Raw genomic sequence first — 72089 nt, forward strand, 5'->3', positions numbered from 1 at the left:
AGATTTGCTCGATCGCAGGTTGCAAATCACGAAATTCAGCATCATCCCAAAGTTTTGATTGCTTCCAGGTATTATCTTCTGTGGGTAGTGAAATCATCTTCTCAGTTTGAATATCATTTGGAATTACCTTGCAGTGAAGAGGAATCTGGTAGTCAATCTTCTAAAACTTCGAAGCAGAGAATACTTAAGAGAATCCTATTGCTTTTATGGACAGACCGAAGTGGAGGTACAAGACAATTTGATTTTGGGCACCTATACCGTAATTAGCGTGCGATGTTAGCTGCACGGCTCGTTCCCAAAGGAATGTTGACTATGTACACTCGAATATTTAAAATTATTTATACTGTAAACAGCTAAGTTAAGTGCTTAAATTCTCTTGCTGAGCTTAGACGAAAACATTCTAGCTGTTTAGAAAAGCCTTGACTGCTTCGATATACCTCTCTTCTATTCTGACGACTCGTCTAAAGAATGACTTGAAACTTATTTAAAGTTTGGACAAAGAACTATGATTTTATGACATTAATGTACATAGTGACGAAGCACTATCGAGATTATGAATACAACCAAGACATGTCATAGCATTTCTCTAATCTTACAATTTAGATTATTCTATTATTTTCTATGTAAATGTTTGTCATCATTAATGTTTCTTATTATATTTCATGATCTATTATTAAAATGAATTGAATGAATTGCTGAAAAAAGTTTCATGAGAAACATTATTTACAAAAAACACATTATCAAATTCAGAAATAAAAACTAATTTATCATGAACTATAAAAATTTAATTTGTATTAATTTTATAATAATGTTTTGGATATCAATCTTTATAAATAAGAATTTTTTTTGACGCAAGAGTGTCCTAAAAGAACCCAGTATGGACCCAATTCCACTAACGTGCGAGCCTTTACTGAGCATCCCGAGCCTTATGGAGCATATTGAAGTTAGAAGTCTACAAATTACAGATATAAAGTGATGCAGGAGCATCTCAGGTTAGTCAACGATCAACATCAACCAAGAAAAGTATTTTCATTGTTTGTTTAACATCTCTCCATCAAATTTGCAGGATCTCAGTCTTCACTTTCAGGTTGGCACACCACTAAGTAATTCATCCACAATGGCATCGACATAAAATTAAAGCTCCACTTTTGAGCCTCCTTAAGATTAAATTTTTGACTGCATCATGATCCCATTGCTAGTTATAACTATTTGAGGAAAATAATGAAAGAAGAGATGTCATTTCAATAATTTTATTTAGCTCATCATAATACCATCAAGGAAGGTGATGAATGAAACAAATTTAAAGCAAATTTCATAGTGCTTTCCAAGCATCCTTTCTGCACGATATAGACATCAATAGAAGCATAGTCAAGGTTTGCGATCTAGCCAAAAGGATGCCTCAAAATATTAAATCAAATTTTAAGATATGCACAAAATGGATATATCAATAGGACTTTAGAGACTTGCAAGTTGTTAATGACAAATTTCTAATCAAATTGTAAGATATGCACAAAATGGATATATCGATAGGGCTTTAGAGACTTACAAGCTATTAATGAAATTTTTTTATTTTATGTATTATTTTCTGGAAAGCTTTGTTTATTTTTAGCCAATCAAGGAGGATTCGGTTTTAAATCTGTCTTTTCTATTTCATGTGGTTTTATTCTTTTATTTTCTTTATTTTTGGCTTTGACAGAGGTTTTATATATGTTTGTAAACTATCAATCAATTAATGAAATAGTTCTCATTCTTCTTGTTCTAAAATTCTCTTTTGTTAATTTGCAAGCTCTGTTCTTTATGCGAGTGAAAGATTGTAGCAAATAATAAGGTGAGTAAAAAGAAGAGGACGAGGTGGGTTATGAGGAGGCCCATTTTTTTTTTTTTTTTGGAATGATATTGGGAAGAGAGCTATGGTATGTGGAGACTTTCATTGAAGAAGGATAGTGGTAGTTGAAGGCAAAATAAATGAGGGAAATCCACACAAATGGAGTGAAAGGAGTGGAAGAAATGGTCAGGTTGGACCATCAGTTGGTGAATGAAAGCGATGGAGGTGAAAGTACTAGGTAGGTTGAGGTATTGGAAGAGGAGGTAGATCATAAGGAAAAGGTTAACGAGATTGAGAGAATTGAAGAAATGTTTAGTGCAGTAGAAAAGCAAGTTGTAGTAGTCAATGTTGAAGAGGATGAAGAAGATGTGAATTTAGTGATGAAGTGGATGTTGGAGTGGTAGAAGAGCATGAGGTAAAATTTAAAAATGTTGAATTCAGTTTGTGTTTATTTGTAAGATTGAAACTAAGAGAGAGTGCAATTATAGATATGCATATGGATGTTGAGTGTTTACATGTAGAGCATGTTGAGGATGTTGTAGGTCATTAGTGGAGGTGGTCAGTTTGTGGTGGATAAGATTCCACTAAGGAGAGGAGAGTAGGGGTATTTGGAGGAGAAGAAGAGATAGCCTTTGCCAATTGAAGATGGTATTTGGTGCATAGGAATTGATGAAATGGAAAGGAGAAGAGAGAACACTTGGTGGAGGAGGTTGGCAAGAGTCCTAGTTAACTTCTAGAAGAGGTGAAGGTAGATGACTTATGATGTACCTGAAGCAATAATGGGGTCTGTTGTAGGTTGTGTACAACCTAGAAGAGTAGTTTGACTACTTAACCCCATTTTGTGAGCCTATGCTCACAAATATCCTATATGTCGTGTTTAATATAACATCAACCAAAATAAAATAAAAAATTCTAGTGTTTGCTTCAAGTTTTGTTTGTCTTAGTTTGTTTAGCATCTCTCCAACTAATTTGAAGGATCTTAGTCTTCACTTTCAGGTGAGTTCATCATTGAGTGATGCATCAACAATGGCATTTCCCTGAAATTAAACTCCACTTTTGGGCCTACTTAAGACTAATGTTTTGATTGCATCATGATTCCATTGCTAGTTATACCTATTCGAGGGAAATAATAAAAGAAAAGTTATCATTTCAATAATTTTATTTAACTCATCATAATGACATCGAGAAAGGTTATGAATAGAATGGATTTTTAAAATGTTTCACAATGTTTTCCAAGCATCCATGTTGCATGATATGGACAAAAGTAGAAGCATACTTAGGGCTCACGATCTAGCTAAAAGAATGCCTCAAAATATTGAATCAAATTGTAAGATATGCACAAAATGGATTTGTTGATAGGATTTTAGTGACTTTCAAGCAAATGACTTTGGTGGAATGAAGTAAAATTCTAGAAAGCCTTTGTCAATTATTACATAGAGATTTAATGGAGTTTTGGAGTAGAGCCTACACATCATTTTAGGATTTTTGTTTGACATTATAGTTGTAATTACCCTCAGATACGTATGCAATATTTGGAATTTTAACCCAAGTCACATCCAATAGTTTGAATTCCATTTGGTGAAAAGAAGTAATGTAAAAGGAAACAAAAAATGACAAGGAAACTTCCCTAAGAGAAGATTGACATAATTCAACTAAAAGGTAAATTAAAGAAATGAATAGATAGAAAGAAATCAATAACAATAAAAAAAGAAATGATGGGAAGGCAGATTTAAAAGAGTGTGATGTAAGAGGAATGAAGAGAGTGTGACATAGTGGAGGTTCTAGCCCAAGGGAGCTATGTGTGGTTTTGTAAAAGTTTGTGTGGCAGTAACCCATGGAAGAGAGTGCATGGTTAAAGGCAATTAGAGAGAGATGTAAATGTTGTTAATGTAATTATTATATTGCAAATTTTAAGTGAATGAATTATATTTTTGTATAAATAGTTGGATGAATTCTTCAAAAGTTTTTATTCCCATAGGTAGACTTGAGAACCATTCCATAGCTTGCCCCCGTAAACTTCTCGAGAAAAGGCACATGAGATACATTTGGTCATGCATGAACTCCATACATAAAGCACAAAATTCTCTAATATGATCTTGTGGATCTGTATTCCCGTCATATTTGTCAAACTTAGGCATTTCTACTTTTGAGGGGAATGGAGGCCTGTAAAGGTTTTTATCAAATGGGAATGGGCATATTGTGTCTAGAGAATATTGTTTTGGTGATTTATCTTTGTTTGTTAGTTCTATGTTCTCAGTTCTTAACGCTTGTAATTATTTGTTTACCATTCCTAATGGTATCTCTTCCTCTTTAGTGATGAGGGTCTCCACATTATAACCAATAGGAAGCTTAGCGCCTTGTTTTGCTAGTTCTAGGAAATAGTCTTCTTTTTCTCTAGCCATATAACCTTCATCATTTTTCAAAAATCTTTATTCTTTTGATATTTTTGTATTTCGACCTCTAGAGGTTGAGAGGCTTCAGATTCACTTGATGAGGACTCATTGTCAGTGGCATGATTGTTGAGGTTGTCATACATGTCTCGTTTACTAGCTTGTCTTTCTTGCCTTTCTCCAGACATGGTGGGAGATAGGGGCTGACCAAAGATTGGTAGATCGTAAATTGGTATTTGTGACGATGACGGTTTATTTGAGACGAGGTTTTCTACAATGAATGGATTATCATTTGATGAAAAGGGTGTCCTTTTCTTGTGTCTATTTTGCTGTGAGAACTTTTGGTTCGAATAGGCATTTACAACCGATGGGACTAAGAGCTAGATGTGTTGTAGAAGTCAAGATCAAATTGTAGCTAGTCGTTCATTTAACGTAGTGATTGAGTGAAGTAACTAAGATCTAGTCTGGTTTCAGGAATGATATATCCTATGTAAGATGTTATCTAAGTTAACTTAGGTTTGTTAAGATGTTGATTGAACTAACCGAGAGATGATCGACAGAATCGTGCAACGCAACGACAAGGGTACACTATCAAGGTTGTTTATGCTCAGGAGGATGATAACCAGTTTTAGGCAAGCTTGACTATTCTAGACTGACAAAATCAGAGTTTCATATGACAGGTTTTCTAGGACTGGACAACAGTGTAATAGCTTTAGGAAAATGACAGTACTATTTTGTACGAGATGCTGCCTAAGACCGTATGATAGATGGGTATGTTTGAAATGACAAACTATTCAATGCAATGAATTATAGTACGACACAGAATGTAGGACAAAATGATAGTTCCCTAAACAGGATGACATATAATCAGGTATCGTACGACAAAGAAATTCAGGCTTAAATGACAGACTGTTAAGATTGATGGAATATCGTATGACACAGAATATGAAGCAAAATGATAGAACAAAAGGCTTGTACAATTGTGTTTGGATAGAGATTAAATTCTGAGTTTTCGATGACTAAGTATGACCGGTTTTGAGGTGTATTGAGTTTTTACTGACTGATGAAGACTAGTTTTTGACACTGACAGAGTTTATCATTTAGTTACTTGGTATTGTTTTCTCCATTTTTGGTATTCCAATTTTAGTTTCAGTGATGAAAACACAGAAAACACGTAATACAAATAATAATTCCAATCACAGCATGCAAACCCTATGGAAGTTGGTGAAGAGAAGAAAACCTTTGCGTGCTGACTTTGGTACACACCCAATGGCTAATCAAAATATGATCATTAAGTCTCACGCAATGGATTCTCAACGCTGTATTAGCCGACTCCAAATGCTAATGGGGGCACGATATGGAAAGTGTCTTGGGAGAGTTACTATCTCTCTTGCACAAATATTATCAACCTTTCGAGGGTGAACCAGGTAGCTTCTAATATGAATTGGAACTAGTAAGGGGTCTATTCAACGCGTCGAGGTATAAAATCAATTAAGAGGTCTCCTAGCCTTGAAAACAAAGGTTTAATATATCCAAAGGTATAGAAAAGAGCTATTCCCAAGCACTGCCATTGACTTGATTTTCATCAAATCATGTTTGTTTTATAGTGGGTTGGAGTACTTACCGTTTAGTCGTTCCCACTTGGGTTGTTCCCCTCTCACTGGCCGTAATGAATATAGCATTATTAGCTCCTCGGGAGGGCAGGCCCACTAAAGATGTATAAATCTCAAACTTAAAGAAAATGTCTCAAGGGTTTGGATTTCTGATTGTCTTAAAATACGAAATACAAATTTGTTCTTTAACCAGATAGCAAGTTAGGTGCCTAAAAATGAATTTAAAGAATACACAATGTTTGGTTGATTCGCTTTAGGCAACCTACAAAAACAACGTATCAGTAGTCATGTTGTTTTTATTCTTTGACAAGCGTCCTGCAAGAAACTGGTTAGGCTGTAAAAATCTCAGGCAGACATAAGACAATTCAGGGTTAGCGTCAATGTAATCAAAATTAGATAGAAAACCTGAAGAATGAAACTTGTTTTAACCCAACAAAATACAACATCGTACGACAATTCTCATAGAGTAAAATGACAAAAGCCTTTTATCATATGAGTTAGAACTAAGCATGAAATGATAGAAGAAAAAATCAGATATTCAGAACAGAATATCGTATGAGTCCATTTACTGGTTCATACGATAAAAGAGAGACTTTGACATAATGTCATACGATACAGTAATACCACTCGTACGATATTTCACTAAGATTGTATGAATGAAACCTGTAGGATTAAAAAAAATGATTTTGAGACCGAAGTATTGAATTTCGGGCCCCACGGTGGGCACCAAAAATGTGTGTGTGAAAAGTGAACCTATTTCTGTATCTAGAATACAGAACACTTCAATTAAGTCATTAGATGTATGGTTAGTAAATCAATAATCAATGAATAATAAACCATTACAAAGCAACATATTGCCTTCTAGTAGATGCGAGTTTAGATTGCTCTCAGATTGCTAAGCTATCCAATGACTAGACAACACCTAAACAAAGGACTTTTAAATCTATATGAGCATGAATATGAGATAAATTTGTAGAAGATTTAAGCTAGATATGCAAGATTAATCTAACATGATTTAAGCAATATATGAATATTTAAGATAAATGATTTAAGCAATATGAAATAAGTAATATGCAATATCTCAAAGCAAATTCTCAATGAACCTAAAGAAAAAACAACATAATAACAATATATTCTCTAGGATTTTTTAATGAGAGATGAGAGCCTGAATGTATAGAAAATTCGGAAAGAAACCAAAGGCTAAGATCAAATGATAATGAGAGGTCAAGATTTTCCAAGAGGAAGCACAATCCAGGTGAATTGATGTGATTGGATGCTTTTCTCAGTTTTAAAGGAAATTGAACTAAAATTAAGATAAAATTAGAAAAAAAATGATTTATTCTCTATTTCGTTCAAATTTAATATTTAATTGTTTTAATTGCTTTCTTTGAGATTATGTTGGAGTGGTAGAAGAGCATGAGGTAAAATTTGAAAATGTTAAGTTCAGTTTGCATTTATTTGCAAGGTTGAAAGTAGGAGAGAGTGCAATTGTAGATTTGCATATGGATGTTGAGTGTTTGTGTGTAGAGAATGTTGTAGGGCATTGGTGGAGGTGGTCGGTTTGTGGTGGACAAGATTCCATGAAGAAAGAGAAAAGAGTAGAGAGTATTTGGAGGAGAAGAAAAGAGAACCTTTGGGAAATGAGGATAGTCTTTGGTTTATATGAATCCAAGAGAGGGAAGAGGAGAAGAGAGAACACTAGGTGGAGGAGGTCAACAAGAGTCCTAGCTAAGTGTTAGAAGGCGTGAAGGAACAAGACTTTTGGTGTACATGAAGCAATAATGGGGTCCTAGAAGAGTATATTCACTACTAAACCTCATTTTGAGAGATTGTACTAAAAACTTCCTACCTGGTATGTTTGATGCGGGAACATCTTGTGTTGATCGATGATCACACTCAACCCAAAAAAAATTTTGTTTTTTGTTTCAATTTTGGTATCTCTCCATGTAGTTTGTAGGATCTGAGTCTTCACTTTTAGGTGGAGACATCATTGAGTGATCCATCCATAATGGCATCGACGTGAAATTAAAACTCCACTTTTGAGCCTCCTTAAGATTAACGTTTTGACTGCATTCTGATCCCATCACTAGTTTCACCTATTTGGCAGAAATGATCAAAGTTAAGCTATCATTTGAATAATTTTATTTGACTCATCATAATTGTATCGAGAAACGTGATGAATGAAACAAATGTAAAACAAATTTCATAATATTTGCCATCCTTGCAGCACGATATGCACATGCGTAGAAGCATAGTCAGGGCTCGCGATTTTTCTAAAAGAATGCCTCAAAATGTTGAATTAGATTGTAATATTATAGGAACCAAAAGATGAAAAGAAAACCGCCATAGGAGAAGACAAAGACACAATCCAACCGAAAGGTAGATTAAAGGAATGAATAGACAGAGGAATCGATAAAAATAAGAAATGAAAGGATGGGAAGGCAGATTTAAAAGAGTGACGTAAGAGGCGCGAGGAGGTCACGACATAGGCGCGAGGAGGTCACGACATAGTCGTTGAAGAGAGCGCAAGGTTAGAGGTAATCGGAGAGAGATGTAAGGAGATGGAAAGTGGAAACTGCATAAAGAATAAGACGATGGAGCAGACTTTAGTGAATACATTATATTGCATTATTGCCGCCTTCTGTTAACAGAGTCTATGCTTTAGTATGTTATGTTATTTGAGTTTGAATTTGTAGATTAGGGTGAGTTGTTTGTGTCTTGTATCATAAAGTTTCCTCTACTTAAAGGTTGGTTAGCATCAAGATTTTTCTTTTAAATATTACATAAGTCTCATCTAAATTCATTTCTCTCTCATTCTTTTAACATTCAATTATATCTCCTTCTTTCTTGATATCTATCTATATTTCATTATCAATACCTCTCTTTATTATCCACTCCATATCTCCCACTCTACATCTCTATCTTGTTATTTCTCTTTCTCAAATCAGATTACAACCATATTACAAACTCAAAATTCTCGCATATTATTTATTTTACAAATTATTTTTTAATGATTGTTTTCCTAAAAATAATATCAAATACAAAAATTTCACCAAAACAAGGATTGAAATTAGAAGGGTGATAAATACCATACAACAAACAAATGGATCTAATACTAAATATCTATTCAATGTAGGAATTCACCCTGCCATTAATGTTTGTCTTTCCATATCTAGAGTAGGATCCGTAGCTCAGATGAAAGCTATGAAACAAGTAGGTGGAAAAATAAAATTAGAATTAGCTCAACTTGTAGAGTTAAAAGGTTTTGCACAATTCGCTTTTGATCTTGATAAAGCTACACAAGATCAATTGGCAAGAGGACAACAATTACACGAATTGCTCAAACAATCTCAATCAGATTCTTTAACAGTGGAAGAGCAAATAGCTATGATTTATAATGGAACAAATGGATATCTAGATGCATTAGAGATCATACAAGTTAAAAGATTTATCCTTAAGTTGCGCAAGTATTTAGTAAAAAATAAACCCCAGTTTGGAGAAATTATACATTCTACCGAGATATTGATGGAACAAGCAGAAGGCCTTTTAAAGGGACCAAGATAAAAGAGTTTAATAGTCATATTGCGACATTTACAAAGCATAATGCATCATTACGTCCAATAGGATTGGGACATATACTTAAGGTTTAGAAGACCTCTGCGCTATCCACTAGACGATGGATGCTTGATTTTGATTATTCCTTGAAATACTTTATCGGGAACAAAAAAGTATGATTTTTTCTCCATCCACAACCAGATCCAGGAAAGAAAGAGAAAGAATAGATATGTAACATGGGCATAAAAAAATCATGTGAATGAGAGAGAAGTTGACATGAAAAATTTAAATAAGGAATGGCAAGACTTGAAAAATTCAAAAATTTAACGAAAACAAAATATGGGAGGATTTGATGGATTTATGAAAAAAGAAGCAGCAATACTCAAGAGAGAATTGGACAAATTGCAGGAAGATATAGGGGGTATTATATACATGACAAAATTGTCCGATATTATAATAATTCCTGAAAAAAAAGGAGAGTATACTGCTATTCGGGAATGCAGAACTTTGGGTATTCCAAAAATTTACTTAGTTGATACATATTGTGATCTAGATCTCATGGATATCCCAATCCTGGCCAATAATGATGGTATAGGACCAATCCGATTGATCCTAAATAAATTAATTTTAGCAATTCGTGCAGGTAGAGAATTGTAATATAAAAAGTGAATTAAAAATTAAAAAAGAGAAGCTAGAACTAAGTGGGCTACTATTCCCATATCTTATAGAATAGATTAAGGTAAAATATTTTTATAGAAATAAAGAAATCTTCTTAATCAATCAAATAATCATTCAATTATTTGATCTCGTATCCTGACTGATGATAGTGTAAATAATTGAGGAATCGGTTATTGAACCAAAATCATTTCTTTTTGAAGTTCATCTTTCTATATAAAGGGTAATATGGATATTGTACAATTTCCTATTAACATGCTGAATTATTTCTACGAGATATCTGGTGTGGAAGTAGGTCAACATTTTTATTGGCAAATAGGGGGGGTTTCAAGTTCATGCAAAGGTAGTTATAACTTCCTAGATTGTAATTGTTGTCTTATTAGGTTCAGCTACTCTAGATGTTCGAGACCGACAAATTATTCTGAACGGAGCACAAAATTTTGTGGAATATGTTCTTGAATTAGTTATGCGGGGAAAACTATAGTTTTGTAGGGGAAACTATATGTCTGCAAAAAAATGGATTTATTTTGTGTGGAGATCCTGATTCTCCCCTAGTAATATTCTATTACTGGGAGTAATACCGATTCTTCTTGCTTCCTAAGGAAGACCTACAGTAATACCAACTACTCTCCACCATTCCATAAGAAAATTGTATCCTCCTAAGTCAAATTAAATAAAATGTCTACTCCTAATTTGATAATATAAATAATAAGGTACAGTTGTTTTATTTCTACTAAATCAACTAGCCATAGTTGTGTAACCCTATTCCTAATAAATCAACTAAGTAACAAATCCAAACTAGAATAAATCCTAGAGAAGAAATAATTGTCAGTTTTCCCCCTTTCAACTCCTGTTTATTTTAGTATGTAGATATATTGCAAACATAATCCAAGTTATTAATGACCAAGTCTCATTTGGATCCTAGTTCGAATAAGATCCCCATGCTTCGTTGGCCCATACTACCCCAAAAAGTATATAGATAGTTAAAAGAGAAAATCCTAGACCAATAAGAGCCCCATGCTTCGTTGGCCTATCTCACCAATATGACTATCTAGTTTTTTGATCAGAATGAAGGAATCCCATTCACTTTTGTTTTTCCCTCTTTTTAGTTATTAGTAGAAATAAAAAGAGGAAACAATGAATCTCATATTCCAACAAATCCCACATAGAGATATAGATAACACACATAAAGCTAAAGGAATTTCGTAACTAATAGCTTGAGTAGCACCTAAAAGAGCACCTAAAAAAGAATATTTATTATTTGATCCATACTCTTCTATAAGAAGTCCAAGGGGAGAAATACTTGAAATTGCAATCCAGAAAAGAACACCTATACTAAGATCCATTAAAATAATGTGGCTACCAAAGGGAATTACTAAATAGCCTAAAAAATACATATGACCACTACCGCTGGTCCAATACTAAATAACCAAATATCCCCCATAGATAGAATAATATCCTCTTTTAGCAATAGTTTTATTCCATCCATCAAGGCTTGAATAATTCCCAAAGGACTAGCATATTTAGGTCCGATGTGTTGTTGTATTCCCATAGATATTTTTCTTTCGAGCCATATAATAACTAATAATCCCATCGCAATTCCTAGTAGAAGGATAATTATTTCAATTAGAATCCATATAAGACTAGAGATTTCTCTTGAAAAACCCAATCAAGAAAATAAATTGATATCTTGTTCTTCGAGATCTGCTATATTAATCACCATTTTAACCATCAATCTCTCCCATAATGATATCTATACTACCAAAAATTGTCATGATATCAGCTAATTTCATCCATTTAACCAGTTGAGGAGGGATCTACAAATTAATAAAATGAGGTTGTCGAATTTTCCATCTCTAGGGAAAAATAGTATCATCTCCTATTAAAAAAACTCCTAGTTCCCCCTTGGGAGCTTCTACTCTGACGTAACGTTCTTGTTTTGATAAATCAAAATTAGGGGAAGGGTTTTAACTAATACATCGAGAAGAAAGAAAAGGTATCAAGGATAGAACAAACTCAAAATTCACGCATATTATTTATTTTACAATTTTTTTTTTAATGATTGCTTTCCTAAAAATAATATCGAATACAAAAATTTCACCAGAACAAGGATTGAAATTAGAAGGGTGATAAATACCATACAACAAAGAAAAGAATCTAATACTAAATATCTATTCAATGTAGGAATTCAAGCCGCCATTAATGTTGGTCTTTCTGTATCTAGAGTAGGATCCGTAGCTCAAATGAAAGCTATGAAACAAGTAGCGTGAAAAATAAAATTAGAATTATCTCAACTTGCAAAGTTAAAAGGTTTTGCACAATTCGCTTTTCATCTTTATAAAGCTACACAAGATCAATTGGCAAGAGGTCAACAATTACATGAACTGCTCAAACTATCTCACTCAGATTCTTCAACAATGGAAGAACAAATAGCTATGATTTATACTAGAACAAATGGATATCTAGATGCATTAGAGATCGTACAATTTAAAAAATTTATCCTTAAGTTGCACATGTATTTAGTAAAAAATAAACCCCAGTTTGGAGAAATTATACATTCTACTTGGATATTGACAGAATAGGCAGAAGGCTTTTTAAAAGAAGCTATTCAAGAAAATATACAACTTTTTCTTATGTTTGGAACAAGATAAAAGAGTTTAATAATCATTTTGCAACATTTACAAAGCATAATGCATTATTACGTCCAATAGGATTGGAACCTATACTTAAGGTTTAGAAGACCTTTGTCCTATCCATTAGACGATAGACGCTTTATTTTTATTATTCCTTCAAACACTTTATTGGGAACAAAAAAGTATGATTTTTTCTCCATCCATAATGAGATCCAGGAAAAAAAGAGAAAGAATAGATATGTAACATGGGCATGACCAATTCATGTCACTAAGAGAGAAGTTGACATGATAAATTTGAATAAGGAATGACAAGACTTGAAAAATTCAAAAATTTAACGAAAAAAAATACGAGAGGATTCGATGGATTTACGAAAAAAGAAGCAGCAATACTCAAGAGAGACTTGAACAAATTGCAGGAAGATATAGGGGGTATTAGATACATGACAAAATTTACCAATATTGTAATAATTGCTAATAAAAAAGGAGAGTATACTGCTATTCTGGAATGTAGAACTTTGGGTATTCAAACAATTTGCTTAGATGATATAGATTGTGACCTAGATCTGGTGGATATCCCAATCCTAGCCAATAATGATTGTAGAGGAACAATCCAACTGATCCTAAATAAATTAATATTAGGAATTCACGTGGGTAGAGAATTGCACTATAAAAAGTGAATTAAAAATTAAAAAAGAGAAGCTAGAACTAAGTTGGCTACTATTCCCATATCTTATAGAATAGATTAAGATAAAATATTTTTTAGAAATAAAGAAATCTTCTTAATCAATCAAATAATAATTCCATTATTTTATTTCGTATCTTGACTGATGATAGTGTAAATAATTGAGGAATCGATCATTAAACCAAAATCATTTCTTTTTGAAGTTCATCTTTCTATATATAGGGTAATATGGATATTGTACAGTTTCCTATTAACATGATGAATTATTTCTATGAGATATCTAGAGTGGACGTAGGTCAACATTTTTATTGGCAAATAGGGGGTTCAAGTTCATGCATAGGTACTTATAACTTCATATATTGTAATTGTTGTCTTATTAGGTTTAGCTACTCTAGCTGTTCGAGTCCCACAAATTATTTTGAACGAAGCACAAAATTTTGTGGAATATGTCCTCGAATTAGTTATGCGGGGAAAACTATAGTTCTGTAGGGGAAACTATACGTCTGCAAAAAATTGGATTTATTTTTTGCAATGTTCATGATTCTCCCCCAATAATATTTTTTTACCGGGAATAATACTGATTCTTCTTCCTTCCTAAGGGAGACCTGCAGTAATGCTGACTACTCTCTATTGTTCCATAAGAACGATTATATCCTCCTAAGTCAAATTAAATAAACTTACTACTCCTAATTCGATAATATAAATAAAAAAGGTGTACTTTTTTATTTCTACTAAATCAACTAGCAATAGTTGTGTAACCCTATTCCTAATAAATCAACCTCTAAGTAATAGGTCCAAACTAGAATAAATCCTAGAGAAGAAACAATTGTCAGTTTTTCCCCTTTCCAACCCCTGTTTATTCTAGTATGTAGATAAATTGCAAATTATTAGTGCCCAAGTCTCATTTGGATCCCAGTTTCAATAAGATCCCCATCCTTCGTTGGCTCATACTACCCTGAAAAGTATACCTATAGTTAAAAGAGAAAATCCTAGACCAAAAAGATCCCCATGCATCATTGGCTAATTGCACGACTATCTAGTTTTTTTATCAGAATGAAGTGATCCCATTCACTTCTATTTTTCCCTCTTTTTAGTTATTAGTAGAAATAAAAAGAGGAAAAAATGAATCTCATATTCCAACAAATCCCATAGAGAGATATAGATAACACACATAAAGCTAAAGGAGCTTCGTAACTAATAGCTTGAGTAGCAGCTCAGAGAGCACCTAAAAAAGAATATTTATTATTTGATCCATATCCTGCTATAAGCAGTCCAAGGGGAGAAATACTTGAAATTGCAATCCAAAAAGAACACCTATACTAAGATCCATTAAAATAATGTGGCAACCAAAGGGAATTACTGAATAGCCTAAAAAATAGGTATGACCACTACTGTTGGTCGAATAGTAAATAACCAAATATCCCCCCTAGATGGAATAATATCATCTTTTAGCAGTAGTTTTATTCCATCCATCAAGGCTTTAATAATTCCCAAAGGACTAGCATATTTAGGTCCAATGTGTTGTTGTATTCCCAGAGATATTTGTCTTTCAGGCAATACAATAACTAATAATCTAATTGTAGTTCCCAATAGAAGGATAATTATGTCGATTAGAATCCATATAAGACTAGAGATTTCTCTTGAAAATCCCAATCGAGAAAATAAATTGATAGCTTGTTCTTCGAGCTCTGCTATATTAATCACCATTTTAACGATCAACCTCTCCCATAATGATACCTATACTACCCAAAATTGTCATGATATCAGCTAATTTCATCCATTTAACTAGTTGAGGACGGATCTACAAATTAATAAAACTAGGTGGTTGAATTTTCCATCTGTAGGGAAAAATATTATCATCTCCTATAAAAAAAATTCCTAGCTCCCCCTTGGGAGCTTCTACTCTAACTTAATGTTCTTGTTTTGATAAATCAAATGTAGGGGAAGGTTTTTTACTGATAAATCGAGAAGAAAGAAAAGGTATCAAAGATAGAACAAACTCAAATTTCTCGCATTTTATTTATTTTACAGTTTTTTTTTTAATGATTGTTTTCCTAAAAATAATATCAAATACAAAAATTTCACTAAAATAAGGATTCAAATTAGAAGGGTGATAAATACCATACAACAAACAAATGGATCTAATAATAAATATCTATTCAATGTAGGAATTCAACCTGCCATTAATGTTGGTCTTTCCATATCTAGAGTAGGATTTGTAGCTCAAATGTAAGCTATGAAACAAGTTGTTGGAAAAATAAAATTAGAATTAGCTCAAGTTGCAGAGTTAAAAGTTTTTGCACAATTCTCTTTTTATCTCGATAAAGCTACACAAGATCAATTGGAAAGAGGTCAACAATTACACGAATTGCTCAAACAATCTCAATCAGATTCTTTAATAGTGGAAGAACAAATAGCTATGATTTATACTAGAACAAATGGATATCTAGATGCATTAGAGATCATACAAGTTAAAAAAATTATCCTTAAGTTGCATGAGTATTTAGTAAAAAATAAACCCCATTTTGGAGAAATTATACATTCTATTGGGATATTGACGGAACAAGCAGAAGGCCTTTTAAAAGAAGCTATTCAAGAAAATATACAACTTTTTCTTATGTTGGGAACAAGATAAAAGAGTTTAATAATCATTTTGCAACATTTCCAAAGCATAATGCATTATTATGTCCAATAGAATTGGAACCTATACTTAAGGTTTAGAAGACCTATGTCCCATCCATTAGAAGATAGACGCTTTATTTTGATTATTCCTTGAAATACTTTATCGAGAACAAAAAAGTATGATTTTTTCTCCATCCACAACCAGATCTAGGAAAGAAAGAGAAAGAATATATATGTAACATGGGCATAAAAAATTCATGTGAATGAGAGACAAGTTGACATGAAAAATTTGAATAAGGAATGGCAAGACTTGAAAAATTCAAAAAATTACGAAAACAAAAATATGGGAGGATTTGATGGATTTATGAAAAAAGAAGCAGCAATACTCAAGAGAGAACTAAACAAATTCCAGGAAGATCTAGGGGGTATTAGATATATGACAAAATTTTCCAATATTGTAATAATTCCTATTGAAAAAGGAGAGTATACTGCTATTCGAGAATGTAGAACTTTGCGTATTCCAACAATTTGCTTATTTGATACAGATTGTGACCCAGATCTCGTGGATATCCCAATCCCAGCCAATAATGATGGTAGAGGACCAATCTGACTAATCCTACATAAATTAATTTTACCAATTTGAGCGGGTAGAGAATTCTACTATAAAAAGTGAATTAAAAATGAAAAAAGAGAAGCTAGAACTAAGTTGGCTACTATTCCTATATCTTATAGAATAGATTAGAATAAAATATTTTTACAAAACTAAAGAAATATTCTTAATCAATCAAATAATCATTGCATTATTTTATTTCGTATCTTCACTGATGATAGTGTAATTGAGGAATCGGGCATTGAACCAAAATCATTTCTTTTTGAAGTTCATCTTTCTATATAAAGGGTAATATGGATATTGTAAAATTTCCTATTAACATGATGAATTTGTATGAGATATTTGGTGTGGAAGTAGGTCAGCATTTTTATTTGCAAATAGGGGTGTTTCAAGTTCATGCATAGATACTTATAACTTCATAGGTTGTAATTGTTCTCTTATTAGGTTCAGCTACTCTAGTTGTTCGAGACCCACACATTATTTTGAATGGCGCACAAAATTTTGTGGAATATGCTCTCGAATTAGTTATGCAGGGAAAACTATAGTTCTGCAAAGGAAACTATACGTCTACAAAAAAGTGGATTTATTTTTTGCAAAGTTCCCAATTCTTCCCAAGTAATATTCTATTACCAGGAATAATATTCTATTACCAGGAATAATATCGATTCTTCTTCCTTCCTAAGGAAGACCTGCAGTAAGGTCAACTACTCTCCACCATTCCACAAGAACGATTATCCTCCTAAGTCAAATTAAATAAACTATCTACTCCTAATTCGATTATATAAATAAAAAGGTGTACTTTTTTATTTCTACTAAATCAACTAGCCATATTTGTGTAACCCTATTCCTAATAAATCATCCTCTAAGTAATAGGTCCAAAGTAGAATAAATCCTAGAGAACAAACAATAGCCAGTTTTTCCCCTTTCCAGCCCCTGTTTATTCTAGTATGTAGATAAATTGCAAATATAATCCAAGTTATTAGTGCCCAGGTCTCATTTGGATCCCAGTTCTAATAAGATCCCCATGCTTCGTTGGCTCATACTACCCCAAAAATTATACCTATACTTAAAAGAGAAAATACTAGACCAATAAGATCCCCATGCTTTGTTGGCCCATCTCACGACTATCTATTTTTTTAATTGGAATGAAGGAATCCCATTCACTTATGTTTTTCCCTCTTTTTAGTTATTAGTAGAAATAAAAAGAGGAAAAAATGAATCTCATATATCAACAAATCCCACATAGAGATATAGATAACACACATAAAGCTAAAGGAATTTCATAACTAATAGCTTGAGTAGCAGCTCAAAGAGCACCTAAAAAATAATATTTATTATTTGATCCATATCCTGCTATAAGAAGTCCAAGGGGAGAAATACTTGAAATTGCAATCCAAAAAAGAACACCTATACTAAGATCCATTAAAATAATGTGGTGACCAAAGTGAATTACTAAATAGCCTAAAAAAATAGGTATGACCACTACTGCTAGTCTAATACTAAATAACCAAATATCCCCCCTAGATGGAATAATATCCTCTTTTAGCAGTAGTTTTATTCCATCCGTCAAGGCTTGAATAATTACCAAAGGACTAGTGTATTTAGGTCCAATGTGTTGTTGTATTCCCTCATATATTTTTCTTTCAGGCCATACAATAACTAATAATCCCATCGTAATTCCCAATAGAAGGATAAGTATGTTGATTAGAATCCATATAGGACTAGAGATTTCTCTTGAAAATCCTAGTCAAGAAAATAAATTGATAGCTTGTTCTTCAAGCTCTGCTATATTAATCACCATTTTAATGATCAACCTCTCCCATAATGATATCCATACTACCCAAAATTGTCATGATATCAGCTAATTTCATCCATTTAACCAGTTGGGGAGGGATCTACAAATTAATAAAACCAGGTGGTCAAATTTTCCATCTCTAGGGAAATATATTATCATCTCCTATAAAAACAATTCTTAGTTCCCCCTTGGGAGCTTCTACTTTCACATAATGTTCTTGTTTTGATAAAGCAAAAGTAGGGGAAGGTTTTTTACTGATAAATCGAGAAGAAAGAAAAGGTATCAAAGATAGAATACAAGCTTGTTTAACAACCCTAGATATTATCTTTCCTTACTCACTAATAAATCGATTAATTAAGCTTATATTTTATAATTGACTTTCTTTCCAGGCCAAATTGGCAATAAACATTTTTGAAACGATGGTTGATTTGGGGAAAATCACTTAGATGTATTTAAAAAAGATGGCTTAGATCTATTTCAAAAATATGGTTTAGATCTATTTCAAAAATATATTTTAGATCTATTTCGAAAATAGGGCTTAGATCTATTCCTAAAAGAGGGAGATGTATTCCAAAAAGATGGCTTCATTTTATTCATAGTTTATTTTATGAATCTTTCAAATACTTTTTTTTCCAAAATATTCTGAAAAAGAAATATTGACAGTGACACATTTTGTTAAAATACAAAGATAGAGAAATATATTTGATATATTTGTATCCCTAGGTAAAAATGATAGCTTCAATGTAATTTTTTATTTCTCTAGGAATAGTATGCTTGTAACAATAAGGACAAAATTTGTTTAATTCCAATCGAAGAGGACTATTGCGTCGATTTTTTCTAGTCGTATATCTCGAAATACCTAGTGATTTTTTATTAACACTATCTTGAGTACAACTAGTACATTCTAAAGTAATTGTTACTCTTACATTTCCTCCCTTGGCCATATAACTTACTTTGGATATTGTATCTACTTCTTTTCTTTTCAATTTGGAAAAAAGAGAAGAAATAGAAGAAAGAGAAAGGAATAGAAGTTTTCGAAGAATGATTAAAGATTTTATTACTTAATTCATTCTTGTAATAAATTCTTTAATTAAAAGTTTTCAGTAGTTTACTACTTGAGGAACTTTTGGATCTAGATTTTTTTTATTATTCTAACTTCACCCCCCCTTGACCTCTAAAGAGATTGAATCTAATTTATTTTGTTTATCCAAGAAGAAAAGGAAATGAATCTAAAATCTTTTTTTTTTCTTTCGGATTCGCGGGAGAGGAAAATGAAAGTCAAAAAAAGGAAAATATCAGGGCATCTAGGAAAAAATGATTTATCTCAATTGATAAACCAGATAAAATTCCTAATGATAAAGTAGCTAACACAGATGTTGTGGAAAGATATGTTTTTATATCTTGCATTGTTCGTAATCTCTCCTTCTTGAAATCGTGATGGATATATTATATGGTCAACTACACTCGTAGTTTATGAGTAACTGCAAACAGATATTTGCACAAGTTGGCATTTTTTTTTTTCACAGAACATGGATAGTTTCAGATTCTAAATCGTCCAATGCAGTTTTGGATTCTAAATCGTCCAATACAAAATCTGATTTTAAAGAATACTTAGAGTATTCATTAAACACTTTTGATAAAAAGACATTCTTCAACAAATAGAATCTCTTAAAAAAAATTTCAAAATGCTCATCAATTTGAATCTTGTATTTATTCATTATTAGTTGAATGAAAATTTCGATGTTATCATCCTTTTCTATTTAATTTGTATATTGATTATCAATATTGAGTAGCATAAAGAAAGAATGATGCTTTAATTTATCTCTGTAATTGAAGATCTTGTTCAATAATATATTCTTGTCAAGTTCATATAATTCATTCATGCGATAATCCAAATCTAGGATAATTTCATTATAGTAACCCTGATTAGGCTTAGTTATTGATAGAGTAAATTGATCTATTATTTTAAGAATAAATTTATTCAATTGAAAATCATCATTTAATGTTAATTCTTCTTTATTTTGATCACAGGATGAAAAAGATCTTGAAGATAAATTCTCATTCAGAAATCAAATACAATTTAATTGGTTTATCTCTTTTTTGATATTCCATTTGAGATCTGATTAAATATCATGATTTACTCAAGGATTTTTAATAAATGTTTTAACCATCCATAGATCAACCATTCTATTATTTTCTAATCCCCTGAAATATTGAAAAGCGTCTTGTCTCCCTTTCAACAATTTGAATTTTTCACTGGGTTTCTTAGTATAATTAGTACTTATACATGATTCATCTATTAATAAATCATCATGCAACACCTGAATCAACCATGCCATTGTGACCCTAGTTTGCAATAGTTAGTTACCCTTTGGGGATAGCTAGTTACCTATGGTTTGTATTTGTATTTGTAATACCTCATTTCTCCGTCTGTAGCAGAGAGAAGTTAACAGTTAAATCAGGACCTTATCAGAGTCAGGACATTCTAATTTCTTCCCGGGGACCTGACCGGACCTTTGGATCATCTACATTATTTCTCATTAGGTCTGATCTAATCTCTTTATTTAATACATTACACCTAGTTTTCAAGACAAGCATACATATTGATTGGTGACTAGGGAGCATGTTCATATTGATGAGTGACCGACTAGGGAGTTAGTTGTAGCATACATAATAGCTATGATTATTAGCTATCATCATACATAATTTATATCCCTCTACCAACTACTACTAGGGTCAGACACCTTTATGATTCAATTGAAGTTGATCTGGTTGTTTACTCAGTTGATTGAGAGTGAGACCCATGTCGAGATGCAATTGACCTAGTAGTTGATCTGGAATCAAGTCCTATAGAAGCTAAGGTATCAAAAGAAGTCCCACCACTAGCATCTAAGCAAGCAACAAAGAAAGGAGAAAATATCAAGAGAGGCATAAGCAAGGGCGGAAGCAGCAGTTCCAGAACCAAGACCAATATAAGCACCAGCAGTAGTAGATGCATCTCCACCACCAACACGAGTAGCATTGGGGGGTTGAAGCAGTCATTGAAGGCCCTGTTTCAGAGCTTTCTCTAGGACGAGCCAATTGTTCCTATTCCATACGCATAGTCTATTGGAGAGAGGGAGCCATAGTAAGTTTAAGATCAATATCCATAAGAACACATTGAAGAGGCCCCTTGAAATGGTTTAGTAGAGTCATCAGTAGAATCAATTGTTTATGCTTTTCTTGATCTAGTAGATTTTGGTGATTCAGATGCTCATGATCGAGATCCAGAACTTAGTGATTGATATGGTGACTTCATGATCCAGCCCTAGATTTACCACTAGGATGAGTAGCAGTAACACCAATAGCATCACATTGGGGAGTTGAAAAAAAAATAATCAGTGTGACCTAATTTGTTCTGAAACAAAAATGGAGAACTTGATATATTTTCCCTTTTTGTGATATTGAAAAAAAGGTATTTCAACAAGATAATTGATTTCAAGAGAATTCCTTTTTTCCAATTGAATAACCTCCAAGAATATTCCCATATTTTATCATTTTTGAACGAGGGTCATTCAAAAAAGAAAATATGTTCTTTTTATTTAGTAAAATACCTTGTCCTCTAGGTATTCTAAATATTAAATCAGGACAAGCAATTCTTCTCTTTCCCCATTGTTTATCACACCATAATGGTACGACGAGTTTCTTTTTTTCCCTTTTGACCCTCATATGGGTATTTTCAAAAACAATGGTGGAATAGATAGAGTCCTTATGTTTGTTAGGTATGGTTTGATCAGTTTCGAAATAATTCAAGATTTTTTTTCCTTTTTCAAAACAGTTTGAGTCAATTGATTCATGTTTCACTTGATCCATTGAATAATTCAAAAGTAATTTATATTTGTCAAGAAGAAGTTCTGGAATATCCACTTGATCTTGATCTAAAGAAAAAGATAATACAATGGATTCATATATATTTCTCGATAATACCCATAAAGGGGTTGTCTCTAATATAAAATTAGACATAGGGATACTCTGGTGCATTTCTCCTGTCAAGTCAGAATATATATGTTTCTTGACTTTTTCTTTAAAGGGGAATCTTTTAGCATGAACCTCGATAATTACTTGTTCCGATTCGACGAGTCGATTATTCTGAATGAATAGAAAATTTTCTAGAAGAATCATTAAGTTTTGTACTTCATATTGATTATCGATATTCACTTAGATAAAATATTATGACATATATAAGTAGGATGCCTATGACAGGTATGGGTAGGATAAACCAAATTTTCATTGAATTCAATTTTTTCGGTGAACGGAGCTTGTACATGTTTTGCAATATCACTCATGAATACTTCAGCAGTATGAAACTTAGGATGGTGGGTCATCGAACTATCGATAATCTATCTAACATACTAGGAAAAGTCCATTAGGTAATTCCAAGGTAAGGCAAGTTGGGTGTTGGCTTGGGTCACGGGGATACCTCTAGAGTAAAAAAAATCAAAAAAATCTTGTCAATTAAATGTTTCATCGCTAGTTTATCTTCTATCCTTGAAAGAGAATGCACCTAGATATCATTATTTGATGTTGTGGAAGTAGAAATAATAACATGAAAGGTTTGACTTAGGCAAGCCCCTAAAGAACACAACGCTTTTCTCCATTTTTAATGTGCGTAGGTGTAAATTTGATAACGAGAAAGTTACATAAGTGCAAAGTAGAAAGTGGTAGTTTTTGATAAAATTTAAATGGATGAAAAGCCTCAAACTAGGGCACCCAAAACCCCCTATTCTACCACTTTGATCCATATTTTTGGGAGATAGTTGTGCAGGGTTTTGAGATTGCTTTTTTTTTTTAATCATAGTTAGGAACCTCAGTTGTCTCTTGATTATGGTTCCAAACACCACTATCCCACATAGTCTTCGCTAGACTTTTTATCCCAACTCTTCTTTATATCTCTATTTTAGATCTACTTTAATATTTTGGTTCTTCATTATGTATCCACTATTTATTATAAAAATCAATAATTTTAGTATCATTACAACATATCACATGCACACTTCATAATCATATTTCTTTTGCAACAAATAAATAGAATCCTAATTCCTAGCTCTCTTTTAAGTACTATAGTTATTCTTATTCATGTTCCAATGTTATGAGAAGGGATTGGGATCATTAGTTTATAGTTAATGGCCTAGAATCCCAATTGCTCATCATTTCACATTCTCTAGAAGTATCACATTCAACAACAATGGGTAATGAAAAATCAAGAATGGTAAGTACAGGAAATGATCTCATTACCTCTGTCAACTTGGCAAAAATATTATAAGAATATTCAAGCCATAGAGAGGCTCCCTTATTTATAAAATTAGTCAAGATTCTATTAAATTAAGAGACTCATTTTATAAATCTCTTGTAATAACAACATATTCTAAGAAATCATTTCATAATGGCACTAGAAATTTGTCTTTAGAACATCTTTGTCCCCCATGTCTGTTTTATATTATCTTAATCTTACATTAATCTTGGGCAAGTATATAAATTGATGAGATTCATCAATGAGATCATGTATCCTTGGAACAAGATATCTATTTTTGATTGACCTATTATTAAAGGCTCTATTTTAAATACACGTCCTCATAGTTCCATCCTTCTTCACAAGAACTTTGAATGATGCAATTGGAATTAAGATAGGTCTTATGAGTCTTACCTGGTCAAAAGGCTCTTTGATATCATTCCCCATCTCCTCTTTATACCATCTTGGATGATAGTATGTTATATTGATAATAGGTTTAACCCCTTCTTTTAATTATATATCATGTTGAGACCCTCTATATAGTGGTAGTCTTTGATGCATGCCATGCTGAAAACAACACAAATCTTATCTACAATTTCCTAAATACCAATATGATCAACTTTCTTGCATGACGGGGACTTAAAATGGAGAATCAAACAATTTACTACCAATGTTGTTTAATACTTATGGAAGATTTCTACATTATTTTTCCAACACCACATATGGAGCTCCATTTGAGATCTCTCTAAGGAATATATTATTTCCATCTAATATGAAATTAGCTTCCATATTTGTGTAGTTATCCGAATATTCTCATAGAGAATACAACCATTGTAATCCAAAAAGTATATCAGTATCTCCCAACATAATTGCATAAAATTAATTGTATTTATGGTATCCTAGAGTGATATTGAGTTGCTCAACTACTCAATTGCACGGAATGGTGCATCCATCAAGTACTCCAACATTGAAACATTCAAATTATTTTTTCTTCAATCCTCTTCCCATCACCAAACCTTGATAAAATTGTGGGCAAATATTTTAGCACTAAAAGGTCTAACATTGAAAGTATTTTGAAAATGTGAGAGCACCATGTGGCACATTATGGTGGCTATGGTACCCTACCATACTTAGTACCTACATAGAGATGAATTTTTTTTAATATATATTTTTAGAAATATTTAATAAGAAACTAAAAAAATTATTTACCTTGATAATTCAACATTTTTCAACACATATGACCCTACACCAACATTAATGATAGTCATGACTCTTTTTTCTTTAATATTTTGATGAAGTGATTTGATTTATATTAATTAATAGTCAATCTTAGAGTTCTTGGATCTTCCAGACACAATGGAAGGGTCAGATTTGACCCAAAAATTGTAGCCACTTTATGGATCTAACAATTACCTCCCAACTTCAAAAATTCATAGATCTTACCTTAGATGTTTGTTTTGGAAGAAATAAAAATAGAAAATGACTTTCTTAAACCCTTTCAACTTAATAGTGAGCTCAAATATACACCACAATGCTCTAGTTTCTACCTATAATACAAAGACACAAAGATGAAACCCCCAAATCTAGGATTTCTATCAAGATTTTCTTATTCTCCAAATCATCATTTGGTGCAATAAAAGAGAATTCTAAACTTTTTAGGATCTACCAAGATTTACAACCAAGATCTCCCAATTTAATTAACAAGAATTAATATCACAACCTCTAATATCATGTAATATTTTGTATAGAATGCTCTATACAATGTAGGATTTGGCTGAAGATTATAGCTACTCAATATTTAGGAACATCATAAAAGAAAAAGAGAGATTGGATATGAAAGAAGAGCACCATTCTATCAAAGGATATAAATGATATATTATAATGGATAAATGATATTAAAAAGGAGAGCCCTTGCTAGTATAGGACAAGGTGAAAATAGGCTTTGATAATATTATGACATGTTTCTTAATCATATTACTTGAGACATAAAGTGATAACTATCCTCTGGTACCCTCACAAATCTTAAGTAACATGTATGAAGAGGACCTATGTAATGAACTAGCTAGGTAAAATACCCCCTTTCATACTAATAAAAGGGTTTGGAGGTAAGAATGTATAAGTAAATTTAAATCAAATATTTTGAAAAGATTACATATTTTTCATGGTTTGTCAAAGTTTTTAGTTTCAACACTTTGTTAGAAACATTATTTCTGTATATTATCTAGTTCTAATGGGTACATATATTTTGTAATTCACCATTAGTAAACAGTAAATATATGTGTGGGTGCATATCCTTTGTAATTTATCCCACTAGTTAATGAGAATTCATTTGCAGTTATGAATTGCGATGTGTGACGATACCCACCAAGGCCGAACACAAGAAAAGTGAGAGAAAAAGCAGCATCTTAGAGAATGTATCGAAGGATCCTGATATTCCTTCGCACGCCACGCTTGCCGAGCTTGGAGCTACAATAAACAGAAAGAATACTGGGCATATTTTTCTGGGAGCCGTGATATCTGAGGACAGTCTCTGGTAAAGGGTTATGAACACAACCGCGTAACGAATTAATCCCACAGTAAAGAAGAAGAATGCAATTTCCTTCCAATCTACTTTTTCTTGCGATGCGGGTTATCATGAAATTTCCGATTACGGACAAATGGGAGGAAGGGTTTGCAACTCGAGCCAGAGATCTCTTTCTTTTGGTGAACGAATTGACCGTAGATTTTGAGCTCTAAGACGGCGATGGGAATCATAAAAATACAACATACCACACGGTGCACATTCTCAGGAGCTATATTAGAAGGAAGCCCAAGCCTTAACAACATGCCTGCGATCCACGGTTCAAATAAGTAATTCAACCTCACACGATCGAAATACTCCATACGAACAGTCTCGAAGTGAAACACACATTTTAATAGGTAAGCTCCCGATATTACAAGAAACCCTAGCAAGGGAAGCAACCACAGCCCAAGCGTGAAGTGACTGGGGATTTTGAAAGGAAAACGAATAAACGACAAGGGATTCTCCTGCAGAGTTTTCCAGAGAACTGTTTGACTGCAGAGGCCGAGGCATATGTGAAAATGTCCGGAATGAATTCGTAGCAAAAAGGGTAATTTCCTCTGCGATCTGGAATCCATTTGCTCCATTTTTTTACATAAGTAGGGCTCTATTTAAAAACTTAAAATGGACTTTATTTAGGACAAACTTACCTCTTGGATCGATAAACAATGTTCGTAGATGTATAAACTATCTAAAGAAGGTACATGTTTTGCAGTAATTTTATCTCTAGGTGACGAAGGCCAGCTAAGGGAGGTTTGTCTTTCCGCAAATGATAGTCTGGGCAAGCCTGGGTAAGATTTACCTTTACTCAACTTTTGATCTTCATATGACTTATTCGTAGTACTTTCTGATAGCTGTTGGCCATTGCAATCCCCCGAAGAACGTACAGAAGTGATGGGCTCGATTGCAGATTGCAAAGCGCGAAATTCAGCATCACCTGAAGCCTTTGATTGTTCCACGGTACTATCTCCTAAATTTATTGAAATCATCTCCTCATTATGAATATCATTTGGAATGACCCTGCAGTGAAGAGGAATCTAGTAGTTCATCTTCTAAAACTTCGAAGCAGCGAAGGAGAATCCTATTGCTTTTATGGACAGACCAAAGTGGAGGTTCAAGACAATTTGATTTTGGGCACCCATAGCCTAAATGATATGAGATGCCAGCTGTACCGACTTTTGTTCACAAAAATGTTGACTATGTAAAGTCGAATATCTAAAGTTATTTAGATTGGAAACAGCTAAGTTGCGTGCTTAAATTCCCTTCCTGAGCTGACGCGAAAACATGTCACCTTTTTAGCAAAGTCTTGACTGCTTCGATTAAATGCTTGAACAAAGAATGGCTTGATAATTATCTAATGTTAGGACAAAGAACGCCATTTACAAATCGCCGTTTTCCATTGCTTTCAGTTTGACAATGGGCAAGAGTTTTTTATTTTCACGCTGACTTTAAAGAGAATGATGGAGACAAAACCGAATTTGTACAAGAAAAAATGAATCAAAGCAAGTTTTATCTGCGGACATTCCTCCACTCCAGTTGACAGGAATAGAGACATGATTTAAGAAGACTAACATAAATGTTCTGATAAGGCACAACTCTTTTGCAATTCGCAGTAAGTGCGTGCCATTAAGTGTCCACGTCGGCAATGAAAAGAAAGCATTTTGGTCTATTCTATCAGTAGCCATTTAGCCCACTTGCGCGACATTTGGTAAGGAATCAATTACTTCAAATGTTTACTAATTAGAGAAATGAAAAACTCTGATTCTGTGGCATTCCTGTACATAGTGACGAAGCCAAATCCAGCTTAGGAATACGGCCAAGACATGTCAAAGAATTTTTCTAATTTTACACCATAGTAAATTGAAGAGAGAATATTTTAAAAGATATCAAATAATATCTCTTATATCAATCTTGGTAAATAACAAATTTGTTTAACGTTGGTAATTCTCCAAATATGAAGAAAATGCAAACAAGAGAACATAATAAACTGTAAAGAATTAAGTTATAGATAAATAAATTCTATTAGCCAAGGTGAGTATTTTTTGAATAAATTCCTAGATAATTTAAATCATAAATAAATACGTGCTGTATTTATCTTGCGTATAGTTTTTCATTTAAAGTCATTTATAGCTATACTATGTACGCTCAAATCAAATATGCTATTATTTACATGTTTTATAGTTACTGCCTCAACCTTAAAAGTGCATATTCTCTGCTTTTACATCATTGTTTTGTGATAACAAGTGCAGAGTATGGTAGACAAGAAGAACAACACATAACACTCAGATTACGTGGAAAAATATGGTAAAAATATACCAGCAAAAAACTACGGACAAAATATCTTCAATATTGATTTTCAGGAATTATAGAGTTACAACAATCTTCAATAATTGTACCTAAAAACATAAATTCGAGTTGCAGACTCCTAATTGAAGACAACTTACTAAATATAGTAAGTATGACTTACACAGCTACATGTAAAACACATGTTGAAATTACTATTTATAGTAAGTCTCATAACAAAACTTTTGATTCATAGTCATATGGGGTCCTAAGGGGTCACACATGTTTATACACATCAGTGGCCCATTTAGATCCCATATGACCCCTTAGGACACTATATGATCCCATGGGGTCATATGGTGTCATTGGGGTCATGTGGGGTCCTAAGGGGCCACACATGTGTGGCCCCTTAGGACCTCATATGACCCCCAATGACACCATATGATGCTATTTGATCCTATGGGATTATATGGGCTCAATAGGGGTCATTAGGGATTGTAAGGGGTCTTAATGAGTCATTAAATGTCAGAAGGGGTTAAAAGATGTTTTAGGATGTATTAAGGGGTTGTTCATATCTTAATAACTTATACAATGTACTAGGCGGTATGGTGTACCTATTAGGAATTCAAAAGGGATCATACGGGTTCCTCAGGGGTCACACATGTGTGGCCCCTTAAGACCCCATATGACCAGTTAGGACACCATATGACACTATGGTATCCTAAGGGGTCATATGGGACCCTAAGGGGTCACACGTGTGTGGCCCCTTAAGACCCAGTATGACCCCTTAGGATACTATATGATCCTATTGGGTCGTATTGTGTCCTAAGAGGTATGATGTACACACTACCAACTTTAAAAGGGCTCATATGGGGTCTTAACAGGTCACACATGTGTTAAAATATATGTGTTTCTCCTTACAACCCCATATGACCCCTTAGGACACCATAGGACCCTATGGTGTTCTAAGGGGTCATATGGGGTCCTTAGGGGTGACAAATGTGTTAGAACACATGTGTGGCCCCTTAGAACCCCATATGACCCCTTAGGACACTATATAGGGTCATATGGTGTCCTAAGGGGTATGTTGTACCTACTAGGACTTTAAAAGGGGTTATATAGGGTACTAAGGGGTCACACATGTGTGACCCCTAATGATCCCGTGTTATAATATATTACCCTATAGAGTCATATGGTGTCAAAAGAGGTACATTGTACCTACTAGTACTTTAAAAGGTGTCATATGGGGTCGTAAGGGGCCAGACATGTGTTAGAACGCATGTGTGACCCCTTAGGATCCCATATGACCCCTTAGGACACTATATGTCCTAAGGGGTCATATGGTGTCCTAAGGGGTATGATGTACCTACTAGGGCTTTAAATGAGGTCATATGGGGTCCGAAGAGGTCACACATGTCTTCTAACACATGTGTCACCCCATATATCCCCATACAACACTATATAACCCTATGGGGTCATAGGGTGTCCTATGGGGTATGTTGTACCTACTAGGACTTTAAAAGGGGTCATATGGGGTCCTAAGGGTTCACACATGTATTCTGTGTGACCCTATATGACCTTGTACAACACTATATGATCATATGGTGTCATATGGTGTCCTAAGATGTATGTTGTACCTACTAGTACTTTAAAATACATCATATAAGGTTCTAAGGGGTCACACATGTGTTAGAATACATGTGTGGCCCCTTAGGACCCCATATGACCCATTAGGACACTATATGACCCTATGGAGTCATATGGTGTCCTAAGGGGTATGTTGTACCTAATAGGACTTTAAAAGGGGTCATATGGGTCCTAAGGGGTGACACATGTCTTCTAATACATGTTTGACCCTATATGACTCCGCACGACACTACATGGCCCTATGGGGTCATATGGTGTCCTAAGGGACATGTTGTACCTACTAGGACTTTAAAAGGGGTCATATGGGTTCTTAAGGGGTCATACATGTGTTCTAACACATTTGTGACCCCAAATGACCTCGTACGACACTATATGGGGTCATATGGTGTCCTAGGAGGTATTTTGTACCTACTAGTACTTTAAAAGGTGTCATGTGGGGTCCTAAGGGGTCACACATGTTTTAGAACACATGTGTGGCCCCTTAGGACCCCATATGACCCCTTAGGACACTATATGATCCTATGGGGTCATATGGTGTCCTAAGAGTTATGTTGCATGTATTAGGATGTTAAAAGGGGTCACACGTGTTAAAACACAAGTGTGGTCCCCTAGGACCCCATATGACCCCTTAGGACATTATATGATCCTATGGGGTCATATGGTGTCCTAAGGGGTCATATGGGGTCATACAAGGCCACACATGTCTAGCCCCGTAGGACCCCATATGACCCCTAACAACACCATATGATACTTATGACACAAGATGATCGTATGGGGTCAGTAGGGGTCATTAGGGATCATAAGGGGTCTTAAGGAGTCATTAAAGGTCATAAGGGGTTGTTACAGACATAAGCGGTCTTAAGAGGTGTTATGGAGTTCTATGGGGTCTTATGTTATACATGCTAGGATGATAAAAGGGGTAAAATGATGTCCTAGGATGTATGAAGGGGTCGTTCATTTCTTAATTGCTCCTAGGATGTACTAAGGGGTTGTATGATGTCTTAAAACATCCTAGGATGTACTAAGTTCTCTTAAGTATCTTAAGAGGTCCTAGTATGTTGTAAGGGGTCATAGGACAACATTTTAACATTGAATTGTATACATGTACAATATTTATAAATAATAAAGCATTAAAAGATTTTAATGTTGAGACATGGACCAGCTAGGACTCAAACCTAGGACCTTCCATATGTTGCTGGAGTGCTCTACCACTAAGGTACTGGCCCTTGCTGGACTAGTCCATCATCGGTTCGAGTGTGTGCTTGAGGCTTCTAGCCTGGACCTAGCTTTGATACCATGTTGAGGCATGGACCAACTAGGACTCAAACCTAGGACCTTCGATATGCTGCTGGAGTGCTCTACAACTGAGCTACTAGACCCTTTTGGACCAGTCCCTCATTGGTCTGGGTGTGGCTTATTTCCGACACCAACATTTAACCATTAAAAATTATAACCATTAAATAAATTTCAAACTAATATATTATTAAGCATTAAATTTTTTTAAAATTAATATATTATTAAGCATTAAAAAACTAAAAAATTAATAAACTATAGAAAATTATGAAAAAATCTAAAATATTAATATATTAACACTAATTTTTTTGCCCCCTCCTTCTCCTCGACCACTAAACTCTAAGCCAGTTAGTGCAAAATGAGGCAAAAAACCTTTTTTGCAACTTATATGGCAAAGGGGTTCCAATCGGAACCCATTTGCCACACAACTGCCACGTGACTACCACATTGGCTCAACCCAAACTGTTTCGACCATAACCCTTCCATCTAGATCATACAAATTAGCTCTATGTGTGACATAGATTTTTACTCTTACCCTCTAATATTTTCATATCTCATCTCAATAACTACCATAGCCATATATGTATTAGTATTCAAAAACCATGGTGTCAATGTTGAACAACAATACACCCATTTATAAAAGATTTTACTATTAAATTTCTTATACCTCCAATGAAGACCTTTGAAACACCTCTAATATCATTTATGTATTTTTTCTATATATCGTATGTACATGTACACAAAGAATATAATGAGAAAAACATCAATGATAATGATCTAAATAACATTTCATGGGCCTTTTAATATGCTACTAGGTTTAATCAAGAGCTTGAACTAGATTTCATAAAATTTGAATTGCATATATACCCACACATACCTTTGGCAATACAATAAAAATAGTTTTAATACCATGTTAAATTTTGCAACACAAGCCTATGAGATCAAACAGAAAATTATAACACCTTCCACAGATGAGAGTAGCAAAAAAAATACCATATTCCTCAAAGGAAAATATTATAGAATGAAAGTACCATGCACAATGATGTGCTTTTATAGAGAGCACAAAGTTTCCCTAAGCTAAATTTAGAACTAAAGTGAAAGAATGAGGAGATAAGAAAAGCTCAAATCTGGCTAAATTAAATGCAACACTAAGTGAACTTAAATAAAAAAGCATAACTAAAGTTAAAAATAGTCTAATAGATATCTACCAATAAACTTGTAACGTAGAAAAAATGGGGTTCATTAGTTTAAACATGCAAACAAAGAATTGAACCCAATCCCCTTAATTACATTGGGAATAACCAATATGTGTAACTTCAAACCCTTGGGAGACCTGGGTACTTGATGGAGTGATTATTTTCTTTAGATTTTGATTGATTGGATAAGATAGAATGAGAAATGCAATAACTAGAAATCCAAAAACAATTAACATAAGCAAACAAATGAAAAATTGAAAATGAATTGATAGATACAAAATTGGAAAGGCAAAGTTGAGAGGAATTTGTGACAAAAATTTAACACCAAAATGGATGGACACTATGGCTAGGCACCCTAGTCATGACAGTAGACTAGGGCTCAAACTAGTCTTAGGAGCTTCTAAATTGTCTTCTAGTGAATTTTTAGGTGAAAAAACCTATACTATGGCACTAAGCGCCCTATTTATGGAGGACTATGGTGCTCCAAATGAGGGGGTTAGAAGGGGTCACAACATTAATAATAAGGTTGCATGTGGTCCGCTCAGACCCAGTAGACCATGAGGAAGTAGAGTCCTCAAAAATATTCTCCTTTACCTTTGTCTCTTCGACAATGCATTCCGTAATGGGAGGAGTCAAGGAGTTCTTGGTTTTAGTCGACCTATAAGAGCTAACCTAGGTAGGGGTCTATTTGGGTTTAGGAGTGGAGATGGTGTCTTGACTACTTGGGTTATCTAACAACTCAACATAGAAAGTGGAACTAGAGGGATTGCTAATCAGTCCACAAGTGAGGTTTAAATTTAGGTGAAAATTATACAGATGTAGAATAAGCCCCTGATGCAAGGGAAGGACATTCTTATTTTTAGCAACAACCATAGACTAGGAGATAGATGAAAAAAAACAATAAGGAAAATTCTACTTCACACCATACCTTAAATGGTTGAGCATTGGGAAAAATTTCAGAATGAAACCATTTAAATCTCCATCCAAAGTGATGAAATTCATAAGGATCAACACAACCTCTTTTCAAACCTCAAGTTAGTCATCTCTGTTGAAACCACTCTACAATTGAGCAACTTTCTCCCTCGACTTTAGAAATCTCATGAAATCCACCTTGTAGTTAACCTTTGGTTTCTTTGGGAAGGTTGTGGCTTCCACCACAAGACCCATAACTACCACAATAGTTTCCATAGACACCATGAATTTCACTCCACCCACTTGGACTTCGCCTCATTTGAGGATTGGGCAAACTACTTAGACAAATAAGGGTTGAAGCATTATTTTCCTTCAATGTATGTTGCCAAATTGTTATCCATCACCTTTTTCCAAAGAACACCTTTTTGTTTGGAATTATTGCATTTCTCTAGCTTAGTTTGAATAAGTCACCACCTATGGTTTCCTTAGAGAAGCCAAAAATAGAGACTAGAAAGGGGTTGCTAAAATCGGTTTTGAGATAAACATAGTTAAAGGTGGTTTTGAAAGAATCACAACTTTCACTAGATTTAACAAGGCAAGTCCACATCAATAAATGATTGAAGTACAATGTGGACAAGATAATGAAGGATAAGACAATTTTAAAATATTTAGGTCTCATTGGGATTAATATCTTCAAGAATCATGGCTCGAATATCTTCTGGCAACTTGTGTTGTGTCATCCAAATTTAAAGCCCATCAAAAAAAGGACCATGGTTTGCCAGCATATCTACAGACCTATTGCCTTCCCTAAGGGTTTGCTGAAGTCTTATGTGGTTGAAGGTGGCAATGACAACTTGGCACTTGGTGATAAGGTCTACTGCACAACACTCTGGCTTCGCCTTACCTTGCAACATCATGATGATGTTTTTTGAATTACCTTCAATGATGATATTTTGGAAGCCTTTATCCTTGGCGATAGAAATGCCATAGAAAACTGCCATCACTTTTGTCACATTAGAAATTTGAAAGCCTGGGTTAGCCACATAAGCCACCACTACCTACTACCTGGATCTCTGATGAACCAATCCCCACACGCCTAACTTGAATTCTCTTTAGAAAACCCATCAAAATTTAATTTTAACCAACCGATATCATGGAGGACCATTTTATGCTCTTTCTAAACCCAAAAGAAGGGGAACTAAAATGAGAGAGAAAATCAACCATATCCCAATTCTTCGCTATAAGCCAGTCCAAGAGCTTGCCATTGAGTCTTTCGATTTCGAAATGTAAAAAAGGATGGAGGACGAGATAATTGCGTCGCCTGATATTTTATCCCAGGCTTATCCAATGTCATTCGTCAAATTAAATAAGTAAATAGTGACCATATGGACCCACTCTATCTATTTATGCTTTGTGGTGGCTGGAATATCGACATTTTCGTTGAATGTTTTCAAATTTGGAATTTGTCGACATCTTTAAAAGGTAACATGATCACCCACGACTCTTCGAGCAAACAGAAGTTAGGTGAACTATAGCCTTAGGACGCCCCTGTTTGCGTGCATTTATACGGAATTGAACGATTCAAGTTTGTACAACATGACTAGTATCAGGTGTAGTGCTTTGCTCCATGCGCTTTTACGAAACATCTTTTCCTTCATGGATGGATCGTCGGATGATCGAGTTCACACTTTATACATATGCGAAGTCAGACTTAAATTTGCGTTCGCAACAAAAAATAATGAATCTAGAGCCCAGTTTTTTCGAAAAAGTTGAGATTGTCGTGTCGCCTTGGACAGGATGTTTAAAGAACAAATTCTTTCAATATAAAACTTCGTTCCAGCAAATCAGAAATGACTAAAGAAGTCGTGCCCATTAAACATCAAATCATATATTGTATTTAAATGAAGGAATATGAAGAAACACATGATCTTTTAGCTCGAAACAGAACTTTTCTCTGTGTCTCAGAGCAAATGGTGATGACGGTATCGTTGGGAAATAGGTGGTCCCTAGCCACTACCATGTTGACAATAGTTAACAGTGCAAGAATTAATATCATTACCATGGAGATCGAAGAGAGAGCATAAGCCAATGTACGAGCAATGGGATGCTTCACGCTCTCTGCATACTTTAGTGTGGCTACTGACGTTGTCGTAATTGGATATGCGCATGCCCACGAGATCATTGAAAATCTCCGCATGCTGTCGCGGAAGAAATCGATTCTCATTATCTGATTAAGTGAAGGGAAAAAGGTCATTATAGTTACTATTGGAATTAAATAACTTAATGCTAATTCATTTTCAGTTATGAATTGTGATGGCTGACGATACTCACCAAGGCCGAGCACAAGAAAAGTGAGAGAAAAAGCAGCATCTTGGAGAACGTATCGAATGAGCCCGATATTGCTTCCCACGCCACGCTTGCCGAGCTTGGAGCTGCAATAAACAGAAAGAACACCGGGCATATTTTCCTGGAAGCCGTGATATCTGTGGACAGTCTCTGGTAAAGCGTTATGAACACAACGGCGTAATGAATTAATCCCACAGTAAAGAAGAAAAAAGCAATTTCCTTCCACTCTACTTTTGTTGCGATTCGGGCTATCATGAAATTACCGATTACGGACAAATGGGTGGACGGGTTTGCAACTCGAGCCAGAGATCTCTTTCCTTTGGTAAACCACTGGCCGTAGATTTTGAGCTCTAGGACGGCGATGGGAACCATAAATATACAACATACTACAGGGTGCACATTGTCGGGAGCTATATTAGAAGGAAGCCCAAGCCTTAACAACATGCCTGCGATCCAAGGTACAAAGAAGTAATTCACCCTCACACGATCGAAATACTCCATGCGAACAGTCTCGAAGTGAAACACACATTTTAATAGGTAAGCTCCCGATATTACAAGAAACCCTAACAAGGCAAGCAACCACAGCCCAAACGTGAAGTGACTGGGGATTTTGAAAGGAAAACGAATAAACGACAAGGGGTTCTCCTCTAGAGTTTTCCAGAGAACCGTTTGACTGCAGAGGCCAAGGCATATGTGAAAATGTCCGGAATGAATGCGTAGCAGAAAGGGTAATTTGCTCTGAGATCTGGAATTCATTTGCTCCTGTTTTTTTTTAAACCCCACGAAGAGCAGTTAAAAATAGCATCATTTACATAAGTAGGGCTCTATTTAAAAACTTAAAATGGACTTTATGTAGAACAACTTACCTCTTGGATCGATAAACAACGTTCGTAAATGTATAAACTATCTAAAGAAGGTACATGTTTTGCAGTAATTTTATCTCTAGGTGACGAAGGCCAGCTAAGGGAGGTTTGTCTTTCCGGAAATGATAGACTGGGCAAACCTGAGTGAGATTTACGTTTACTCAACTCTTGATCTTCATAGGACTTATTTGTGGTACTTTCTGATGACTGTTGGCCATTCCAATCCTCCGAAGAACATACAGAAGAGATTTGCACGATCGCAGATTGCAAAGCACGGAATTCAGCATCACCTGAAGCCTTTGATTGGTCCACGGTACTATCTTCTAAGGGTATGGAAATCATCTCCTCATTTTGAATATCATTGGGAATGGCCCTGAAGTGTAGAGGAATCTGGTAGTCCATCTTCTAAAACTTCGAAGCAGTAAATACTTTTAGAATCCTATTGCTTTTATGGCCCAAAGTGGAAGTTCAAGACAATTTGATTTTGGGCACCCATACCCTAAATGATGTGACATTCCAGCTGTACCGACTTTTGTTCACAAAAATGTTGACTATGTACACTCCAATATCAAAAGTTATTTAGATTGAAAACAACTAAGTTGCGTGCTTAAATTCCCTTGCTGAGCTGACACGAAAACATGCCAGCTTTTTAGGAAAGTCTTGACTGCTTCGATTAAATGCTTGGACAAAGAATGGCTTGATAATTATTCAATATTTGGACAAAGAACGCCATTTACGAATCACCCTTTTTCCATTGCTTTCAGTTTGACAATGGGCAAGATTTTTTAATTTCATGCTGACTTGAAAGAGAACGATGAACACAAAATTGAATTTATAAAAGAAAAACTAACATTCCTCCACTCCAGTTGACAGGAATAGAGACATGATTGGTCAGGCTCAACTCTTTTGCAATTTGCAGGAAGTGCGTGCCATCAAATATCCACGTCGGCTGAGCGTTTTGGTTTATTCTATTAGTAGTCATTTACCTCACATACGCGACAATAGGCCACTTATAGACATTTTGGTAACGAACCAATTACTTCAAAAGTTTACTAATTAGAGAAATGAAAAACTTATGAATACCACGAAGACATGTCATAGCATTTTTCTCATAATATTTAAGTCAGTCCTCTAATTTGTCAAGGCAAGTTGAATTTTATAGTGATATGGGGATCGAGAGGATTTACCTGTATGTCAATTTCTGCTCTACAGCTCAAGTTAGCTAGAGAAAATGTACGTACCAAAACAATATCCAATCTTCAAAAGTCAGTCTAATAGGTGCGCTCAAATCAAACATAATCTGCTATAATTTACATGTTTCAGAGTTATTGTTACTACCTCATTCTTAAAAGTGTATACTCTCTGCTTTTACATCTTTGTTTCTGTTATTTTAAATACATGTTATGCATATATGGTTGTACTATTCAGTTTTATTTATTTAGCATAAAATGATTTTACTCATAAAATTTATGAGTTAATTTTATTATATATTATTTTAACGTATATTAGTTTATATATATATATATATATATATAATTTTAAATTATGTTGTATGATTTCATCTAATAACAAATTTAGGTCATATGTTTTGTTTTCTCTACCTTTCAAGAGCACTTTGAAAAAGAGATTTTAGTTTTATGAACTTTTCTAATCCACAAAGACATCATAAATTCCATTTGGATCAAACTTAATCCATTTAGATAAAGAGGGAAGGGCCTAAATGCTTACATAGCAACCACATGATAGAGAACAAGGGTCTCATGAGGAGTGAGAACACTCAACATGATGATCCATTGACACAAAAAGAAACAAAACTAACCAACACCAACAAAAAACAACAAAATGCTAAACCAGCCGAACCAACAAAAAATATTAAAACACAAACCCAAAAAATGACCTACACCAACAAAACAACACCACGCACAGAAGACACAAATTGATGCCAATCCTTGCTAACTTCTTTAATCTTCTCATACAAAGACAACCTTTTCATCAAACCTTTGCCCAATGAAGTAGCATAGGACTCCATTTTTGCCTTGACCATGGTCCCAGTTGACTTAGTGGCAACATCTATCGTAATCTCCATTGACTGCTTAGAATGGATATTAAGGGGGTGAATCCTAAAACTATACATCTATCTTGCATTAAATTGGAAATATTATGGTTAATAATTATCATTGCATAATGTCATATTCCTTGTTGATTCATGAATAGATAATATGGTTACCTTATATAACAATTAAGAATGAAGTTTTTGTCAAATATTCATACATGAACTATTGTCTACTCTTTTTATTCATTTAACTTATGTATGGATGAATGCATTGTTATGTTTTATCCTTGTTTGAGATACTTTCATGTTATGCTTACCACTTGGAATAAATTTAAGATGGAACCAAGATCTTGAAATGATTTATGATAGTTAAGAAAGAGTTGTTTCTTTTTTCTTCATATGCATGTTGTACATGCATCTTGTGTGCCCATGATATCATTACATTATTGTTGAAATATGAATATATCATGCTGCACAAAATTTAGTTACACTTGCTAGATTTGCATTGGCAGTCTTCCTCATGCTAGATCTTTTGTGTCATGAAATATTTCAGAGAAGTGTAACTACTTCTTGGTAGGCTAAAAATGCACTCTGCAAAGTTAATGTTCATGGTGTGCTTGAGGGAAATAGATGTCATTAGTTTCTGTCATGGTGGTTTTCATGATTTTCATATTATGATTTCATTGCATTCAACCTTATGGTCTTTTGTGAAGGAATATGTTTTCCTTATGTTTAGTCTTGTTATTGGCTTATACACAAAATCTTTATATTGAAATGTAATTTCTTGTCTTTGATTTTGTATATTTGAACATGTGACATTAATTTATGTTTCTCTATGTGTATTGTATGAATAATGTTAATTTAAAATCAGGGAGGTCATTATAGGGTTAAAGGTAGGAGTGAGGACCATGTTATTTTATAATAGTCGAAGGATTAATCCTTGGTGGAGTGGGATAGCCTTATCAGAATTAGGCTTTAAATGATAATGAATATGTTTTAGAATGGGGAATAATAAGGCATGGAACCTCTTATACCAATCCAAGGTAATGTACCTAATTAAAACTTATACAACTCTCGGCCAAACATCTAAAATATCTTCACAATTGTAACAATTTTGAAGCTAATCAAATTTCTCCCCCTTTTTAGAAAATTTTGCATGGCCTCCTTGTAGTATCACTTATATTTGTTTTCCAATTGCATGCATTTGTTAGTAATACTTGTTGCCATAGCAATGGTTTGTGCCAAGACTTGGAAAGAAATATCAGTAATTTTAACTACACCCTTCGTCCACAAAACAATGAACTCCATGGAGAGGGTTCGATAAAAACCTTAACATAAATTGAATATAAGGGGCATAATTGCACTCCTACAAGATCTCTCAAAGGTCTTTGTCATTTTTAATATTTTCATGCTTCCTTGATTCAGTTTGAACAAAGTCTTCTCCCATATTCACAGTTTGGCAAACACTAAATAGAGCAACCAAAACTAGAGAAAGAGAAGAAATATGAAAGAAGTTATAGAATCTTAGGGGATGAAATTAATGATACTGAAAGTTATTTTAAGTCTATTACACGTGGCTAGTTAGGAGGATGATAAATGTATAATTATGAAAGACATTATCCAAATGTAAAAGATGACGTTTATAAAGATGAAATATATAAAATTTGTTTGGAAATCACTTCTAATAAATTCCTTCATCAAAATATTAATTTTTTTTTATGTTGAGAAGCGTATTACACTCATAGATGGATGTGAAAGCTTTTGTAAATAAATAAAAAAGTCATTTAATTTTGCATGCATTTGGTTGTCAGTAAATTTGTCAACTAAAGAAAGCATTTAATTTTCTTTATCATTATTAGATTTTATAATTTTTAAATGCAAAGATTTTTTGTTTTCAAAGAAAAAAATAATTTAATTTTTTTATTATTAGATTATATGATTTTTAAATATAATTTTTTTTTGTTTCTAAAACGAAAAAAGAATATTTCCTTTACTAGAATCAATTTTTATAACTTGTAAATGCAATTTTTTTTTTTGTTTTCAAAGATAATAATAACATTTGTAATTGTCTTTATTATTATTAGCTATGTCATATTAAAAAGCATAAGAATGAGAAGGATAAATATATCCTTGCAAAAAATATATTTTAAAATAATATATTTAAAATGCATTTTTAAATATTTATGATTTATTTTTCAATATTTTAAAAATGAAAATTCATTTATTCTTATGTTTTAAAAAATTAAATTAATAAATTTATAATAATGTTATTATAAATTGATATATTAATATTATAAATCATAATATTATATTATTTAAGTAAAATAGTAAAAAATTAAGTTATTATATTATTAATTTTACAACAAGGTATAACTATATAATAGCACCACACTTTCTTATTTGTGTCATAAAATTAGAAAGAAAAAAAGGACAGATAAAGAATGTGTAGTTTCTAAGTTTCTAATTTTTCCAGCTTTGAAAGATAAGTATGTATTTAATTGCACAACATGAGGATCAATTGGTAAAGTGTGGTTCTAAGCATGATTTAACAACATAGGAATAGTATCATTTGTTTGTTTTATTTATTTTTTTCTTTTTTCTTTTTTCATTATAGGTGGGGATGAGACAAAGGGAGATAACATCTAAGAATTCCAACAAAGCTCTGAATGTTACCAATGTATTTATACTAATGTTTTGATTAAAGGGGAAAACTGATTTTACGGGGACCAAAAACCCAAATTCAACAAAAGAACAATCTTAAACAACAACCCCTTGAGGCCCAACAACCCAATAGATGCCAACCAACCCACAAAAAATGAGGGTAGAGCAGCTTGACATAAAAAAGCTAGACATAACACCTAAATAAAACTATAGTAATTTTCCCAATTTATCATTCTTCTGAATGATCTCTTCATTGATAATCATATCTTTCTTACTAATGCTATCAATAGGAGTCATACCCTTATCTTTACTATGGAGCCTTGTAGAAGGACTCGCCTGGGGCATCTTATTCACATCTAGGTCCTCATCCACATCCTCAAATGGGGCCCTATGATTTTTATGTGTACCTTTATCCACTACCTTAGCATTCTTGACCAACTTCGTGCTGCTAGAAGGGGAGTTGCTCGAAGAGATAGCATGAAGAACTCCACCCTTCTCATTAAGTCTACGGAGACCCTCACAGGTATTGTCCATGGCCTCCTTACTCACCGCCACCAACACACTCAGAATCTCCTTAAGATTGTGATAATCATCTTCCAAGGAATTAATGTGTTCTTCATGGTCCTTTTTGAGGTCTTTGATATCATTAACCAGGGACCTCGTATTAGCAAGAATATTGTCCAAGTCCCTACTAGGCGGTTTAGCCTTCTCCTTAAGAATATTGATCTCTTGAAAGATCCAAGAGAATAGGGCATTTTGATTATCTTGTAAATTCCTCAGATTGATATTAGAAATCAAGTTATCAAGGACCAAGGATCTCATCTCCTTAGGGGTAGCCCCACCAGCATCAGTAGGCATAAAGGCAGTAATACCCTAAACTTCAATAGGCCTATCCAAGTCAATCTAAGAGGCTTTCATTCGCTTAGTGACATTGACCACTAGGGCCCCAGAGATTTTGGATTCACCCCTAGCACTCGAAACAAAAACCCTAGTCATCCTTTTACCCTTCACATCAATACTAGGGTCCACTGAATTAGGAACATATTCAGGTTCATCATCCTTATCATATAAAACAATACCTTTTCTACCAATGGGGTTAAGGTTTTTATAAATGAACAACAAGGGTCCCTAATTGTCAAACATGTGGAAGACCGCATCCCCATCAAAGTCCACCTCCTCATAAGAAGAAGTATCCCCATAATGGACACATACATTCTTCTAAAATTCAATACCAGTTTTAGCCCTAGGGTTCATCTCAACATGCATGGCTTTCACATGCTCTATAATCAATAAGATTAAGCCCTCATGGAGAATAGGGGAGGAAGCCCTTTTCAAATGAGATCTAATGCTATGATTTAAAGATGAGGCCAAATAAAATGGCAAAGAAATGCACTTGTTATGTTTGAAATGATCCAGAATGACGAAATGGTAGCTAGATAAGTTACAAAATTTATCATCAAGCGTGAGGTATTGCATGATGACCTCCGCAATCACCCACCATGGCTTCAGGAGTGAAGTTATATACTATCCACCATGAGTATTATTCCTCACTTTCTCCCTCTCTTTCAACAAGAAAAAAATATCCATAGCCTCAGTCACACATTTCTTATTTCTGTAGAATTTGGTTCCCTTAATCAAGGTGTTGGAAACCTTAGCCACAAGATCCTCATTAACCTCTAGATTGGTTCCATAGACACTAATCACACCATCCTTCCACCCTTGAACAAAGGCCTCAGTGACAAAGGCATCTGCACCATGCAGAGTCTCGATATAGCTAGTAAAGCCTCATGCCGAGAGCTGATCCCAAACAGTAGGCTTACTTCACCATTATTCATAAATGTTAGGTTCTGGATGGTTCTTCTCTCCCACCATCCTACGAAAAATCCCAATCACATTAGGCTACAACACAACGAAGTTCAAGCTAAACCAGATGAAAAGGATTAAAAAAGATCCTAGAAAGTTCAACTTTTCCCTCATAAATGATGTCTTTCCCGGGACACCAAGAAGCCCATTATTCTCCATCATTTCCAAGAACCCCTTGCACTTTGTAGACATTATAATCATTGTTGATAAGGATGTGGAGATTCAATGGGATCCACTCATAAATATTTTAGACTTTTCTACTTGGTAAACCAACCCCAATGTTGGCTAAACTATCTGCCACCTTATTACATTCATGGTATACATGTGAAATTTTAAATTCATCAAAGTATCTAAGGAGCATTAGGTAGTCTTCAATAATATGTTCGATTGACCAACTAGGGGGGGAGTAACCCATTAAATAATTAATGATTTTTAGGGAGTCACATTCCAACCAAACCCTCCTCAATCCTTCCTCTTTAGCCAATTTGATTCTGACATAGGTTGCAAAAGACTAAGAAAAGTGGTTTGTCTAGGTACCCAAAGGGAGGGCCACCATCGAGACCAGTTTTTCATTGTTATCACTCACCACTCCCCCACATCGTGTAGGTCCAGGATTCCCCTTCACCGCCCCATCATATTTATACAAATGCTATTATTATCTTTTTTATTGTAATTACATATTACAAGTTTGATGGAAATGAGTTGGATTCACCTTCTGAAAAAGATAGGAAAATTTAAAAGACAATTTCTATTCTTAGATCTTTTATTATATTTCAAAATTATATTTTCAAGACTACTACAATTTCATTTGCATGTGATAATCTTTGATAAAAGAAGGTAATCTAAAAATGTTTTGGTTTAACTACATAAAACACCACCAATTCTTCTATGTTGCATACAATCATATTATTATTGTATATCTTACAGGTGGAGGTTCTTGAGAAAATATATATATTTCATTTGATTTTAATTTGTCATATATATTATCCTTTGAATTAAGATTCCAAGTTCACAATGTAATCTAGACAAGAACAATTTTTATTGACTGAATTATTCAATCATAATCTTTCATTAAGTCTTGTTATATGCATGATTATGGAAAGATTAAGAAACTTGAATAGATTTATTTTGTAAATTTAATTGATAATGATCACTTTCATCTTCAATGGACAAATATATCAACATCTAGACAACAAGGAAAACAACTTTTTGCACAAGTAAAACATTAAAAACAAATTTATTTTGGTAAATTTATGATAAAAAATTGAGTAAATAGAATATTAATGCTCTTATTAAATATTTTTATTAATTCTTTAAAAATAAAAAAAAATCTTTGGAAAGCTATTATCCTCATACCAATGCTAAAAAATAATCAAGGGTTTTGAATTATTAATTCCATGATGTTTCTAAAATTTAATTACTTAAAAGAAATTAAGATTATGTCAAAGGTGCTTTTGCATATTTATAAATATCAAAATAGTATCAAAATTGCTTTTGACTATATTTGTAGGGAGAAGGCCCTGCATCTATGAAACAACAAAATCATAGAACAACATCAAAACCTCAACCTCAAACAACTAATCATAAAGATCCCAACCTACCCTCAAAAGTGATAAAAAAAATATCATGTCCCTGTAACTAAACATGCTAATTCTAACTAGCCACCATCTACCTATCATCATAATAGTATTATGAGTATTACCAAAATTAAAACCAGTAGCAACAATCATCATCAAAATATTGTCAGTTTTAAGTGGCACGCAGACCCAACAAAGCATTAATGTTACCATAACCTTTAACTTCCTATACCTAGTATTCCACTTGATTAAAACTAGAAATAAGTTCCTAATCATTTTTTATCAGTTTCTAGTTGCATTGGAGCCTCTCAATATGGATTGCACAAGTGTCCTTCTACTCATCCTCCTTGCCTTCAATGCTCTCCATTTTCTTCCCCTGTTTCACCAACTTCCTAGTTTTCTTCTTTATTTTGCCCTATCCAAATATCACTCCCATGACCGCCTTATTCATTACACCATCAGTGATATCACAAAGGTAACTGAAGGCCTCACATAAGTTGTCAAACTTTTGTCTATAATATAAATTTCTTTATTCCAGGTTGAGAACACGCTCTTCGAGATCCTTTATCTACTCGTCCACATTATTCTTGGGGGACAATGGGCTCTTGTCAGAATTGTTAGAGTCCTCCTCCATTTTTCTCTCTTTCTCCATCTCTTCCTTAAACTTTTCACCCAGGTCCCCATCTTCAACTTGCAAGTCTTCATCCTTAGAATTATCTTTTGTCTCTTTCATGCATTTCTTCTACTTCACACAAAGCCTAGTCGATCTTCTCTCTTTCGAACTACCCTCTTTTCTTTCTTTCTCTAGTATCTTCTCCTGCTCATTTTTAGAGTCGTCTAGGTCCAAGTCAATTGTGATATTCTTCCTCACTGACTCTTTTTATATATTTTTGGCTTTAGTAAGGCTATTCCTATGGGTCTCTATTTTCCATTTTTTTGGATTGATATTTAAAAGGGAAACCTTGAGGGGTTCAATTTCCTGCAACATTATGGTTTTCTTGCCCTTTGTATTACCCAGGGGAGTATAGTTTGAATAATGGACAAGTTTGGATTCAATTAATTCAATTTTGATAGAGGACCCATGTTTTTCCTTCTTTTTCTCAAAAATGTTGGGTAAGGATTTCAAATAGTTGTGGTTTGGGGAATGGTCAAAGGCAATTTTATAAATGAAGTAAATTAAGGCTTGATGAAGTAGCGGATTAGCCCCATTTTCAATACATGACTCAAAGGACGAGAATGGAAAATAGGGAAAACTAACTTTTTTACCATGTCTAATGTAATTTAGAATCAGAAAGTTATACCATTGAACTGTGGTGTAAGACCCTTCCCAAGTGAAGTATTTCATAATGAAAAAATTGACTATTGGGTAGTGTTTAGGGAGAGCAAAGAATCCATACCCATTTTAAATCGCAACTGGCTGCTCACCCTTCTCGAATAATTTCTTCATATAGGCTTTATAGTCCCCATTGCTTCTTCTCTCCACTTTTTCACCTTCAGTTTTCAGCCCCATGACCTCAATAGTAAACTCTAGGGACACCACAAAGGAGATGCTTCCCACAGTAACCACACTGTATTGCCATGAATTATAGAATCTCATAGACAAAGCCTTGTTATACCCTTTCATGGCAACAAAATAAGGAGTCAAGCCCACATTGAGGAAGAGATCTCAAATTTCTTCATTACTTTGCAAGACATCATAGTTTTTTGGTTCCATCCTTTCGAGAGGGCCCCCCATATCTAGCTTCTTCTTTGCATAGCACAACCAACAGATACAAAAGGGACTTGTAAAATAATTTAGATTATTTGGATTAACTATTTTCCTTAAATAATAATTCCTAAGAAGGTCACGAGCTTTGTTGTCCACACATGCGGGCTCCCTTTTCTCATTATTAAAATTTGAGGCCTGTTGAGAATGAGGACCACTGCCTTTCCCACTAATGATTTCATTATCTTTTGCAATTCCCATAAAGAAAGGGAGGAGTTGTCCCATACATCCTTCTAGATGCTTCAAATTTATGACCTCCAAATCATCCTTCTACCAATTTGGAAACTTACACATCATACCTATTAGCCATGTAATCATCATCCTACTCAGTATATTGCAGGAGAATGGGTGGTTAATTTGAATTTAAAAAATTTTGGCGCTCATTTTAAAAATAGACTGTTATCACCTATCCCTTTTGAGTAGTTAACCATATCATCCCATGAGGAGTTTTTCCTTTCTTTTTCTAAAATCTATTTTAATCCCATTGAGGAGTCAACAAAATTAAAGTAATACCACCTTATCTTCATTAACTCTTGATTCACAATATAATCAGTTGTTGCATTCCCTTCTCTATATTGGTGCTGCACTTTGAATCTACTAAAAGCCCTAAATAAATCTTTATAGTTTTGGATTATTCTTCTTATTTCCCATGGAGCTCCAGTGATATCATTCAAGCAATCTACGATAAGTTTTGAGTCCCCCTCAAGAATCATGTTTCTTCCTTTATGATGTTGTAGCTGAGTAAGTCTCATCCATGCCACCATAGTTTTTGCTTTCTTATCTGTGCTTCTTCCCAAGCTGGCATAAAAACTTTCTATTATGTACCCTTTACAATCCCTTATTAAGCCTCCATTCCTCGATAATCCTGGGTTCCCTTTGAACTAGCTGTCGAAGTTACACTTGAGCCAACCATCCTAAGTTGGGGATCAATTATAGGCCTTCCTAAGTAGCATAGTGTACCAATTTAGCCTTAATAGATCATGATTGATCCCCCAATTTTGTTTCAATCTCAAGTCCAGCAGGGTTGGAAAAACTTTTGAAGTGCATGGCTAACTTGCATTAATACTATCTTTTATTTGTCATTTTATGATATTGAAGAGTACCTTGTTGCTTCTTGCTTCATTCCTAAACAATATGTTATTCTTCTCTTTCCAAATATTCCAAGACGTCACGAGAGGAGTCTAAAGCCAAAGGTTTCTAGACACAACATGACTGTAGGATTTGAGAAATACAAATCCACAGAACCCAAAAGAAACCTGCATGCAAGAAACCTGCCACAGAGAAAGAGAGAGAACGAATACAAGGGTTTTGGCTCTGACAAAGAGAAAAGATGTATTATCAGAGAAAAAATAAATCAAGAATATGAATAATACAAGAGATCAATCCTTATAAAGGAGATCAACACCAAAAGGAAAACCTAACCCTAAGGTGTGAGCATTTAATAATTAAATATTAATTATTAAATGACTAATGTATGCATAAAGAGAAATCTTAAGAGGAGAGAAAAGTTAATTAATTACTTTACTCTAACACCCCCCCTTAAGATGAGCTACAATGTAGCTACAAACAATGCAGAATAAAGCAAAGGAACTACAATGCAAAAGAGGGTCCCGGCAACAAGGCCTGATCAGGTACCCGAATACAAGAAAATCACTATAAAGTGGAGTAAAGGAGAAAACCCAGTGGGAAAAAACTCCTCTCCAAAAAGAGATAAAGAATCATGCTGAAAAGAAAACATGAAGGAAGGAAGGCCTCACTGAGACCCCCCAAGGAAAACTTCCTTCACCCCAAGCATTGAGTGCAACTGAAGATAGCGCGGAGATGCCAAAGGTTTAGTGAAGATGTCTGCAACCTGCTCCTCTGTAGGAATATACTCCAAGATGAGAGAACCATCCTGAATCAACTACCTGATGAACTGCATGTGGATTTCAATATGCTTTATCTGCTGATGCTCCACTGGGTTGCGAGAAATGTGAATGGCACTCTGGTTGTCACACCAAAGAATACTCGGTACTCAGCCTCTGTAGATGATAATGCAATAGCAGACTGCTTCTTCCAAGACCATGTAATAGGACCAGAACCAAGGCAAAAAATGAAGCCAGAAGTAGACTTTCGATCATTGACATCACCAGCCCAATCGGAGTCAGTGAAGCCAATGATATGAGGGGATCCTGAAGAGTAGTGAATGCCATAATGTGTGGTGCCCCGAATATATCTCAAAATACATTTGGCTGCTTGCCAATGGGTCTCATGAGGATCATGGGAGAACCGAGAGACAAGGCCAACCGCAAAGGAAAGATCAGGATGAGAATGGGTCAGGTACAACAGACTGCCAACCAACTGCCTATATAAAGTGGGGTCTACTGAAGGAGTAGAGCAAGTTGAAGACAAAACAACACCTGACTGAAATGGAGTGGGGGCAGACTTGCAATCAAGCATGCCAAATCGCTGAAGCATATCAAGAGCATACTTCTCCTGAAAAATGGAAATCCCATCTGAAGACTGAATAACCAGTAGACCCAAAAAGAAGCGCAAGAGACCAAGATCTGTCATCTCAAACTACTCCATCAAAGCTGTCTGAACACTCTGAATCATGGAGGATGAGCTACCTGTAATGATGAGATCATCTACATATAGTACTAGAATCAAAAGATCACCCTCCTGACGCTGAATATAGACTGTGTGATCGGAATGACAGTGTGTGAAGTGTGAGGAAAGCAAGAAGGAGTCCATCTTCTCATACCAAGCCCTGGGGGCTTGTTTGAGACCATACAATGAACGTCGAAGTCTGCAAACCAAAGAAGTGTCCTGCAAAAAACCCTGAGGCTGCTCCATATAGATCTCCTCATGTAGGTCTCCATGCAAGAAGGCACTCTTCACATCCATCTGAAACACTGTCCATCCCTATGAAGCTACAAGTGAAAGTACTAGGCGTATAGAATTCATCTTGGCGATAGGAGCAAAGGTCTTAGAGTAGTCAATACCCTCTACCTGAGAAAACCCCTTCGCAACAAGACAAGCCTTATACTTATCAATAGAACCATTTGCAGCATACTTGGTAAGATACACCCACTTGCACCAAACCAACTTTCTTCCCTTAGGAAGAGGACAAAGATCCCAAGTATGATTCTTCATCAAAGAAGAATACTCCTCATCCATGGCCCTATCCCACTCTGGGTGTCCTGTCGCCTTTGAAAAATTTTGAGGTTCATCTGAAAGGGTATGACTCAAAAGACTAGAACCAGATGTCTGAGCACGAGTGCGACGAGTATCTGAAGGATCACCTACCAAAGAACCAGCTGCATCAACAGTATCACGGGCCCACTTCGGCAAAGACGGAGCAACTGGTGGTGGTGGAGATGGTGGATCATGATCTACATCATCCTCAAGAGATAAGTAATCCTCAAGAGATGAAGAGGATGGAGTAGGCAATGAGGGAGAAGCTGGTGATGGAGAATCCATCTGAGGATAGCACTCATCAAACTGGACATCCCGCCGAAACAAGACCTCTCTGGAATCAGGATCAAACAACCTGTATGCCTTAACATCCTCACAGTAGCCAACAAATATGAGTGGTCGACTCTTCCTCTCCATGGCTATCCGCTGAGCATCAGGAATAAATGCCCAAACCTCACTACCAAAAACTCAGAATGTAGAAACATCAGGCTTGACATGGGTCCAAGCCTCCTCAGGAGTCATATGTCGTAATGCCTTATGGGGCATCCGATTCTGAATATAATTGGCACAATTGACTACCTCAGCCCAAAATGAAGAACTCATAGCTCGAGACTGTATCATACAATTTGCCATCTCCCGTAAGGTTCTGTTCTTTCTCTCAGCAACACCATTCTATTGAGGGGTATAAGGAACTGTAAACTGATGTTGTAAACCATGCTTAGTGCAAAAATCTCTGAAAGCCTGATTGACATACTCCCCCCCATTATCTGTGCGTATCCTCCTGATAGAAAGTCTAGATTGCTTCTCCACAAATGTCTTAAACTTCCTGAAAGAGTCAAAGACATCAGACTTGTACTTAAGAAAGTACACCCATGTACGTCTAGAGAAGTCATCAATAAAAGTGAGTACATAACGGGCCCCTGAAAAAGAAGGAGTCGGAAAGGACATAAGATCACTGTGTACCAACTCTAGGGCTACCCTAGCACGAAAGGCTCGACCCTTAGGAAAAGGATCTCGATGATGTTTGCCAAGGACACAACCACGACATACACCATCCGTACAAGAAATCTGTGGAAGCCCAATCACAAGTGCCTGTGTACTCATCTGCTGTAGATATCTGTAATTGACATGACCAAAACGCTCATGCCAAAGCTTGCTCACTGAATCTGCATGTGCTATAAGAGAGGAACCAATAGTGTATGAACTCTCAAAGCCATCAAAACTATATAAGTGAGATGCAGAATCCACACTCCCAGTAGCCACAACCAAGTCAGGATCATGAAGATCTTGAATAACCACATCATGAGGTGAGAACTCAACTGTCTTACCAGAGCTAGAGTGGCAAATCTGATAAACAGATAGAAGGTTTGTCGAAATGTTAGGAACCAAAAGCACATCCTGAAGACAACCACCATCCAATGAAACAGTACCAGAACCCTGAATGAAAAGTTGTGTTCAGTCACCAACTGCAATATGTCTAGTGCCTGTAGGAGTAAGAGCGGTGACCAAATCCTGTGTGTGTGTCATATGGTGAGAGGCACCAGAATCTAGAATCCAAGTGGATGCTGAGGACAATGCTCGTGCAGAAAGAGCATGACCTTTCCCTGTGGGCTATGAAGGAGGCTGTGGTGCACTGATATTATGCTACTGCATGGCTTCCTCCAAAGCCTCTAAACATTTCCAACACCTGGAAACAGGATGTCCTTCCTTGCCACAAAAACTACAAGGATCACCTGATTTCTTCTTAGTCTTGGAGGAAGACTCACCAGACTTTGAAGATTTGCCCTGTTTAGAATTGGACTGTGGTTTTGAATCAAACTTAGGTGGTGGCTTGGAGGGATTCTCACTAGCCTCTGAATCTTTTTTAGGCTTCGGTTTCTACTTCTGTTTTCCTTTGGAGGACTGGGCTACCAATGCTTGGTTTTGTGAACCTGAAAGGGAATCCAACTGCTTAAGCTTAGCTTGCTCACGATTCAGATGATCACAAAAGACCTCAAAAGAAGGCATGACATGGCGAGCACCCAAGGCATCCATGGTGGAATAGAAGGTCGAAGAGAAGATCTAAAATGGACCCCGAAGCTTGGAGAGAATCAGGAAAATGCACTCTATATCAGTCTTAGTCTTACCACAACCCTGCAAGATAGATCTTTGTTGTTTGAACTTTATCAGAAAGTCCTCAATAGAAGGAAACGAATCAAGTACCAAGGAAGTTAACTCTACCTCAAGCTGCAAAGCTCTGAACTCATTGACAGTACCAAAAAGTCCTTCAAACTTGGTCCAAATGGCTTGAGGAGTGAGACAACCCTCAAGATGAAACTGAAGACTGTCAGAAATGTGTAAAGCCATCAATCCCATAGCCTGATCCATATTGTTCCTGTGCTGCATAATCTCAAAAGGACGTGTCAACTGAGGCTGAATGTCATCCAAACAGGACCATAACCCTTTTGACTGGAGAAGAGTCATCATGCGACCCTTCCAAGTGTGGTAATTATACGGTGTGAGAGATTCAATAGGTTTGTCTGCCATCCTATGAACTGTGCCTCAACTGCTCTGAATTTTTAATTATTATTAAGTGGTCTTTCAGAACTAGATAGAAGATGCAGAAGGGGGTTTGATTTTTTTTGTATTGGTGTTTGTAAATTCTAGTTTTCTGATGTAAATAATAGAAAGCAAGAGAAAACACCCCCCCACAATGCAAAAAACTAGTCCCCAGTACAAACGAAAAGCCAGAAAATGATAGAAAGCAATAATAGGTTGAGACACAATTTGGAGCACCTGAAGAATTTTCTGATGAAATAGACTATAGATCTGGAAAGAGCACAGAACCACCTTTTCGACGCCTATTCGCTTGCAAAAAACGGAGTCCGTATGCAAAAGATATGGCTCTTGGAGTGCAAAAAAATTGTTCTGACTTTGACTGGCAAAAACCACTACAAAATGGCAAAATCAGAGAAAAAGACCTGTATCAATTAGATTGGGCTCGGAACCAGCTTTCCAACGCCTATTTCCATTCAAAAATCTGAGCTAAAATACCCGAGTTATGCCCAATTTTGTAAAACTGCCATTAAAGGGACCTAGATGGGCCTTTAAGCCCTCAAGGGCTTAAAAAAATAAGCCCCTGGTCCTCTGGGCGACCAGGGGTGGGCGCAGGGGGGCAGCGGCGCGGGGGCGGCGCTGTGGCGGCAAGCGGCACGATGACTGGGCGCGGGCAGTGCGCGGGCTGCGAAGTGGCGGCGCAGGGGGCGACGCTTTTCGCCGGTGGCACGACGGTGGAGACCGGGCCGCGGCCGGTGGTGACCGCCAGCGACGGTGGCCACCGGGCTGCGCATGCCTCCAAAAAGGGCTGCGCCCGGTGGAAACAAAAACTATGATTTTTATATTTTTTTAATATTTTTTTTTGATTTTTTGCCTCGATTTTCGTGCCCTAGGGCCGACGGCCTTGGGGCCAATTTTTTTTTTCCTCCTGGTGCAACTGTGTCCAAATTGAACAAATTTTATATGGAAATAGGGGTTTTTGGGCACTACGAGCTCAACAGTGAGGTCCATTTGGGCTCAAAGTGCACCGAAAAAAATATACCCCCCTATTCCAAAATAAAAAACAGAAGACAAACACAGATCTGATGCAACCAAAACCTAGATCTCAAAATCTTTCAAAAGTCTGAACAAGCTACAGCAGATCTAGCTCTGATACCATGTAGGATTTGAGAAATACAAATCCACAGAACCCAAAAGAAACCTAAATGCAAGAAACCTGTCACAGAGAAAGAGAGAGAACGAATACAAAGGTTTTAGCTCTGACAAAGAGAAAAGATGTATTATCAGAGAAAAAATGAATCAAGAATATGAATAATACAAGAGATCAATCCTTATAAAGGAGATCAACACCAAAAGGAAAACCTAACCCTAAGGTGTGAGCATTTAATAATTAAATATTAATTATTAAATGACTAATGTATGCATAAAGAGAAATCTTAAGAGGAGAGCAAAGTTAATTAATTACTTTACTCTAACAATGACCATATGGGGTTAGGGGCCATTGCTTCATAAAGTCTTTCATATTAACTGGGAGGATCCAAGAGGTTTTCAAGTCTTCTAGTAGTGCATCCCAAACTTCCTTGGTGTATTGGCAATACAAAAATAAATTATTAATACTCTCCATATCTTGGTAGCATAAGACACATCTATTAACAAAGGACAATCCTCTTTTGTTTAGATTATTTACTGTGAGGTTTCTTCCATGAGCTATTGCCCACTAGAAGAAATTGATTATTGGGATCAGACCCTTAATCCATATGTTTTTCCAATTGAAATCTCCAACTAATTCCTCCTCCAAACTATGGTAGACAAAATTGATTGAGAAGGTGCTCAATGAATTATGTTTCCATATCCAATCATCCTTGATCTGAGGGGAGAAGAAACTACAATTAGGCAGGAGTGCGAATAGATATTTTGCCTCTATGCTTAATTGATCCTGGTGATGGACCAGAATATCACCAAGTTGAATCATCATCTCTTCCAAATTCTTCCACTCAACTTTGTCTTCTTGCCAAACGATATAGTCATGTACTAGCTTCCCACATCTCTTGATTAAAATTAGTTTAACATTTTGAATTAAGGTAAATCTAAAAGGGGTTGGTCTTGAATCCTTACATCATCCCAAAAATTGATTTTTTTTTCCATTCCCTATTAAAAAATTTCCATTCGTCTTGATGAAAGCTTTTGTTTTTGCCACATTGTTCCAAATGAATGACCCCAAGGGCAACTCAAATTTATTTATGATTTTTTTGCACTTTTAATTGCTAAGGTATTTTTCTTGATCAATATGTTGCCCCGGTCCTTTTTTCCTTCAGTTAGTTGCCATCCAACTTTTGATAATAACGCCATGTTGAAGCATTTGATTTTCCTAATCCCTAGTCCACTTGACTTAATGGAGTAGCAAACCTTTTCCCAAGCAACTAAGGATAGTCTATTTTTTTCTTTTGTACCCATCCATAAAAATCTGTTTTGAATCGTCTCTATTTTTTTCCACTACATTCCCTAGAACTTTGAAAAGGTAAAGGTAATATATGGGGATATTTCGGAGGCAAGATTTAACCAGCTGAATTTCCCATCCATACTAAGTAGCTTTCCTTTCCAACCAACCAATTTCTTCTAGAACCTCTCTCTAATCCCATTCCAAAAAGTCATAGAGGGCGATCTGGAAATGAAAGGTAACCCAAATAAAAATCTGGGAGAACAACAGTTTGACAAGCAAGGATAGTGGTGATTGTCTCCTGTAGGATGTGACTGGCATTCATAAAGAAGATCTTACTTTTCTCATAGTTTATATGTTACCCTAAGATATTAGCATAGTTATCTATAGTCCTCTTCCAATACTTCACTTTTGAGACATAAGATTCTCCAAACATGATGGTATTATCAACAAATTATTGATGAGAGATAAGATCAAGCGTAGAAGTTGCCCTTACCCCCTTTAGCATTCCTCATCTTCTCAGTTTGTCAATATTTCTACCTAGCACTTCAGAAATGATAATGAATAGGCAGGGTGAGAGAGGGCCCCCCTCATGAAGCCCTTTTCCACCAGAAAAATAACCCTTTGGAGATCCATTTAAAAGAACTAATTTTTTTGTAGTAGCACATTTCGCTATCATTTTTTCAAAATTTACCCTTGAAAACAAACTTTTTAAGAACCTCAAAGAGGAAGTTCCAAGAGACCCTATCATAGGCTTCTAAAATGTCTAGTTTTAATTTCATAGAGGGTTTTTTGTTGTTTTCCATTGAGTGGACAAGTTCATGAGCGAGAATAATAACATCCAAGATATGTCTACCTTTGACAAAAAAGAATTGATTTAGAGAAATCATCTTATCCAACAAAGGTTTTATTCTATTAACCATACTTTAGAGAGGATCTTGTACATAGTATTACATAAGTTGATTGATCTAAAGTCTTTCGTCGAGACAATATTTTCATTTTTTAGAACTAAGACAATGAAAGTAGCATTATTTTGATTAAGAATTTTACTTGACCTAAAGAAGTCTTTCACTATAAGGTAGATATCATCTCTAACAATTCCCCAGTGATCTTGCAAAAAGGAAAGGGGAAAGCCATCAGGACCTAGGGTTTTAAAGGCACCAAATGAAAACACCGCATCCTTAACCTCTTGAAAGGTCACCTTATAAGTCAACTAAGATAGGTCTTCTTTAGTAATAACTTCCTGTATCACATCTAGCAGGCTATTAGGGTCTTGGAAACTGCCTTGGTTATTTTGGTTACTTAGACTTAGGAATTGAACAAACATTCCAGCCATCTCTTCCTCATTTTCAACCAGTGAGCCATCCTCTTTGCTTCTATGCTTCAAGGTTGTTTGGTTAAAAATTTTAGTTTTTTTATCCTCCTCATTAAGCCATTGTATTCTTGATTTTTGTTTCTAGAACAACTCATCTTTCTAATTCAACTTTATCCATTTCAATCTCTTAGTTTCGTCTCCTCCCTTTTTTATTCCTCTGATGCCTTACTATCTTCAATGTTTTTTTGTATCTTCTCTAGACTTATAATGATGACCTTTTTTGTTCAAAAATATTGCCAAATGACTAATAGTACCATCCTTTGACCTTTTCTTTAATAATTTTGAGTTTTTGGGTAACATGATATATTGGAGTACCATTGACAGACACAATCCACCTTTGTTCAACTAGAGATTTGAACTCAGGATGATGTGACCACATGATCTCATATCTAAAGGAGTATCACCTTTTCTCCCTAGAGTCTTCCAAGGATAGAAGAATAACTTTATGATCAAATCTTGATCTTGAGAAGGAGAAAGTAGAGAAGGGTTCATAGTTGCTCAAATTACTAGACACCAAAAACTTATCTAATCTAACTTGAATTAGATTATGCCCTTGCCATTTGTTTGACATTGTAAATCTGGACCCAGTAAGGTTAATGTCCATCAAACCCATATTTTGAAATGAAGTCTGCTAAATCTGTCATAGTCTCCGAGTAGTCCTCGACACCTCCAAATTTATTTGAGGGATATAGTGGTGAATTGAATTCTCCTACCACCATCCACTAAGAATTTGCCTAATTCATAATAAAGTTGGCTAGTGAAGACCATAGGGTGGCACATGGGGATCTTGCATTGGGAGCATAAACATTTATTAGGAAACATTCTAGATGAGATCCAAGGTCCTACAACTTAACTATCAAGCAATTTTTAGCTAAATGAATTAGAATGCCTTCAATGTAGGGCAGGTTCCAAAGAGTAGCAATGGCACCAGATGCACCATCCGCATTACTAGAAAAGAAAGAAGTAGAGGACAAAAAGGATTTAATATCCTTCTTGAAGATATCAACTCTCATTTTAGTCTCCTAAATCAAAAGAATATCCACTTTTAGTTCCATCAATGTACACCTTAGTATATGTTTTTTCAGGGGGCTATTCAGGCCCCTAATGTTCCAAGATAGAATTTTCATTTAAACACAACACAAGAAGATCTACTCACCTGAGTAGAGGCTATATCCCAAGTTTGGGATAGATTAATTTTTCTTCATTTTGTTCTCAGAGGGACCATCCAAGGTTCTTTGTCTTCCTACTGCAACTTCCCCAATTGCACCCTTCAGCCTAGCATCATTTTGTGAAGGTCTCCCTAATTTACCCTCAACTACAACATCCACTTTTTTATTTTTTTTATTTTTAGTAGTTACCCGGGTCCACTCTTTATCATAACTTTCATTCTGTGATATATAAAATTTTGACTTGTTAGTTGGGGGGTAGAAGAGAACCCCAAATACTATAAGTTTTCCTTGAGGTTCACAAAACCTCTATTACTTTGCTTCTTCAGAGTCTTCAACTTGTTCTCTGATTTAATTATAGCATCATTAATTATACACCCTTAATCAGGTGGTACAATTTTATGCTTAGGTTAGCACCCGCCTTAGTGTGTTTTTATCCTGCATTTCAAATTCCCTTTAAGCATTTAATTAATTAATTTAATTAAATCAAAATTCTTCTTTCATAACTCTACACATCATTAAAGTGGGTCCTTAACCCTAAGTGTGCCCCCTTTTATTTTATACTTCCAATTAATTAATTCATCAAAAACCCTAATTATGTCCTGTTTTGACCTTCAAGGCCCGATTTCTCATATCTAGACACCTTTAATCTTCACATACTCTTGGAATTGAATTTAGAATCACAATATCTTACTTCATAAAAAAATTGGCAAAAAATTGGTCAGAACAAGAGGCAGCCTATTGGTCTCAACTTTTTTCCTTGAATTTCAAGAGCATGTTTTGGTCATATTTTAATGTTTGAATTAGGAAATTGAGGAAAAATATCATTTTTAGGTCAGCTTATGATAAAAAAAAGTTAGTATTTATTTTTTCTCATTTGAAGGATCCATCCACAAGAATCCATCAAGAATTCATCAAGCATTTATCCAGTCTTCATCAGTCATTTTGAACATCAATTAGGAGCTTTGGATACATTGAAGAATAATAGGTGATCATCGACTCTTGATTGGCTTGTACCTCTCCCTTAGAGTTTGGTATGGCTTCATGTTATTTTCATGTCTTGGTATGAGCTTCATAATATTCATTTTTATATTTACATTCATGCTTTAGATCCATTATTGCATTTTTGATTTGAAGTATTTACATTTACATTTACAATCATTTACGGTTTTCTCTCCATAGTGTAGGGTAGAACTCTAGATCTACTTTGTTGTTCATTTAGGATCTTGTATACACACAAGATTCTTGCACACACATTTTCAATACATTATCAACTATTTGTGGAGGTGGAATTACAAAACAAAGGGATTTCACTAAGGAAAAACCCTAAATAGCAACCTATACACTATTTTTCAAGTTGCAGGTGTAGGTACAGGAATCTGACAGATGCATGAATTTTCAGACCGATGGAGCACACATGTGCAAAATCAATCTTAGAGCTAGATCCCAATTTTATGGGACCAGGGTGTGGTTCCATTGTTTAGGACCAAGGCATGGAACCCTGGTCATCTAGGGTTTTCTACTTCTTGTGGTAGTTCAGCAGTGCAAGATCTAAAATTTATAGATTTCAGACTTGCAGCTTAGTTCAATATCAGGACTAGGGCATGGTGCCATGGTCTTGCTCAGTCAGCCCCCAATTTTAGAAATAGGTGCATATTTGAATTTCCTTCCCTTCTCTATATTCAGTCTCTTAGTTTTAGATCTACAAGTTTCTGCATTTTTAGTTTATGTTAGCATCTCTAGTTATCTCCTTAGCCTAGTTGATCACACTATCACATTTTGCACACTTCCTATCATTGCAACAAATAAATAGAAACCCTAATGACATTCCTTGATCCTGTCTCTCTCTCTTACAAGAAGTGGTCAAAGTGAATTATCTCTTAGGTTCTTTTATATTCCAATGTGTGGAGGAAAGTGGAGTTAGGTCCTAAACTACCCGACCCCCTTTTTCGACATCACATTAATATTCTCCTTATCTTCGGTAGGTTCATTTGACTCTCCATCCTTTGTTAGCTTGGGTGCCTCTCCTCCCATATTATTCATCTATTGAACTAGGTTGTGAGTTAGATCAATCACCATTTCCCCTTCTTCAATGGCATCTTTCTGCACTTGATCCTCAATTTCATTATTAGTAGGTAGTGGGATTTTACCACCTTGCCTGGAATTATTTGATGAATAGGCCATGAGGTCATCCATTTATTTTTTCTTGTCCTTAGCAAGATTATTCTCGACCTTTTGATTAGAAGGGCCCATACCAGATGGGAGACCGTTATCCAGACCTATATCAAGAGTCTTGCAATGTTTCTCCTTTGACTTATCCAAGACCCTAGAGAGTTGTTTTTTTGCCCCCATAAATTTCTTGCAGGTTGTGCTAGGATGCCCATATATTGGGTGATACGATCAACTGCAAGGAATTTACTAGAGGACTTGGCAATCCCCTTAAAAACTCCTAGATTTTGAAACTCCAGGGGAAGACCAGGGAGAAGGATCCAGGTAGGAACCACTGCACCTAAATCCTTCCACGTGTCAAGATTTGGCTTCCATTTACAAAGGGAGAGGAAGTTACTGCTCCCATAATTCTAGAACCCATCCGTTAGGATGTAAGCCGTATCCTCTTGATTAATAAATCTAAAGAGGAAAAGTCCATTTGACATAGCATTTATAGATACACTTACTTTTAGTTTCCACTTAGTTTCTACCCACTTCCTAACCTAGTCCTAAGAGGGGCAAAAAGCAAGGAACTTACCCACTAAAGAAAGGCTTAGCTTTGCAATAGTTGTATTCAACAACACATTAGAGATATCCATTTGATGTTATTTGACCACATATTCCACTTGAGAAGTAGGAGTATCAGACACTTTTCCCATCTTATCTGGGCTCCCACTAATGAGTTTATCTGTAGTATTAAAATTGTTATTTCCAAAATATCTATTTATTTCTTTTAAATTCAATTCTCAATTCTCAATTCCATTTTATTTATATAATTTAATTAATTAAAATAAATTAGGATTACATAATAAATTATGTTTTTTATATTTATAAATATGAAGATAGTACTAAAATTATTATTTTGAAAAAACCTATGAAAGATTTATTTATGAAGTTCTATTAAAAAGTAATGAATGAGAATAAATATTCTTTTACATTTTCAATTCTATAATGTTTCTCATTACTTAAAAAATAAAAAATATATCAAAGTAACTTCTCATATTTATAGATATCAATATAGTAACAATTTTTTTACTTTTTATTTAATTTCTATTTGTTGCCTTTACATTCAATTTTCAATTTTATTATATTTTTATAATTTATTTTTGGTAGGTAAATAGTAGTAGGGGGATGGACCCATTCATATTAAAAATGGAAGAGTTATTACACTTGGTCATGGTAGTAAGCCACCAAAGCCCATTAACAGACACTACACAAAAAAAATATAACCAACCTAGCATAATACTATATCTTGGCGCACTAGGTCAAAAATCCCAAATCTCATCAAAGAAAAACACACCCATTAATAGGTGGTTGAAACAATGCAGAGAGTCTTTTAGTCTAAAACAGAGATAGGCCCAAACATTAAATGATTTTAGGAAATTGCTCCAGCTTTAGAATGGGAGCGAAGTTACATATTGAATTTTACCACATTTTCTTCATCTTTCTTTGAACCACTATGTATTTTTCTCTTCGGATTCTAGTGTTGAGGATCTCCTCTTTCTTCTAAAAGAATTAATCTACTACCCTTAAAGCCTATCTCTTTTTCTCAGAAGCACCATTCCTAAGCTCTCAATCTACTTGACTAATATTTTATTAGGGACCTCTATAGATTTGCCTCTATCACTTCCCATAGAAGAATTAACTACCTTTCCCATTGGGACTTCTCCAATATTATGAGAAGATGGGTCATAGAGATGACTATTATATTCTATAGGATCTACTTCAATGGAATCACAATCCTTAGCCTCCTCATCCTTATCCATCGAGTATTGTTGCATGGAGACATCTTTCCACCATGTGGCCTAGTTACTAGATGTCCATTTTGTACAATGGGCATCAATTTACCCCATGTTGTAGCATCAACAACATCGACTAGGGATACCTTCATAGTCAACAACTTGATTCCAACATCCATTTCTTGTGTTTAGTGATATCTCAAGAATGAGGTTTTTAGTGATTTCGATATCCACCAAAATGTGGCCATATGTTGTGTAAAAAAATTCAGGATCCCTCATCAATCCATAGAAATTTCCCAAGTAAATTTTTTATACTTTGAAACAAGAGTCAATTTACCAAAGCTAAAAAGGGAGGTTCGCGATCCTTACCCAAGTCAAAACCCAAAAAAATATTCTTCATTTAGATTGAAAGCATGGTCCCATGATTTCAGCATTAAAAATGTTCCTTACAATCCCATTGGTAATCACAAAGGATGGAGGGAAAATCCTCTAATTTACCAAACACCATAATGAAGGACCCCCATGCACAAGGGTATATCTACAAATTGTCTTTCATAATAGGGATCCAAGTATCAAAGATCCATTTCTGTAACTCTGTTAAACTCACCCACAACTGATGAAATTTCCCAATTAGACCATTTTTTGCAGATTAATTTGCATTTTCATCAACCTCCTATAGAACATCCTTCTCGAAATCAATTTGTAGAAGGGTTTTGGTAGACTGCATCACACGGGTTTTTTAATTTCCCCATCTTATGAGCCCTCTGATCCACACCCACCAACCCAAAATGTCATCTTTCATATCCTGGATCGACCCAATAGGGGATGATGGATGTTTCTCACCATTGGGAACCCTAGTTCACAAATTAGAAGCCCTAAGCAAGCCCACCCAAGCACCGATCACCACCTAAGAAAGCTTCGTAGGGCTCCTAAGACCATTGGCCTGAGGGGGAAAATAACTACTTGGGCAAGAGCTCATGGACCAATGCATAGTTAGCACACATCAACTTGCCTAGATGCATTGTAGGATGCCCTTGTTTTGGAGTCACATGAAAGTGACATTGCAATGTGAAAAATTACAATCTCATGCAAAACATTATATTAATATTTCTATAGTTTAATTACGTAATAAATTAAGATTATGAACCAAATGAAACCTTAAACCTAGACCAAATTGACTACTACCCCTAACACCAAAATAAAATAAACCTTAACCATAAACTAAATTGAAATCTATGAATAAAGAAAAAAGTGATCAATAAGTATAAAGATGTTTCTATACTTTCAATTCCATGATATTTCTAAAATTTAAGTAGTTAAGTAAATTAAGATTATGTCAAAATTATTTTTTCATATTATAAATATGAATATTAGTAACACAATTGTTTGTTTTAAATATTTATTATTTTCTTTTACATTTAATTCTCAATTCCGTAATGTTTCTATAATTTACTTACAAAAAAACATTAAGATTATATTAGAATTATTTTTCCATATCTATAAATATGAATATAGTAAGAAAATTATTATTTTTTATATACAAGATTTCTTTTTTCCTATTATATATAATATTTTATGATTTTTTTGAAAGTGGACCAATATGATTAGCAAATAAAATTGGGAAAACATATCTATTTTTTTCCATGAAGAATAAAAATAATTCAATACTAAGGCTTGGAATGTGATGAAGGATGGTGAAATTTCTTGACCTTCACATATACTTAATATAGTCTATCATTAAAAAAATGGATCCTGGAAATTCTAGAAATATTAATTCATAAACTATCACGTAATTATTATAAAATTCTTTCAAATCTAACTAGGTGATAATTTCTTGAATCACACTATAATCTATAACAAGTTTAATTGTAACCTTAACCCTCAATTGAAATCTAATCTTAATCTTAATTAAATATTAAACCTAATTAAACTTTAACCCTAACCATGAAATGAAATCTACTATAAAACTCACACTAAACCAAATCAAACCCTAACCCTAAACCTAACTAAACAATAAATCAAATTTAATCCCAATCCTAGCCCTAATCCTAATCAAACCAAATTGAACCCTAACACAAAAACCACTTTGAACCTTAATCTTATAACAATTGAACCTAACCCTAACACTAAGACAAATTGAACCTTATCACTAAACCAAATGGAACCCTAAGCCAAATTCTATTCAAAATCAAAATCAAATTCAAATCTAACCTATACCAAATTAAACCTAAATTTTTAGGTCATGCAAAATCATATTGAAGATAAAGAAATAATCATCTTAGAAATAAAATGAAATATTGAACCAATTTGAATCCTAACCTTAAACCTAAACCAAATTACACATTAAACTAGATTAAACCCTAACCTTAATACTCAACCAAATTAAACCTTAATGCTAAATCTTGAATTGAGCTTATACTAACACTATTTAATTTATTTTTAATTAAATGGCAACGGTAATTAGTATCTTATCAAGTGATCTCATTTCTAATTAATATATTCTCATTACATATTTTTAAACTAGTAAAATCTAATCCATCACAAATCTAAAACAAAATTAACCTTTCACCCTAACATCAAACATAAGTGAACCCTAATACTAAGCAAAATTGAAGCCTAATTCTAAACCCAAACCTAAATTGCACTCTAACACATATAAAACCTTAATAAGGCAAGCAACCACAGCCCAAGCGTGAAGTGACTGGGGAGTTTGAAAGGAAAACGAATAAACGACAATGACTTCTCCTCTAGAGTTTTCCACAGAAGCGTTTCATTGCAGAGGCCGAGGCATATGTGAAAATGTCCGGAATGTATAAATTATATCTCTAGGTGACGAAGGCCACCTAAAAGAGGTTTGTCTTTCCGGAAATGATAGACTGGGCAAGCCTGAGTACTTATTCAACTCTTGATCTTCATAAGACTTATTCGTAGTACTTTCTGATAACTGTTGGCCATTGTAATCACCCGAAGTTCATACAGAAGAGATTTGCTCGATCGCAGGTTGCAAATCACGAAATTCAGCATCATCCCAAAGTTTTGATTGCTTCCAGGTATTATCTTCTGTGGGTAGTGAAATCATCTTCTCAGTTTGAATATCATTTGGAATTACCTTGCAGTGAAGAGGAATCTGGTAGTCAATCTTCTAAAACTTCGAAGCAGAGAATACTTAAGAGAATCCTATTGCTTTTATGGACAGACCGAATTGGAGGTACAAGGCAATTTGATTTTGGGCACCTATACCGTAATTAGCGTGCGATGTTAGCTGCATGGCTCGTTCCCAAAGGAATGTTGACTATGTACACTCGAATATTTAAAATTATTTATACTGTAAACAGCTAAGTTAAGTGCTTAAATTCTCTTGCTGAGCTTAGACGAAAACATTCTAGCTGTTTAGAAAAGCCTTGACTGCTTCGATATACCTCTCTTCTATTCTGAACTATGATTTTATGACATTAATGTACATAGTGACGAAGCACTATCGAGATTATGAATACAACCAAGACATGTCATAGCATTTCTCTAATCTTACAATTTAGATTATTCTATTATTTTCTATGTAAATGTTTGTCATCATTAATGTTTCTTATTATATTTCATGATCTATTATTAAAATGAATTGAATGAATTAATGAAAAATGTTTCATGAGAAACACTATTTACAAAAAACACATTATCAAATTCAGAAATAAAAACTAATTTATCATGAACTATAAAAATTTCATTTGTATTAATTTTACAATAATGTTTTGGATATCAATCTTTATAAATAAGATTTTTTTTTGACGCAAGAGTGTCCTACAAGAACCCAGTATGGACCCAATTCCACTAATGTGCGAGCCTTCACTGAGCATCACGAGCCTTATGGAGCATATTGAAGTTAGAAGTCGACAAATTACAGATATAAAGTGATGTAGGAGCATCTCGGGTTAGTCAACGATCAACCTCAACCAAGAAAAATATTTCCGTTGTTTGTTTCAATTTTGGTTTGTCTCAGTTTGTTTAACATCTCTCCATCAAATTTGCAGGATCTCAGTCTTCACTTTCAGGTTGGCACATCACTAAGTAATCCATCCACAATGGCATCGACATAAAATTAAAGCTCCACTGTTGAGCCTCCTTAAGATTAATGTTTTGACTGCATCATGATCCCATTGCTAGTTATACCTATTTGAGGAAAATAATGAAAGAAGAGATGTCATTTCAATAATTTTATTTAGCTCATCATAATAGCATCAAGGAAGGTGATGAATGAAACAAATTTAAAGAAAATTTCATAGTGTTTTCTAAGCATCCTTTTTGCACGATACAAACATCAATAGAAGCATAGTCAGGGTTTGCAATCTAGCTAAAAGAATGCCTCAAAATATTAAATCAAATTGTAAGATATGCACAAAATGGATATATCAATAGGACTTTAGAGACTTACAAGCTGTTAATGAACATTTTCTAATCAAATTGTAAGATATGCACAAAATGGATATATCGATAGGGCTTTAGAGACTTACAAGCTGTTAATGAAATTTTTTTATTTTATGTATTATTTTTTGGAAAGCTTTGTTTATTTTTAGCCAATCAAGGAGGATTTGGTTTTAAATCTATCTTTTCTATTTCATTTGGTTTTAGTCTTTTATTTTCTTTATTTTTGGCTTTAACAGAGGTTTTATATATGTTTGTAAACTATCAATCAATTAATGAAATAGTTCTCATTCTTCTTGTTCTAAAATTCTCTTTTGTTAATTTGCAAGCTCTGTTCTTTATGTGAGTGAAAGATTGTAGCAAATAATAAGGTGAGTAAAAAGAAGAGGACGAGGTGGGTCATGAGGAGGCCCATTTTTTATTTTATTTTTGGAATGATATTGGGAAGAGAGCTATGGGATGTGGAGACTTTCATTGAAGAAGGATAGTGGTAGTTGAACGGCAAAATAAGTGAGGGAAATCCACACAAATGGACTGAAAGGAGAGGAAGAAATGGCCAGGTTGGACAATCATTTGGTGAATGAAAGCGATGGAGGTGAAAGTACCAGGTAGGTTGAGGTATTGGAAGAGGAGGTAGATCAGAAGGAAAAAGGTTAAAGAGATTGAGAGAATTGAAGAAATGTTTAGTGCGATAGAAAAGCAAGTTGTAGTAGTCAATATTGAAGAGGATGAAGAAGATGTGAATTTAGTGATGGAATGTTAAAAGGTTGAAGATGATGAAGTGGATGTTGGAGTGGTAGAAGAGCATGAAGTAAAATTAAAAAATGTTGAGTTCAGTTTGTGTTTATTTGTAAGATTGAAAGTAAGAGAGAGTGCAATTGTAGATATGCATATGGATGTTGAGTGTTTACATGTAGAGCATGTTGAGGATGTTGTAGGTCATTGGTGGAGGTGGTTGGTTTGTGGTGGATAAGATTCCATTGAGGAGAGGAGAGTAGAGGGTATTTGGAGGAGAAGAAGAGAGAGCCTTTGCCAATTGAGGATGGTATTTGGTGCATAGGAATTCATGAAATGGAAGAGGAGAAGAAGAGAGAGCCTTTGCCAATTGAGGATGGTATTTGGTGCATAGGAATTCATGAAATGGAAGAGGAGAAGAGAGAGCACTTGGTGGAGGAGGTTGGAAAGAGTCCTAGTTAACTTCTAGAAGAGGTGAAGGTAGATGACTTATGATGTACCTGAAGCAATAATGAGGTCTGTTGTAGGTTGCATACAACGTAGAAGAGTAGTTTGACTACTTAACCCCATTTTGTGAGCTTATGCTCACAAATATCCTATCTGTCATGTTTAATATAACATCAACCAAAACAAAATTAAAAATTGTAGTGTTTGCTTGAAGTTTTGTTTGTCTTGGTTTGTTTAGCATCTCTCCAACTAATTTGAAGGATATTAGTCTTCACTTTCAGGAAGGTTCATCATTGAGTGATGCATCAACAATGGCATTTCCATGAAATTAAACTCCACTTTTGGGCCACCTTAAGACTAATGTTTTGATTGCATCATGATCCCATTGCTAGTAATACCTATTCGAGGGAAATAATGAAAGAAAAGTTATCATTTAAATAATTTTATTTAACTCATCATAATGACATCGAGAAAGGTTATGAATAGAATAGATTTTAAAAATGTTTCACAATGTTTTCCAAGCATCCATGCTACACGATATGGACAAAAGTAGAAGCATAGTTAGGGCTCATGGTCTACCTAAAAGAATGCCTGAAAATATTTAATCAGATTTTAAGATATGTACAAAATGGATCCGTTGATAGGATTTTAGTGAATTTCGAGCAAATGACTTTGGTGGAATGAAGTAAAATTATAGAAAGCCTTTTCCAACTATTACATAGAGCTTTAATGGAGTTTTGGAGTAGAGTCTACACATCATTGTAGGATTTTTGTTTGACATTATAATTACAATTACCCTCAGATACATATGCAATATTTGGAATTTTAACCCAAGTCACATCCAATAGTTTGAATTCTATTTGGTGAAAGGAAGTAATGTAAAGGGAAACAAAACATGACAAGGAAATTGCCCTAAGAGAAGATTGACATAATTCAACTAAAAGGTAGATTAAAGAAATGAATAGATAGAAAGGAATCAATAACAATAAAAAAAGAAATGATGGGAAGGCAGATTTAAAAGAGTGTGATGTAAGAGGCATGAAGAGGGTTTGACATAGTGGAGGTACTAGCCCAAGGGAGATATGTGAAGTTTTGTAAAAGTGTGTGTGGCAGTAACCCATGGAAGAGAGTACATGGTCAAAGGCAATTAGAGAGAGATGTAAAAGTTGTTAATGTAATTATTATATTGCAAATTTAGAGTGAATGAATTATATTGCTGTAGAAATAGTTGGATTAATTCTTCAAAAGTTTTTATTCCCATAGGTAGGCTTGAGAACCATTCCATAGCTTGCCCCCCTAAACTTCTCGAGAAAAGGCACATGAGATATGTTTGGTCATGCATGAACTCCATACATAAAGAACAAAATCTTCTGAGATGATCTTGAGGATCTATATTCCTGTCATATTTGTCAAGCTTAGGCATTTCTACTTTTGAGGGGAATGGAGGCATGTAAAGGTTTTTGTCAAATGGGAATGGGCATATTGTGTCTAGAGAATATTGTTTTGGTGATTTATCTTTATTTTTCAGTTCTGTGATCTTAGTTCATAACACTTGTAATTGTTTTCTTTACCATTCCTAATGGTGTCTCTTCCTCTTTAGTGATGAGGGTCTCCACATTATAACCAGTAGGAAGCTTAGCGCCTTGTTTTGATAGTTCTAGGAAATAGTATCCTTTTTCTCTAGCTATGGTAACCTTCATCATTTTTCAAAAACCTTTATCCTTTGACATTTATGTATTTCGACCTCTGGAGGTTCAGAGGCTTCAAATTCACTTGATGAGGACTCATTATCAGTGGCATGATTGCTAAGGTTGTCATAAGTGTCTCGTTTACTAGCTTGTCTTTATTGCCTTTCTCCAGACATGGTGGGAGATAGGGGCTGACCAAAGATTGGTAGATCGTAAACTGGCATTTGTGACGATGACGGTTTATTTGAGACGAGGTTTTCTACAAAGAATGGATTGTCATTTGATGAAAAGGGTGTTCCTTTTCTTGTGTTTGTTTTGCTACGAGAACTTGTGGTTTGAATTGTCATTTAGAACCGACAGGACCAAGAGCTAGATGTGTTGCAAAAGTCAAGATCAAATTGTAACTAGTCATTCATTTAGCATAGTGATTGAGTGAAGTAACTAAGATTTGGTCTGGTTTCAGGAATGATCTATCTTGTGTAAGACGTTAGCTAAGTTAACTTAGGTTTGATAATATGTTGATTGAACTAGCTGAGAGATGATCGACAAAATCATGCAATGCAATGATAGGGGTACACTATCAAGGTTGTTTATGCTCAGGAGGATGATAACCAGTTTTAGGCTTGTTGTAGGCTATTTTAGGCAAGCTTGACTATTCTAGACTAACAAAATCAAAGATTCGTACGACAGGTTTTCTAGGACCAAACGATAGTGTAATAGCTTCAAGAAAATGATAGTATTGTTTCGTACGAGTTTCTACCTAAGACCATACGATAGATGCGTATGTTTGAAACAACAAACTATTCAATGCAATGAATTATTGTATGACACAAAATGCAAGACAAAATGATAGTTCCCTAAATAGGATGATAGATATTCAAGTATCGTACGACACATAATTCAGGCTTAAACGTCAGAATGTTAGTATTGATGGAATATCATACGACATAGAATTTGAAGAAAAATGATAGAACAAAAGGCTTGTACGACTGTGTTTAGACAAAGATTAAATTTTGAGTTTTTGATGACTTAGTATGACTAGTTTTGAGGCGGACTAAGCTTTTATTGACAGACAAAGACTAGTTTTTGACACTGACAAAGTTTATCACTGAGTTAATTGGTATTGTTTTCTCCATTTTTGGTATTCTAGTTTCAGTTTCATGGATGAAAATACAGAAAACACGTAATACGAATAATAATTTCAATCACCACATGCAAACCCTATGGAAGTTGGCTTAGAGAAGAAAACCTTTGCTTGCTGACTTAGGTACACACCCAATAGCTAATCAGAATATGGCCACTGAGTCTCACACAATGGATTCTCAATGCCGTATTAGCCGACTCCAAATGCTAATGGGGGCAAGATATGGCAAGTGTTTTTGGAGAGTTACTATCTCTCTTACACAAATATTATCAACCTTTCGGGGGTGAACCGGGTAGCTTCTAATTTGAATTGGAACTAGTAAGGGGTCCATTCGGCACGTCGAGGTATAAACTCAATTAAGAGGTCTCCCAGCCTTGAAAACCAAGGTTTAATATACCCAAAGGTACAAAGGAGAGCTATTCCCAAGCACTGTTGTTGACATGGTTTTCATCAAATCACGTTTGCTTTATAGTGGGTTGGAGTACTTGGCATTTAGCCATTCCCACTTGGGTCGTTCCCCTCTCACCAACCATAATGGCTATAGAGTTATTAGATCCTCGAGAGGGAAGGCCCGCTAAAGATGTACAAATCTCAAACTTAAAGAAAATGCCTCAAGGGTTTGGATTTCTCATTGTCTTAAAACACAAAATACAAATTTGTTCTTTAACTAGATAGCAAGTTAGGTGCCTGAAAATGAATTTAAAGAATACATCATGTTTGGTTGATTCTCTTTAGGCAACCTGCAAAAAGAACGCATCAGTAGTCATGTTGTTTTTATTCTTTGGCAGGCATATGTTTGATTGATAAATTCTTGGACAAGCATCCTGCAAGAAACTGGTTAGGCTGTAAAAATCTCAGGCAGATAGAAGACAATTCAGGGTTAGCGTTAGTGTAATCAAAATTGGATAGAAAACATGAAGAATGAAACTTGTTTTAACCCAACAAAATACAACATCGTATGACAATTCTCATAGAGTAAAATGACAAAAGCCTTTTATCGTACAAGTTAGAACTAAGCATGAAACAATAGAAGACAAAATCAGATATTCAGAACATAATGTCATATGAGTCCATTTACTAGTTCATACAATAAAATAGAGACTTTGATAGAATGTCGTATGATACAGTAATACCACTCGTATGATATTTCACAGAGATTGTACGGATGAAACCTGCAGGATAAAAAAAAATGATTTTGAGGCTGAAGTATTGAATTCTGGGCCCCATAGTAGGCACCAAAAATGTGTGTGTAAAAAGTGAACCTATATCTGTATCTGGAATACACAACACTTCAATTAATTCATTAGATGTATTGTTAGTAAATCAATAATCAATGAATAATAAACCATTACAAAGTGACCTATTGCCTTCTAGTAGATGCGAGTTTAGATTGCTCTCAGATTGCTAAGCTATCTCATGACTAGACAACACCTAAACGAAGGATTTTTAAATATATATGAGCATGAATATGAGCTAAATGGATGCAAGATTTAAGCTAGATATGCAAGATTAATCTAATACGATTTAAGCAATATATGAATATTTAAGCTAAATGATTTAAGGAATATATGAATATTTAAGCTAAATGATTTAAGCAATATGAAATAACTAATATGCAATATCTCAATGCAAATTCTCAATGAACCTAGAGCAAAAACAACATAATAACAATATATTCTCCAGGATTTTTTAATGAGAGATGAGAGCCTGAATTTATAGAAAATTCAGAAAGAAACCAATGGCTGGATCAAATGATGATGAGCGGTCAAGATTTTCCAAGAGGAAGCACAATCTAGGTGAATTGATGTGATTGGACGCTTTTATCAATTTTAAAGGAAATTGAACTAAAATTAAGATAAAATCAGAAGAAAAAAAACTGATTTATTCTCTATTTCATTCAATTTTAATATTTATTTGTTTTAATTGCTTTCTTTGAGATTATTTATCAATTTTTAATTTGTTTTTCAAGATTATCTCCAATTGATTTCTTTTCTCAAATTTTAATTCTTTTTTTTTTTGTCAATTAATTCCTTTTTTGATTTGTTTTCTCAATGTTGAAGAGGCTAAAGAAGATGTTAATGTCGTGATTGAAAATGAAAAGGCTATAGATAATGAAGATGAGCATGAAGTGGATGTTGGAGCAGTAGAAGAGCATGAGGTAAAATTTGAAAATGTTAAGTTCAGTTTGCATTCATTTGCAAGATTGAAAGTAGGAGAGAGTGCAATTGTAGATTTGCATATGGATGTTGAGTGTTTGCATGTAGAGAATGTTGTAGGGCATTAGTGGAGGTGTTCGGTTTGTGGTGGACAAGATTCCATGAAGAAAGAGAAGAG

General features: G+C 34.7%; 1 protein-coding gene and 3 pseudogenes across 1 annotated transcript; all 4 read right to left on the minus strand.

Moving 5' to 3' along the window:
* Positions 1 to 11170: 11170 nt before the first annotated feature.
* On the minus strand, positions 11171 to 11781 carry LOC131028992 (NAD(P)H-quinone oxidoreductase subunit 1, chloroplastic-like; annotated as a pseudogene).
* Positions 11782 to 14470: 2689 nt separating this feature from the next.
* On the minus strand, positions 14471 to 15080 carry LOC131028985 (NAD(P)H-quinone oxidoreductase subunit 1, chloroplastic-like; annotated as a pseudogene).
* Positions 15081 to 17833: 2753 nt separating this feature from the next.
* LOC131028971 (NAD(P)H-quinone oxidoreductase subunit 1, chloroplastic-like) lies at positions 17834 to 18406 on the minus strand (annotated as a pseudogene).
* A 7870-nt stretch (positions 18407 to 26276) lies between these two features.
* Positions 26277 to 37175, minus strand: LOC131028962 (S-type anion channel SLAH3). The gene is made up of 6 exons (XM_057959348.1): positions 36773 to 37175; positions 35892 to 36668; positions 35504 to 35787; positions 26880 to 27249; positions 26607 to 26796; positions 26277 to 26497 (listed from the first exon to the last, which is right to left on the minus strand). Exons 1-6 carry the CDS (start codon positions 37169 to 37171, stop codon positions 26277 to 26279), a joined length of 2241 nt encoding a protein of 746 aa, XP_057815331.1. The 5' UTR covers positions 37172 to 37175.
* Between the last annotated feature and the right edge of the window lie 34914 nt (positions 37176 to 72089).

The sequence above is a fragment of the Cryptomeria japonica genome, chromosome 1 (assembly GCF_030272615.1).
Source record: "Cryptomeria japonica chromosome 1, Sugi_1.0, whole genome shotgun sequence".
In the NCBI taxonomy this organism is placed as follows: Eukaryota; Viridiplantae; Streptophyta; class Pinopsida; order Cupressales; family Cupressaceae; genus Cryptomeria; species Cryptomeria japonica.

Excerpts from the sequence above, each read along its gene's own strand:
- LOC131028962 (XM_057959348.1), bottom strand. The coding sequence starts at position 37,171 with ATGGACTACCAGATTCCTCTACACTTCAGGGCCATTCCCAATGATATT. Across the intron at positions 36,669-36,772 it reads GTTGTTTATCGATCCAAGAG|GAGCAAATGAATTCCAGATC; the intron begins GTAAGTTGTTCT and ends AAAAAAAAACAG. Across the intron at positions 26,797-26,879 it reads ATTGTTTATCGATCCAAGAG|ATCGCAGAGGAAATTACCCT; the intron begins GTAAGTTTGTCC and ends AATGGATTCCAG.